General features: G+C 44.1%; 1 protein-coding gene across 1 annotated transcript; it reads left to right on the top strand.

Moving 5' to 3' along the window:
- The first annotated feature begins 12,327 nt into the window (after nt 1-12,327).
- Nucleotides 12,328-70,885, top strand: LOC137320575 (tetratricopeptide repeat protein 39B). The gene is made up of 16 exons (XM_067982260.1): nt 12,328-12,455; nt 36,273-36,349; nt 37,864-37,931; nt 43,343-43,407; nt 44,890-44,992; nt 45,119-45,184; nt 46,840-46,948; nt 50,953-51,020; nt 53,406-53,465; nt 56,489-56,650; nt 58,237-58,328; nt 59,174-59,294; nt 61,368-61,479; nt 63,424-63,541; nt 64,199-64,315; nt 70,549-70,885. Exons 1-16 carry the CDS (start codon nt 12,337-12,339, stop codon nt 70,643-70,645), a joined length of 1,554 nt encoding a protein of 517 aa, XP_067838361.1. The 5' UTR covers nt 12,328-12,336; the 3' UTR covers nt 70,646-70,885.
- Nucleotides 70,886-72,089: the final 1,204 nt, after the last annotated feature.

Raw genomic sequence — 72,089 nt, 5'->3', positions numbered from 1 at the left:
TGCTTTACATTGACTGTCTAAATATGTCCAATTTTGTTTTAATTACAAGCAATTTTAAGGTTCTTAACAGTGATTTTTGGACATTTCATTCCATGATTTTATCCATTTTTCTGCAAAACTGACCAACTAATTCATGGCTTTGATTGTGGAAGGATCAAATTTGAATCTAACCATTATTGCAGTGGGTGGTGTTTTTCTTGGAAGCCAGTCCCAGGCAGGCAAATCCCAGCAGCAAATTTTCAGCTCCAGTCATCAAGTAGCTTTGACTCTTTTGGGTGGGTTAGGAACTTTGCATTGTAAAAGGAACTGACCATTTTTGCTTATACATGAAAAACACAGGATCAATGGGGCTGCTATCAACAATGACTCTGACATTGGGGAATGCTGTGATGTGCAAAAATTGCAGTGTGATTTCATTTTGTTGCTGGTTTTCTGAGGAGAAACCAAGGAAGGTGTTTGCCCTGGTGAAGAAAGCATCGGTGACTTGCTTCATGCATCTATGCACTGCAGATTGACTGATGATGTTGTTGTCCCCTAAGATAGCTTGGGAGGATCCATAGGCATAAAAGCTCAGGCCTGTTGTGAGATTCCCTATGGTTGACATTGTTTACAGGTCTGATTCCACCAACCTCTGTGGAGAGCCTGCGATGGCAGTCATACGTGGATATTCCTGAATCTGTACACATGGCTATCTGGGTAATTTACGGTAAGGACTGTCCACCACTGGTGCAAGAGAGGCTGCCTTTCATCCTTTTCTTCCTCCAAAAAAACTCAGAGAGGGGCACTCAAAGCAGCATGTCTCAAATGTGTGCCAGGGTGAAGGACATCATAGAACAGGTGGAAAACCTTCTGGAAAGGGAGGAAAAACAGACAAATGTATGAAAAATGACAGACAAGAAAAGACCTACTGGTCCATCCAGCCTGTCCCATACTGTTGTGAGGCCTTATACATAACAATACATACGCTCCCATCCCACCCAGAAACCATATAATCTCCCAGGAGATTATATTTGGGTGACTAAGATGTTTTAAACTGGGAATTAATCTTGTGCCCTCCACTGCACCTTTTCCAAATCCTAAATTTCACCCACCATGTGTGAGGAGACTGAAACTGAACACCGTATTCTAACTGAGGCCTAACCAAGATTTTGTACGAGGACAAAATGGTATGCTTTGTTTTATAATGAATTGTCCTATAAATACACCCTAGCACCCTACGCGCTTCAGCTATTGTTCATGAACCTTTAGAGATTGATGCACTAAAAGGCCCAGATCGCTTTCACCACTGACTTTACCCTGAAGGGTGTATGTATGTTTACTTGACCTGCCCACATGCATAACACTGCACTTTTCTAACCAAAACGTCATTTGCCAATCACAGGCCCAATCCCCATCTAGATCTGTTTATAGTAGTTGAGTATCCTCTACAGTCCTAACTCTGGCACATATCATGTACAAGATATTTTCAGTATAGGTAAAGGGAGCCCTATCCCTGAGAATTGTAAACAATTTTACAACACCAAGTTATAGTCCAGCAATTTTATTTTAAATTCACAAGCTTTCGGAGGCTTCCTCCTTCGTCAGGTGAACGATGTGAAAATGAAATCCTCGAAATGAAATCGCATTTATAATTCACAGAACAATGCTTGGTGAGTACAGACAGTTTTTTCAACTGCCCGTTGCCAAGGCAATCAGTGTGCAGACAGACAGGTGTTACCTGCCAGGTCTCACAGAATATACAATTCTGTGAGACCTGAGAAGGAAGCGAAGAAACTGATTTGCATGGGAGTGGGAAGGCATAATTTCCAGGACATTTTATAGATAAGGATGGCTATGTATCAGATGCATTGGTTAAGTTTATTCCCTAACAAGTTGGTCAAATTGGACAGGTCAAGTTCCTATGAAGGATAATCTATTTTTGTTGAATAGCATTTTGCTGTATTCAAACATATACTGTTCTGCTACTTTGGGCATCCTGTCCCATTGATACACTGATCTGCTTGCGTAAAATCTTCTGAAGGTGTTCAAGTGAAGCTGTTAGAGATAGTCTTTTTTGGGAAGAGGTTGAAGAAATAATTGGATTTAAAAAAAAATCTGTAACTCCCAAAGAGCAGCCAGCAACCACCCCACAAAAAAACATTTCCTTTAAGATCAAAGAAACTTGTGTGCCTGAGTTTAAGTGACTGAGAGCAGGGAAGATGTAAGAACTCAAACTAAAAAGGAGGGGGGAGGGTTTAGGCAAGAGTAAACTTATAAATCTAAAGAGAAAAGTCAAGGCCACAGAGCAGTGTAGCAGTGTAAAGATAAGCAGAGTGTGTTAAGAAGGGACAGAGAATTTAACGGTAATAGTGCAAGAGTGAATAAGGACAAATCAGGGAAAAATAGTAAAAAGTTAAAATTAAAAGCGCTTTATCTGAATGCACAAAGTATTTGTAAGATAGACGAATTAATGGCACAAATAGAGAAAAATGGGTTTGATCTAGTGGCCATTACTGAGACATGGGGCCCGATGTTAGCAGGGCTGCGGGTTCTCGGCGGGGGGGGGCTATCGGGTGCGTGGGTAACGCGCCTGGTGAAATTAGTCAGCTTCCCGCGCGATCGTAGCATCCAATCCACTAATTGGATCCACTTACCTGCTCCTCCGGGTTCCCCATTGCTGATCTGCGCGTCGGGCGGGCTGCGCATGAGCAGTAAGATCTGTCAGCTGGAGGAGCTCTATTTAAAGGGGCAGTCCTCCACTGACAGATGCTGCAACAAATAGCAAAAATTACAGCATGGAGTGGCCCAGGGTTGAAGGCTGCTCCCAGTTTAATGATGCCTCACTCCAGGTATCAATACATGGGGTGAGGAGGAGGGGGAGGACAGAGATCTTCCTCCCGGCGTGCAGGAGGAAGCGGCCTGCCTCTGCCACCAGGAAGGCCTGGCTCGAGGTGGCAGAGGAGGTCACCAGCGCAACCAACATATCGCCCACCTGCATACAGTGCAGGAGGCGCTCCAATGACCTCAGTAGGTCAGCCAAAGTGAGTACACGTAGTCTTTCCCCTACACTCCGTCTGCCACATCTGCCCCCACCCCACATCTCCTTCAGCACTGCCAACACTACTCTGTCACATGACCCCTCATACCCACTCAAACCTCATCCTCATCTTACCTGCACTTACTCATCCCGCCACTACCACTCAACCCAATCCTCATACAATCTCATGGCTCTATCTCATACTCACCCTCTCGTGCATCTCTTTCACGGCCAGCCTCACTCAACCTGCCGCTACCTGTGCTGCAGCCACAGTGCATGCATCACATATGTGCAGTAGGCAGCGTAAGGCAAACGTGTCATGAGCATGAAGGGGATGCACAAGGGTGTTTGAGGGTTTGTCATGGGTGTTACTTATATTGAATTTCTGACCAACTCACATTACATATTATATTGGCACCACTACTGCCATGTCTTCGCGAATCCTGTCTGGTTTGTGCAATAATGCCATCTCCTGAGGATCACTATGAGGACCCACAACTGATGCCACCCATTGTGTCACTGCAGAGTGGGTGTAGGTGTATTTGCAGGGCTCTTTTGCGCAGACGACTGAGAGACATCGACGATGTCCCCGGTTGCACCCTGGAAGGATGCAGAGGAGAAGTTGTTGAGGGCAATGGTGACTTTGACAGCGACAGGGAAGAAGATGGTGCTCGGGCCAGCCAGGAGCAGCTCGGCATGAAGGAGGCTGCAGATGTCCACGACTACATGTCGAGTGACTCTGAGCCCCCGTGTGCACTGCTGCTCAGAGAGTTCCAGGAGGCCGAGCCTCGGTCTGTGGACCCTGTGGCGAGGGTAGTGCCCTCTGCGACGCATCTCTCTCTGCGGTAGCCCTCCCTCCTGCTGTACAGGTGGATGTGTCACAGCACTGTGTTGTGGAGCTCCACGTGTCAGAGGTGGACGGCGTGGATGGCGAGGCTGGTGAGGCTGGTGATGCTGTTCGCCCTCCGAGGAGGTCATGACTGCAGCTACGGCGGCCCCCCATCCGCAAGATGTGCATCTGAGGGGGTCCGCAAGGTAGGTACATGTCTCCGGACCCCGGGGTAAGTGTGCAGGTTGGTGACTTTGACTGTCAGGAGGAGGGTGGTGGAGGCCAAACTTTGTCCCAAGTGACAGAGTGGCCTCCTGCAATGGGTGAGGGTCTCCCCCCCCCCCCCCCCCACCTGTCAAATGGACCTTTGCAGCTGCCACAGGCTGACAGCTGCAACACGTCCATTTGACCTGGGAGTGTTTCCCCCAGTGTGGGAAACAGTCCCAGTTTGCTCTAAAATCCCACCCCTCCTCACATAATCCCTTAATCAGGTCAGTTAATGACCTGAAATACCAAAATAAATACTTTCAAGTGGCATCCCGCTGGCTTTAATTGCCTGTGGGATTCCCACCAGCGGGGGCTGCGCGCGCACGCCGGCGTGTCAGCGGGGAACCCGGAAGTGCGCGGGTTCCGGGCGGGTCCCGGTCCCGCTCCGGGATTCTCCGATTTTCGGAGCCCCCCCCGCCAGGAACGCACCCGATAGCGGGTGCTAAAATGACGTCCATGGTTGCAGGGTGACCAACGTTGGGAACTAAATATTCCAGGGCACTTGACTGTTCAAAAAGAAAGACAAAATGGAAAAGGAGGTTGGTGGGGGGGGGGTGCGGGTAACCATGATAATAAAGGATGACATAAAGACAGTAGTAAGAAAGGATCTTGGCTCAGAAGATCAAAACATAGAATCAGTATGGGTGGAGCTAAAAAATAACAAGGGGCAGAAAACACTGGTGGGAGTAGTTTATAGATCCCCTAAAAGTAGTTATTCTGTTGGACAGAGTATTAATCAAGAATTAAGAAGAGCTTGTAACAAAGGTAATGCAATAATCATGGGGGACTTTAATCTTTTAGACTGGGCCAATCAAATTGGCAAAAGTAGTTTGGAGGACAAGTTCATGGAATACATTTGAGGCAGTTACCTTGAACAATGTCGTAAAACCAACCAGGGAACAGGCTGTTTTAGATCTTGTCTTGTGTAATGAGACAGGGTTAATTAGTAATCTCATAGTAAGGGATCCTCTGGGACAGAGTGATCATAATATGATAGAATTTCACATTGAGTTTGAGAGTGACGTACTGAAGTCTGAAACTAGAGTCTTAAACCTAAACAAAGCCAATTACATAGATATGAGGGGCGAGTTGGATAAGGTTGATTGGGAAATTAGATTAAAAGATATGACGGTAGATAAGCAATGGCAAACATTTAAAGAAATATTTCATAATTCTCAACGAATATACGTTCCATTGAGGAATAAAATCTCCATGGGAAAAGTGATCCACCCGGGGCTAACTAAAGAAGTTAAGGATAGTATTAGATTAAAAGAAGAGGCTTATAATGTTGCCAAGAAGAATAGTAAGCCTGAGGATTGGGAGAGTTTTAGAAACCAGCAAAGGATGACCAAAAAATTGATAAAGAGGGAGAAAATAGAATATGAGATTAAACTAGCAAGCAATATACAAACAGATTGTAAGAGCTTCTACAGGTATGCAAAATGGAAGAGAGTAGTGAAAGTAAATATGGGTCACTTAGAGGCTGAGACAGGAGACATTATAATGGGGAATAAGGAAATGGCAGAGACGTTAAACAAATATTTTGTATCTGTCTTCACAGTAGAAAACACAAAAAAATCAAATAGTGCGGAACCATGGGTCTAATTGGAGTGAGGAACTTAAAATAACTAATATTAGTAAAGAAAAAGTACTAGAGGAACTAATGGGATTAAAAGCTGACAAATCCCCTGGACCTGATGGCCTACATCCTAGGGTTCTAAAAGAGGTGGCTGCAGAGATAGTGGATGCATTGGTTATGATCTTCCAAAATTTCCTAGATTCTAGAATGGTCCCAGTGGATTGGAAGGTAGCAAGTGTAACACCGCTATTCAAGAAAGGAGGGAGAGAGAAAACAGGAACTGCAGGCCAGTTAGCCTGACATCAGTAGTCGGGAAAATGCTGGATTCTATTATTAAGGAAGTGGTAACAGGGCACTCAGATAATCATAATATGATTAGGCCGAGTCAGCTTGGTTTTATGAAAGGGAAATTGTGTTTGACAAATCTATTCGAGTTTTTTGAGGATGTAACTAGCAGGGTAGATAAAGGGGAACCAGTGGATGTAGTATATTTGGATTTTCAAAAGGCATTTGATAAGATGCCACACAAAAGGTTGTTACACAAGAGCTCATGGCGTTGGGGGTGATATATTAGCGTGGATAGAGGATTGGTTAATGGACAGAAAACGGAGAGTAGGAATGAACGGGTCATTTTCAGGTTGGCAGGTTGTAACTGGTGGAGTGGGTGGGAGTTGAAAATAGTTGTTTTTTTGGGTCGCAACCGCAACATTTTTGGACTTGGCATTCTCAGTGGGAAGCCTGTACTTTTCCGCGCCGACGTTAAACCTGGAAATAAAACCGAGTTGCGGTCGCGACCCAAAAAACAATTATTTTCAATTCCCACCCGCCCCCCAACCCACCCATTCTTGGGGTTTAAAATCACCCTCAAAGAGTCTGCAAAGGGATATAAACAGGTTAAGTGAGTGGGCAAGAAGGTGGCAGATGGAGTATATTGTGGGGAAATGTGAGGTTATTCACTTTGGTAGGAAGAATAGAAAGACCGAATATGTTTTAAATGCTGAGAAACTATTATATGTTGGTGTTCAGAGGGATTTGGGTGTCCTTGTTCACAAATCACAAAAAGTTAACATGAAGGAACAGCAAGCAATTAGGAAGGCAAATCGTATATTGGCCTCTATTGCAAGAGGTTTGGAGTACAAGATTAAGGAAGTCTTGCTGCAATTGTCCAGGGCTTTGGTGAGACCATACCTGGTGAACTGTGTACAGTTTTGGTCTCCTTACCTAAGGAAGGATATACTTGCCTTAGAGGCAGTGCAGTGAAGGTTCACTAGATTGATTCCTGGGATGAGAGGGTTGTTATGAGGAGAGATCGAGTAGGATGGGCCTATACTCGCTGGAGTTTAGAAGAATAAGAGGTGATCTCATTGAAAAATGTAAGATTCTGAGAGGTCTTAACAAGGTAGATACAAGGTAGATACTGAGAGGCTGTTTCCCCTGGCTGAAGAGTCTAGAACTAGGGGGCATAGTCTCAGCATAAGGGGTTGGCCATTTAGGACCAAGATGAGGAGAAATTTCTTCACTGAGTGTTGTGAATCTTTGGAATTCTCTACCCCAGAGGGCTGTGGATGCTCAGTCGTTGAGTATATTCAAGACTCAGATCAATAGATTTTTGGATACTAAGGGATTGATTCCTGGGATGAGAGGGTTGTTATGAGGAGAGATCGAGTAGGATGGGCCTATACTCGCTGGAGTTTAGATATGGGGATCAGGCGGGAAAATAGAGTTAAGGTCGAAGATTAGCCATGATCTAATTGAATGGCGGAGCAGGCTCGAGGGGCTGTATGGCCTATCCCTGCTCCTATTTCTTATGTTCATATGTTCTTGTGTTCAAAACGTCTCGGAATTCCAGACGTGGCACTTCAACGGAATCTTCTTTGGATCAGTCTGAGTCGTCTTACCAACCAGCCACTGTCTTTGATAGCCATTTAAAGGAGGATATTTTAGCTTTAAAGCTAAAGATCTTACTCCTGATATTTTGTAGCCCCTAACTGATGAGAGATTACTGACTCATCCCGAAGCTCTGTCTTTTGAGCATCTGCAAGACCGGCTTTGTGTGACAGAATGTGGCATAGCTGATGTAGCCCTTAAGAAAAAAAAATCGTTTTTGTGAAAGCATCAGATGTTGGGGCAAAAACTGGATAGGGGCCATTTTTGGGAGCAGGTAGCGTGAAGCGCTATTACCCCGCGCCCAATGACCCCTGCGCAGGCAGGACGCAAGTTTTGGTCGGCCCAAGGACTCACCTGGAATCAGTGTTCCATTCTGGGCCTTGCACGGGGAATCAATGCAATTCGCTCTTTCCACCACCAGGGGAGCTCGATCTCTTAAAGGGAGGATGTTTCTTAGAAATCTCTTAAAGGTAGCTGGTACCTGTTATTTGCTGAAAATAACAGTCTACTGTCTGCAAGGAGTCTGAACGGAGATCAAACATCGCACACATAAAACACAGATGCAGGTCCCATCCCTATGTTTACACACTGATGAGTTTTATGTTAAAACACTGAATAAAGGTTGTGCACTACTAAATCCCACATCCTCCAATCTGCAAGCCAGACCTCACCAATCTTCCAATCTGAGTTTGTACCAGGTCTGCGAGAGTGCGTGCACCAAGGTTCTCTGCTGATGCACTAGAGACCTTGATGCAAGAGGTGGTCAGAGGAGGGACATCCTATATCCGCAGATATGGGGGAGTGGGGGGGGGGCACGAGGCCCTCCAGACATATATCTAAAAGGCAGTGGGAGGCAGCGCGGGACGAAGTCAATGTCAGGCGCACAGCATCATGAACATGGATGCAGTGCAGGAAGAAGTTCAATGCTTTGACATGAATGGTCAAGGTGAGTGAAGTCAACTGTCAAGTGGCTTCTCCTACCAATTGCTCCACGCACTACACCCCCATCACCCACATACCAACAAACTCTTTCCATCAGTACTCAACTCTTCCAATCAGATGCTTCCTCTCATCCTTACACATTACCACGGTTTCAAGCCGCCCACCACAACTCACACGCCACACACACTGGCAACTATTCAACCATGACAGGCACATCACCCAGACGCTTTCTTGCAGGAGAAGGTGGTGTATATCAGGAGGCAGCAAGTGGCAGTTGCATTTAGCCCCTCAAGCCTGTTCTACCATTCAATGAGATCATGGTGGACCTGTGACCTGACTCCATATACCCACCTTAGCCCTGTATCCCCTAATACCCTTGGTTCACAGAATTCTTATCAATCTCAGATTTAACATTCACAAGTGAGCTAGCATCAATTGCTGTCTGCAGAACAGCGTTCCAAACGACTCCCACCCTTTGTGTGTAGAAACATTTCCTAACTTCACTCCCGAACGTCCTGGCTCTAAAAGTTAGGCCATGTCCCCACATCCTAGTATTCAAGTCTAGGAGACCTCCAAAAACAGTTACAAATGTCTCGGTAGCAGAAGCAATAATCCAGCCACTAACCTGTAAATCCTCCATGGCCCTTTTAAATAGCACTGGTGGGGGGTCCTCCAGGCACTCTAAGACATGTTCAGATGGTCGGGGTTAAGACTCTGCATTGAGTTGAGCGTTAAGACCCAAAATGGTGTCGATCACTTTAAATCAGCGTTGCACACTGATTGAAGCCATTTTCTCCCTACTTTACATGATTCCAGCGTTCGTTATCTGTGCCTGGGCTAACTCCTATACCAAGATGACGACCGGCGCACATCACGCTGAAAATGTGCGTGCGCATCCAAGACGCCATCTTGGAGAGGCCGTGTAGCGCCGAAACAATGGGTGCTACACGGCCCAATTTAGCGCCCTATGTTCTCGAAACCAAAAATAACAGCAACATACAGGGAGTCAGCAACAGATACAGCGCACTGCTGTCACCTTGGTTTTAGCACTCTGTGTTGCAAATTAACTGTTCAGCTCAGGGACTCAACCTGTCAGCATTATTTTTTATTCTTTATTTATTATTATTATTATTATTCTCACTTTTCTGTGACAACATAAAGATTGGCCAGAATTCAGTGTAAGCTTTGACTCAAATCCTTCAAAAGAGATACGACACTCCACCAATGAAGATTTGATTCTCAGCTGTTAGGGCTCGGCTCTTTGAACTTTGTCCCTCAGATGTCAGGTCCACTGTCCGAAGCTGATGGTTAAATCTGGAACCATTTCCTCTGCAACATTTCCTCGAGGGACTTCTGCAGATAGCTTAGCTCTTGACCAGAGCATACAATTCAAAGAATTGTACGTGGGTAACTAAGATACTTTAAACTGGGAATTAATTTTGTGGCCCTCTTCTACACCCTTTCCAAAGCCTCAATATCACTCACCATGCGAGGAGACCAAAACTGGACACAGTATTCTAACTGAGGCCTAACCAAGGTCTTGTACAAGGACAAAATGGTACGTTTTGTTTTCTCGTGAATTGTCCTGTAAAGACTCCCCATAATCACAATTTATGCATTGACATGTGATAGAGCTTCATCACATACCATATCACCATCATGCATTTTTCAGAGCCACAAAATTGGTAATTTTAAAGCCATAGAATAGCAAATGAATGGTTTCTTCTGTAGTGCCAGGACAAACACTTTTAAATCTATAAATTGTAACATTACCAATCCAATTTGCTTGCGTGTCAAGTCAATGTGCTGCACATTCTTGTAGTGGATCCAGTTGTTTTGCAACTTGGATTAAGCTATTCTTTGGTCTCATTTGAAGTTTATTAACAAAAATTCTGAGATCCTTCTCCAATTATGTAGCTCAGATATTTACTGCAGATTTTATTGTATAGACTTTAAAAAACCTATTGGTATGGTATGTGATGAAGCTCTATCACATGTCAATGCATAAATTGTGATCTATGTATGTTTTTGATATGAACAAGTAGGTTGTCCACTGTTACATAAAGGGAATATTTCTTCCATTCTAGCTGTGGCTGCCTTATGGGCCAATGTAAGGAATTGCTTACACTCCATTTAGAAGGTGCCACATGGAACAATATTCATGCCTTTACACTATTGTCTCCATCTGGCTTCCAAAGACAATTTTTTCCAGCACATCTCATGAAGGGCTCAATGTCAAATTATGGGTTGACCCACCCCCATTATCTTGGCACTGTAGTGGTGTAAGTTACAGTGAGGTATGTGGAAGATACTAAAGTAGGATTATCTGCCTTTGATGTGGTCTTCCTCACTCTTTCTGTATTAGTTCATTTAACATATATTTTGCTCCCATCCTCTATTCTACAGTTTGTAACTCTGACTTGTAGTGTTTGGATATTTATTTTTTGTGAAGAAATGGTACATAGGCGGATATTTTTTAATGTATTAAGGAACTAGAAAAACATTTCATGCATCTCTTCTAACTTTTGAGTGTATGAGTCTCCCTGAAGGAACACTGTCCCAGAGATTTTTCTCTTGGTTGGAGAGTGGACTTACCCTAAGGTATGTGAAGGATAAATTTTGTTCAAAGAATGAGTTAGGCCATATAAAATTCCCAAACACTGACATTCCTTAATTTGCTGAGCACACAACTCCCCTTCCTCCCAGTTTCAGTTTTAAGTTTTGTTGAGCCTATTGATCATCTGTTACCTTGATCTGTGGGATGGCTTCAGATTGGAGTTGCGTTTTTATAAATGTTACTCTAATTTCTGAATATCATGAAGTTCCTTTGTTTTCCAGTGTTTTGCACTTTGGAAAGCATTCTAATGGTTTGTCCAGAGAAATAAGTTAGAATTTAGATCCAACACTACTTTGATTTTGTCACTAAGCCATGCGCTGAAACAGACCGTTTTGGTACTGCAGTTTATTGCTATCCCAGTTGGTAATCCCAATAGCTTTTGTGAAATGTAAACTATTTACTTAATTTTTACAAAAAGCTAATTGAGGAGGCGATTTTTAAAAATTTTCTGACCAAAATTGAAGTTTTAACAGTGCCTGTTATTTGTCATGCGCCACTTCCATATCATCCCCATCAACTTAAATCCCTATAGTGCTATGAAAAAAAGCACTGGAATGGGCTAATGGTGATTATAGTGAGATGTATGATAACCATTTCTCAATTACAAGTAAATGAGGGCAATTTTAACTTAATCCGCCTGTCGGGAAACTGATGGGATCAGGTGGAACATTTGTTTTACACCCGCCCAATATCAGGCGGTGTGTAAACCAGCGTTGCACCCTGTGTTGTGGGTTTCCTGCCCTGCAAGTTAGGTTAAAATTCCGCCCAATGTTTTAATACGGGTACATTTTGAAAGAGGAATGTGCCTTGAAACAGCAAGAGTGATGGTCAAATGAAGAATCAGTAAAGGTTGGGGAGAGAGAGAGAGGAAGAGAGTTTAACAACCTAATGTAGATGTGATCCTTGGTCATCAGCCTTGTTGATTATTTGTTTAAAATGGAATAACAGTGCCATGCTACTGGCATGGAACCAACTGATGTAGCTCAAACAATCTAAACCCAGAAAATGAATGGGGAAAATAAACAAAAGGAAGGGAGGTTGGCCAAAATAATTGAAGGAAAGTGCCTGTATTTCAACTGTTATAGGGGCAAAATCTACCCAGCATGGACCCCTCTCTTTCACATAAAGCAATACTCAGTTTTTTTTCCTCCCAGATATGTAACTACAGTAGTTGTTTTCAATGCAGGTCCAAAGACAGCATGTACCATGCCCTAGGTTACAGCACTATGCATGCGATGCAGGCAGCCATGACCTTTGAGCAACAGGATATCCTTGCAGCCATTGGAACAGTGAAGGAAGCTTTGCAAACCTGCCAGAGGTGAGTCTCTAAATGCTTGCAATGCCGTAATGTGTTGCACCAAATGCTTTGTGATTTGCTTTGGCAAACGATCTCTAGTAACACAGAAGTCCTCCTCAGTTTGATTGGGCACCGCCACAGTTTGTTGTTAATGTATTCTTTTTGTAATTCCTTTTTCTGATGGGCTTTTGTTTTGTTGCCTTCATATTTACATCATAGCAGCAGAAAAACAGTCTCACACAACGTAGGAAATGGGAAGGATAATTTCTCCATCCTTTCTGCTCCATAGAAAATCTCCATTAAAATTCAAGGATTTAAAACCAGTATTGGGTTCCCATGGAAAGGCACAACAATCTGACCAATTGTAGGATCTGTTTCTGGACATTTCTTGTGTTCTTTTTAAAATTTGAGATGCTGCGCACCATCTGTTTTGATGGCGTCCGGCTGTTTCAGTGCTTAAAAGATCAGCACGTCGGTTAAATCTTGTAAAAGCACTAAACTGACATCTATGGCTCCAATTTAAAGCCCAGGTAGAAACCAAGAGTCCAGCCTGCCCCCACCCCAAAGCTTTATGGAGGAAAAATACCCATATTTCTCACCTGGTGACTAATTGTTAAGTTGGTGGGGGCGGGTGAAAGTGCAGGTGTTAGCTCATTTTTTGCGCGATTTCTGACCCAATCAACTGCAGTACAGAGCACCACTGATACGTTAGTAGAGTATGGATTAAGAAATAATCTTAAATTGTGCAAATTGGCCTCAAAATGTATTAAATCAGTTAATTTAGCCAAATTGGCTGTTGGAGGAATATAACCAGCGTGGTGCTATGTTTGATTTCTGGGTAGTTTAACTTAGTGGTCAGTCATTCTTGAGTAGTTACATTGACATCGTTCCTGTTTTTCCTGATTTTGCTCGCCCACTAGAGCGGAAACATCTGTTTTTAATGGGAAATTAGAATACCAGATGTTCCTTACAGTATTGGAACAACAGAATAATTTTATCTGTGTTTGGAAGTGTCAGGGGCATCTGCCTTTCTTACAAGTGTATGGACTGTATAATATTTGACGTATGCAAAAAAAATGTAATAGAGATTATGTTAAGGAGTTAGGGTAGTGGCCATTGTCGCTCATCTACCAAAGATCAAACAAAACAAAACAAAAACAGCAATATTACTACCTGTAATTGAACGAGAAGCCTGCTGGCACTAAGGCACCTCTGAATTCCAAATAAGATTGCCCTTCTGTTCCCTTTCCCTCAAATCAGTCCAAAGGGCTCAGTTCAGATTTATGTTTCGGATTCAACACAACTTTCTAAGAGGCAGTGAGAAAAAAATGGTAAATTTTGCTAGAAAAACAGTTTGACGAAATGTTCAATGCAAATTTGATCCCTAAATACTGCGAGGCTAAACAACTGATTAATATTGTCTTAATGTACTTAATAGTTTCTCATTTTAACCAAAGTGGCTGCCTCTGTTTAATGCTCTGTAAATTGACAGCTGCAAAAGAGTTTTTTTCCATAATATCAATTTCTGTGTGTTCGGAATGCTTTTAAAATTTAGCCAACTGTAGTTTTGGGCAAATAAATTGGATCATCAATTATACAGTAAGAGTATCGAGTAAGAATGGACCATTTTGGCCGATCAAGCCCATTCCTTCCACACATTGGCCCCAACGATTACGGGGAGGGAGCGGGGGAGAGCGATTGCAGGGGAAACCCGGAAATCCCTGGGATGCGGAGGTCTTGCTGAATTTAATGGCAGGACCTCATTATCATTTTTTAATTTAGTTTCCTGCTGGCCAGATTGGTAGGCTGTCGGGCGGGAAAGCCAGTGGTAGAAGGCCGCATCCGGGGACCACTGGTGAAAGATTGGGGCTTGGAGAGGTGGGGGTTGGAGCCCGGCAATTGGGAGGGTGGGAGGGAAAAATCGGGGCTTGGAGGAGTGGGGAGTCAGCTGATCGCAAGGCAGGCAGCTCAAGATGGGGCTTGGGGAGGGGGTCAGGCGATTGTGGCAACGAGGAGAGGCCGTGATCGGAAGAAAGGGGGCTGAAGATTTGCTTGAGGGGCCGGGGGAGCACTGTTGTTCCTCATGGTTTAGAAGGACTGCTCTAAAAGGCACTTACCTTCTGCAGCCGGCTGCTCCCGACTCCATTTTGCCGCCAGGTTTCCTGAGTCCCGTCAAAATGGCGCGTACGCGGCGGGTTGGGTTGCGTTTCAAGATTAAAATTTTTAACCTGACCTTCTCCCACCCGTTGTGGGGGGGGGGGGGGTTAATGTTGACCCCATTATGTACAATTTGCTCTCGCCTGTACTTTGCCCAATTTAATTAATCTGAAGGAAGATCTTGCGAAATTTCACCTTGACCCCCAAAGACAATCTAAATTTTGGTTGAACATCTATCCAATCCTATATCCGTGCTGTTTTGGCACATGAAAAACAATGCCCAGTATATTCACCAATTTGGTTATAGATTCTCTGGTGTAAGAGCACTGGACAAATGAGTTCTTTCTAGTTGGGATGGGAGGTTTATATCAAATATAGATGAGACGTAGTTTTCTCTCAGTGTTTGACATAGAAAAAAAACTTGGGAGAAGAATGTCCTATTATTCTGATAGAGATTTAGATATAACAATGTTTGTTTAGGGGTGGAGGAATTTGTTGGTCATGGGGGGAGAGGAATGGGTGGGGGAAGAAAGAGAGAGATAGAACATGAGCAGCAAAATTTCAATCTTCTTCTCTTGGACGAAGACTAATCTGCTCTTGAAATGTTTTTGAAAAGCTAAGGCAAAAAGAGGGCGAGGAAGCACAGGCATGATGGACTGAATGGTCTCCTGTGCTGTAAGGGTCTATGGCCTCGATATTAACGCAGAGCTAGAATCTGAGCAGGGAGGCGCAATAGTGGGCACGAAACGCAGAAGATGTTTGGACGTGTGGGAATGTCCGATTTCAACATAGATGCCTCATTATCATTTTATTTCCTGGTTTTGCGTCTTCAATGGGCTTGAGCGGGCGTGATGCAGACCCGCATTACACAATTTCACCTCGACTATTTAAAGGGCCAATCCACAGATGGAATTTGGAGGAGTTAGGTGAATTGGCTTTGAGAGTTATAAGTAGAAGTTGAATCAGGGAGGGCGAAGGCCGCGTCCCGCTTTAATGAGGCGTCCCTTGATGTACTGCTGGATGCATTATGGACAAGGAAGGAGGTATTGTTTCCTTCAATTGGAAAGAAAAAACCTGTTGCCATGATGAAGACTGCATGGCTGAGGAGGCGAGCAGCAAGAGTGTTGTGATGACGTGGATCCAGTGCAGGAAGTGTTTTAATGACCTAACCAGGTCAGGAAAGGTGAGCAAAGTCCCAGATTCACCTACGTCCTGTGATGCACGCCCTCCTCTCGCCCTGTCTTGTCAAGCGTAGTCCATCACATCACTCCCTACACCCACTTAAGTTTCTGCAGCACCCATCGTTCCGTTTAAATGCACCTCCTCACCTTCCCCCTTCCCCCATCCACCACTGCCACTCACCCCAATCATTATGTAATCTCAGTCAGCTCCCTCAGTTTTCAACACACATCCTCAATTGCGTGTCAGTGACATTCGTGATGCATCTGCCTGATAGTCACCCTCACCGAATGCACTGCATCCATCGAATGCACTGCATCCATCGGATGCACGCATGCCTTACAGACACTGATAGGTCTGTCGTGGCCCCTTGCAGGACTAAGGAGCTCAAAACACAAGGGAGATGGAGAGGACCGGAGGTGGGCCACCACAGATTGTGGAGTTATCAACTGCAGAGCAGGAGGCCCTGGAGATGTCAGCATCCCTGTTGCATCGGCGATGACGAGACTCAGACTTCACTGCTGCAGGGTGACGGAATTAAACATCTCCGACCCACATCTCATACGAGACTAAGTCACGTTGACTTGAATTTAGCACTGAATTAAATATAATCACCTTAAGTAGCAATATTTTTATGTTGCCATTACTAAATTCTATCCGTCTCTTCTCTCCTCCAGGACCATCACACGAAGAGCAGCAGACCCTGCCCTTCAAGGATGACGTTTCTTCAGAGGAGCTAATTCCTTCTGAGGGTGCACTGTCACAGGACACATGCACATCAGGCATCGGCTCAGATACGAGACAGCGAGGTGGGATGTCACTTGGTGAATCACAGTTCACAAGTGAGCACGAGCAGAGAAAGCAGTGGAGAGTCCGTGTCGAAGGGCGCAGTCCTGTCCAAGCTCTGTTCGGTCGGACAGAGATGCTGATCCCGGGGGGCCATCAATTAAAAGAAGATTGATAGAGGGTCAACAGCAAATTTGCACGGTACTGGTAATCCTGCCAGCCACACTTTCTGCAATTTCTGAGAGGGTGGGGGAGTCCAGTTCAAACATTTGTGGATTGATGTCACAGGCCATTGCGAGGATGTCTTCCATGGAGAGATTGGCCTCCTCTGTGGAACTTGAATCGCAGCACACTAATCAGTCCCTGAAGGCCCTGACCATGGCCTTGCAAACTTTGGATGCCAACATTTCTGCCGCCATAAACAGGATGACAGATACATTAGCCGTGGCCTTACAAGGCGTCACTGATCTGCTCCAAGCTGCACTCCCGCAGAAAGGCAGGAGTGATGTGCCGCTGGCCCGGGGGGGATGATGGTGAAAGGGGACATGGAAGTGGGAGCTCCACTAAAAGCGTTTCCACGTCTCACCCATTGCCCTCTCCCCTCAACCAGTACTCGACATGCTGTCTCCTCTCCTGAGGGCCCAGTCTGCCCCTGCACAGGTGCAGGTGGAGCAGTCATTGGCAGAGTCCTCACATGCTCCAACACCCAGACATCATCGGCTACAAGCACCTCAGATCATAGCCACCTGTCACTACCTCTGCTGAAGCCGCAGGGGTTGCACCATGTAGGAACGCTAGAGAAAGAAACAGAAAAGTTTTATAGTTCACCGAGGGTATGCACATTGGAGTTTATGAATATTTTTTGTAAGTATGTTTAATTTCATAAGTCACATAAAATTTCTTACTTTGCACCACTTTTCCCGCGTTCACCTTTCTTGCCTGGCGAGTGCCAACTCGGGTTCTCAGTTGCTTGGTGATGAATGTGAAGACATGAATTGACCGAGACCATTTGGGGGATGTGCAGTGGGTGGATGGTTGTGTAAGTGGAAGGGGAGTAAGGGTGGAGCAGTAGGGGGCAGGGATGTCATAGTTTGTTCCAGTGTGAGTGACTAACTGAACCTTCGAGCTATTAGGGCATTCCCAGCAGCAATGTAGTCGGCTGGTCTGGCTTTGGGAGCCCGGTTTTCATCTTTCTCCCCCTCCTCCTCGCCCTTCTCCTCTCCATTGGACTCCTCATCAGATGAGAAATGGTGAGCGGCTTGTTCCTCCTGCACCTCTAGTCCTCGCTGCTGAGCTATGTTGTACAGGACACAGCACACCACGATCATTCTAGTGACCCTTGCTGGTGAGTACTGAAGGATGCCTCCAGATCTGTCCAGGCACCTGAAGCGCATCTTGAGCATGTCGATGGCTTGCTGGATGACACATATGGCTGTTGTTTTCGTGCTGTTGGGCTTCATCTGTGGGGTCCCTCAGAGGTGTCATCAGCTAGGTTTGAAGGGGTATCCTTTGTCGCCTAGCAGCCTCCCCTTAAGGCTGGTTCCAGGTATGAACAGGTCGGGGATGTTGGACTTCTGCAGTATGATGACAACTCCCTGTGAACCTGGACCAGACCAATATGAACCTTTTCTTGTGGTTGAAATCCCTTGCGGTTGACGAATTCTCCTGATTGATCTGTTGGAGCTCGGATTGCCACGTGTGTGCAGTCGATGGCACCCTGCACCTGTGGGAAGCCAGCCAGAGATGCGAATCCGAGTGCTCGCTCATTCTGACTAATGTCATCACAGGGGAAGTTTACATAACTCCCAGCCCTGGCAAACAATCCATCCATTGCCTTCCTTATGCATTTATGTGCAGCCGACTGTGAGACCCTTGATATGTCTCTGGTAGCGCCTTGAAAGGAACAAGGGGCAAAAAAATTGAGGGTGGTGGTGACTTTCACAGCCACTGGTAATGCGTGGCCACCAGGGCCAGCAGCCAGCAGGTCTTGTTCTAGGAGGCTGCAGATGTCTGCGACCACCTGACATGACAATCTCAGCCTTCGGAAACACTGTTCCTCCAAGAGGTCAAGGAAGCTGAGCCTCTGTCTGTAGACCCTGTTAGGTGGGTAGTGCCTCCTGTGACCTCACCCCCTCTTGCTTCCCTCTCTGTTGTCCACCTCTGGTGGTGTGGATGCTGATTGTCTTCCTCATCTGATGTCCAAGCATAAGCAGCCATGACACCACCCATCCTGATATTCTCTGTGTCAAGAACTCCAAGCTGTACAAATAAGTCTCTCATAACAAGTACTCTCACCAACAACAACTTGCATTTATATAGCGCCTTTAACATAGTAAAAAGTCACTAAGCGCTTCACAGGAGCAATTATCAAACAAAATTTGACACCGAGCCATGTAAGGAGATATTAGGACTGTTTTCTAAAAGCTTGGTCAAAGAGGTAGGTTTTAAGGAGCATCTTAAAGGAGGAGAGAGGTAGACATGCGGAGATGTTTAGGGAGAGAATTCCAGAGCTAGGGCCTAGGCAGCTGAAGGCATGGCTGCCAATGGTGGAGCAATTAAAATCAGGGATGCGCAAGAGGCCAGAATTGGAGAAGTGCAGAGATCAGAGGGTTGTAGGGCTGGAGGAGGTTACAGAGATGGGGAGGGGCGAGGCCACGGAGGGATTTGAAAACAAGGATGAGAGTTTTAAATTCAAGGCAATGCCGGACCGGGAGCCAATGCAGGTCAGTGAGCACAGGGGTGATGGGTGAATGGGACTTGGTGGGGGTTAGGATACGGGCAGCAGAGTTTTGGATGCGCTCAAGTTTATGGAGGGTGGAAGATGGGAGGCCGGCCAGGAGAGCATTGGAATAGACACTTCTAGTGGTAACAAAGGCATGAATGAGGGTTTCAGCAGCTGAGGCAGGGGCGGAGACGGTGATGTTACGGAGCTGGAAGTAGGCGGTCTTGGTGATGGATCGGATATGGAGTCGGAAGCTCATCTCAGGATCAAATAGGACGCCAAGGTTGCGAATGGTCTGGCTCAACCTCAGACAGTGGCCAGGGAGAGGGATGGAGTCAGTGGCTAGTGAACAATGTCTGTGGCGTGGACTGAAGACAAAGGTTTCTGTCTTCCCAATATTTAATTGGAGGAAACTTCTGCTGATCCAGTACTAGCTGTCGGACAAGCAGCGAGACAAATCAGAGGTAGTGGAGGGGTCGAGAGAGGTGGTGGTGAGGTAGAGCTGGGTGTCGTCAGCGTACATGTGGAATCTGACATTGTGTTTTCGGATGATGTTGCTGAGGGGCAGCATGTAAATGAGAAATAGGAGGCGGCCAAGGATAGATCCTTGGGGGACTCCAGAGGTAACGTAACAGGAAGAGAAGCCATTGCAGGTATTTCTCTGGCGACGACTGGATAGATAGGAATGGAACCAGGTGAATGCAGTCCCATCCAGCTGGATGACGGAGGAGATGCGTTGGAGGGGGATGGTGTGGTCAACCATGTCAAAGGCTGCAGAGAAGGAGGAGGAGAGGTTATTTACCGTGGTCACCATCACATGGGATGTCATTTGTGACTTTGAAAAGGGCCGTTTCAGTACTGTGGCAGGGGTGGAATCCCTGATTGGAGGGATTCAAACATGGAATTGCAGGAAAGATGGGCACAGATTTGGGAGGGGACAACACGTTCAAAGACTTTGGAGAGGAAAGGGAGGTTGGAGATGGGGCGGCAGTTTGGAAGGACAGAGGGGCCAAGGGTGGTTTTTTTGAGGAAGGGGGTGATAACGGCATATTTGAAGGAGAGGGGGACAGCACCTAAGGAGAGGGAACCGTTCGCAATGGACTGGATCTTGCCCTGAGCGGCGAACGAAGGGCGTCAGCCATTTGTTAGACTTACATTTACCCATAGACATTCTGTGATCTTTTGCTTGGCAAGTTCCTGGAAATTGGAAATCCAACAAGCAAGGCGCCCTCTACAGGGCATCTGGGATCTGTGTGAACAGGGCAAGCAACTATGTATCTCCTTAACCAATCAGATTGAAGCATCGTTAATAACAAAGCAGACTCAGAACCAGAAAGTGTAAGTTAGAATAGTGAATTTAATGTTAAATCAGGTACATAAAGTGAAATAAAGAGAGGAAAAGAATGATTGAATTAAGAGACAGATAAAAGAGACAAAGATAAAGTAAAAAAACAAAATTTACTAAAAAAATTTTTTTAATGTCCAACAATAATTGAAATCTAAAGGAATGACACATGTTAAAGTTAATTTTCAGTGCTGGAGATGTTGTTTGGCAGTAAATAATACTTACCACGCTGTTAAAATGGTACTTAGACTTGAAATGACTTGACTTAACTTTTTTGTGGTGAGTTTGATCCGTATCTGCGATGTCAGTACAGGAACTTCACACCGGGGAGTCAGACAGTGAGATGTCATTTTCACGCAGCTTTTGGAGGAGCATCGCATCTCAGAAAGCAACTTTCGATTTCCGCGTTTAACTGCGCAAGTACAGTCGCCGGAAGTTGCTGTCCGATTTGCACCTTAAATAAAGTGAGCGATGTTAGCCTTATTATTATTTTTACTGCAAAATCTGGCTCAATATCAGCTACCATGGGGGCCAGGAAGGCAAGTTGACTGGTCAGCAGTTTGTTGGGAATAGGGTCGAGGGAGCAGGAGGTGGGTCTCGTGGACAAGATGAGCTTGGAGAGGGCATGAGGGGAGATAGGAGAGAAACTAGAGAAAGATGTGAGTTCAGGGCTAGCGCAGGAGGGAACCCTGGGGGATGTTTGGCTTGGTGGGCTATGGGAAAGGAGGGAAGCGGCAGAGGCAGCTGAACAGATTGTCTTAATCTTAGTGACAAAGTCGCCCATGAGCTCCTCGCACATGTTATTGGAGGTGAGGGTGGAGGAGGCAGGGGAGAGAGGTTTAAGACAGCGGTTTGTAGTGGAGAAGAGAAACCGGGGGCTATCTTTGCATTCCAGGATGATCCTGGAATAGTGAGCAGTTTTGGCAGAGGAGAGCAGGAGCTGATAGTACTTTATGTGGTCCAACCAAAGCGTTTCCCAGAGAGGACGGAGAAAGCAGCTGTGAGCACTGAGCCTTTATTCATATCTGGAATCCTGACTTTTAACCATCCCCATGAAGTGCTGCTCAATCTCGCCTCCGTTTTACTGACGAGTTTCCCAAACCCTGAGGAGAAAAGTGCAGGAGGCGTTAATTTCAAATTGCTGTCAAAATCTCATGAAAACCTCATTTAAATATTATATAATTAGGGACCCACCTCTCCAGAGCGGGTTACTCGGACGTCCCAATACCTGCCGCGGTAAAACGAGAAACGGGTGCGGGTTAGAGGTCGGGTTTCTCGACTTTGACAATTTAACCCCCCCCACCTGTCGTGGAGGAGTCGGGGGAGGGCGGAAGATTAATATCAACCCCTATGATTCTAGGTCTAAGTGTGGTATCCATTTTCAACGGCAGTGATTCCTGTGACGAGTGAGCAGGTAAGCCTCAAGGAGATTAACAACACTTAAAATGGATCGGCAGAATCCAACCCATGCTGCCTACCCTTCAATGTCCTCCCAAATGGCATGCTGGAGGTTCTTCTAAGGGCCATGAGTGCTTTGTGTTGGACTGTTCTGCCTCTACATGAAGAACAGTAATCATCTAAAAGATTCTTTCTTGATTTTAAATGCAGTGTGCACACGACTCCAGTAACAGCATGGCCTGGCAGTTCTAAGATTGGGTTGCAACAGGCTTCCAAATTGTTACTTATTAGCAATGATAATTCTTCATTTAAGTTTCAGTTTGACCTGTTTCAGCCTTGTCACTAGAATTTCAGTCAAGTGTAATGGGTGTATGAACTGTGAGCAACAAGCAATACAATTACTCCCTTCCAAACTTGGCTGTATCTAGACAGCACATTGAGCTAAATAACATTTGACTGAAATATTGGTACTTGTAAGTTGGTAGCAGTGTGACCAATTTGAGTAGCACACATGAAGCATATTGGTACAACATTAAGGCTTAAGAATTTTTTTTTGTTCCTACAGCATTTTAATACCAGTATGTTATATCAGCCTCATGGTAACATTGCTATTTTATGTGTCTCGCTCTTAAAATTAGCACAGCTCCATATGTTTAATGACACTCTTGCTGATCAAAGATTTCACTTGTATTAGTCCTGCCCAAGTCACACTGTCCTCTTGAGTGTCCCATATTTTGGGGCTGTTATCAAGATTGATTGCAGTGTTAAGTGCAAATCACGGCAAACTTGAGAAAATAGTAAAATTATGGTGTTTAAAACAAAGTGAGCATATTCCTCCCTGTCTTTTGGTTGCCAATCTCAGGAATATGTTCTGCAGCACTTTGCTTATGTCTTTATTTTCTGTCTCTCCATCTCCTCTCTGCCTCCACATAGCCAAAGCAAATAATGAAAAGCATTTTTTCTCTATTAATTTTTTTTTTGCTTCCATACTCCACAAGATCAAGGTAAGAATATTTCAAAATATTTTATTTCTTGACTTTTTCCACAGGTTGTTCAGCTCTCTACGTTAAGTCCTCCATTCTGAAAATCCTGTAGGCTGGATGATGGGCTTTGCCTCTCTCCATCTTGTGCTCGAGCCTCTGTCCAGCTTTTCAAAACAATTTTTTTTCAATATTAATATGCCTCTGCTCAAACATTTCCCACTGACACCTGTTTTCCCACTCTAGCCTTGACCTACCAGATTATTTGCAGGACCCGTCAACTATCTCACCCTTACCCTGTCCATAGTTTCCATTATTCCACGCTTTAAAAACAATTAACTATATAAAAAAACATAGGCAGGTTGCTGTGTTTAGAGTGCAGTGCATTAAAAATTGGATGTTTGTTTCTGCTTAAAAATTAAAATTGTGAGTTTACTGTACTTGCAGACGGGGGAGAAAAACATGTAACTTTGTTCAGGGAATGAAGGTGGAAGCATGTAACTGTGTTGGGAGGAAAAGGTGAAGGAAAGTGTGTGGCATGTTTGGACATTGCATCATTTACTTTTAAATACTGACTAAGATAATGCTCCAAGATTATGCTCCAACTGTATGATTGACTATTTAAAAATAACCCTGTCCTTGAACAAAGCGCGTGGCATAATGCCTTGAGAGTTTGGTACTATTTTAATAAAACTGTTGCAGTTTAAATAAATATTTCTGTCCAAACTTGCCCCTTACTTTTGATGTTAGAAGTAAACTGGTAATGTGCAGTGTAAACAGTCTCAACATATTTTGCGGGAATGAAGAAGCTTAGGATCCTAAAGCTGTCTGAAAATTCGGAAGAGGCAAGGTAACCTTGATGGTTGGCAACACTCCTCTTCGCACATTTCCCCAGTATTAATGGTTGTGGGTGCACTGAATTGTGCAAGAGTGGTGGTCAATTGGTTGACTTAACATCCTGGCGACAACATGGATCTCCATTGGGACACTGAAGAGGGGGTGGGGGTGAAAATGGGAGGTCCAAATTAATAGAGACCTTGTAATGGCCTTGACTATCCTTATGATTGAGGCTCAATGCTAGACTTAGACAATCCAGATACCATCCCCATCGCATATAGTGAGCACGTTCGTGCTAACGTGATTTTCCTGCCATACACGGTGGATAATAAAACCATCTGATTGAAGCTGCCCAAAGTCTCCACTTCCTGACTGCCTCTCGTGGTTGTTAACAGTGCAACCAGCTGATTGAAGTTGCCATCAGATATTCGCACTGTTAACAACTACGGGAGACAGTGGAGACTTTGCGTAGCTTCAATCAGCTTTTAAATCAGTAAGACCTGTTTTCAATATAGCACTCCTTTCTGGAACACTTAATCAACTTTGAGTTATTTTTATGAAATTATAGCACATATATCCTACTGAATAATTCAATTTTCTATCAAGTTGTCTCTAAATTCTATGCTATCTCCTCTGTCCACAGTCCTTCCAGTCCACAGTGCATGCTTGATGCATTAGTGCTATAGTGGCATTGAGAGCAGATTGTTTGCCCACCCTTTTGGCAAGAAATGTCGAAGCTAGAAAGATTAAAAATGCAATGGAAAGGAAAAAAAAATCATTGAAAACAGAAACGCTCTTAATGGTTCTTTATTTTCCCTCATTGTTAGTTGCAAAATTAAATATGCCCAGTAAATCAGGCTTGCAGATCGTTATAAAAATCATCCATATATTTTAATGGTTACGAGGGAAACTTAGTCCTTAGACTAAATTGCAAACGGTTTTCTCTTTAATGTACCATTGATGTAAGTAACTCCTTCTTTCAACAGACAAAGGGAGCTTAAAGAAAGTTGCTATGTTTTGTATAAAGTAATAGAGTCAGGCCTAAATTACATAGAGGATAATAGTTATAGAAATTTCAGCTCTGGTGTAGGCCATTTGACCGATGGTGCTTGTGCTAGTCTTAGCTCCACTTTGTAGCTGTCTGATGTAATCTCATTTCCCTGCAGATTCCTCATTTCCTTTTAATATTTTTCCGCTATAAGTATTCATCTAATTCTGTCTTGAAAGCCGTGATCACTTGGCTTTAATGGCCACTTGTGGTAATGCATTCCATACCCTAATATCCCTTTGCATGAAAAACATTCTTCTAACTTTGCTCTTTATGCTTTTAGTGCAAATCATAAATTTATACTCCCTTTTTGTCTATTCACCGAGCAGTGGAAATAATCTTTCACTATTTACCCTCTTAAAACTTTGAACATGTATGAGATCTACCGTAATATTCTCTACTCCCAATTACACTCCCAGTTTTTCAAGTTTCATATTATTAACTATATCTTTTCGTCATTGGTCACCATCCTTTCCATAATGGGATTCCCAAATTGCAGATTGTACTTCAATTGTGGCTTAGCCGATGTCTTGTACAGGTTCATCATTGCTTTTGTACTTAATGTCCATATATATAATTAGAATTCCAGTGTTTTTTTTTAATAACATTTTCTATCTGCGCTCCTGCTTTTACGATCTTTGTATCTGTACCTTGGATCTCTCTTTTCACCCACTCCATTAAATAGTTTACCATTTAGGTGACCTCTCTGTTCTTTTGTTTTTCCCTCACATGTGCACTGCTTCACATTTATCTGCATTGAACTACATTAGGCACACATCCACCCACCCACTAACCTATGCCCTCCTGCATTCTTGCATGGTTTGCCATGCCCTTTAATTTGGTGTCAGTAGCAAATTTTGATATTTCCTCCATGCCCACGTCCAAATCATTTATTTGAACATGGAGAAAGAGAGTTTCTAACACAGATTCATGGGCACGACTCTAGTAATATTTTGCCAATTTGAGAAACATCCATTTACTCCTGCTCTTTGCTCTGTTTTTTGTCCTTCAGCCATCATTCTATCCATGCCTCCACTTTACCTTTAATACCATGGAACTTGGCTGTGACAACAAATTTCTTTTGTAGGACTTTATCAAATGCTTTGTGAGGTCTAACTATCTCACCCACCAAATTTGTGGCACTCAGTAATTTATTTTAAATAAGTCAAGCATGACTTACCCTTTTACAAATCCATGTTGACTGTTCCAGAGTAGCCCATACCTTTCCAAATGGTTCACTGATGTTATCCCTTATTATGGTCTCTTGCAGCTTCCCTATTACAGCATGAGGCCAACAGATTATAATCATAAGCCTTACACCCATTCAATAAAGAGGAAAGGTTTAATATTTCCCATCTCCCAATCCTTTGTTTCCAATCAATTTTGGAAAATTATGATTAGTGTCTCAGCTATTTTATCACCAACTCCCTCAGCATTATGGCCTGCTGACATCAACTAGAAGCTTAATTACCCTAACCATCACATTCAGTGGCATTACCATCGCTGAGTCCCCCCCCCCTTCAACATCCTGGGGTCACCATTGACCAGAAACATAGAAAATAGGAGCAGGAGTAGGCCATTCAGCCCTTAGAGCTTGCTCCGCCATTCAATTTGATCATGGCTGATCCTCTATCTCAATACATATTCCCGCTCTCTCCCCATACCCCTTGATGCCTTTTGTGTCTAGAAATCTATCTAGCTCCATCTTAAATATATTCAGTGACTTGGCCTCCACAGCCTTCTGTGGTAGAGAATTCTACAGGTTCACCACCCTCTGAGTGAAGAAATTTCTCCTCATTTCGGTCCTAAATGTCTTACCCCATACCCTGAGACTGTGACTCCTTGTTCTAGACCCTCCCAGCCAGGGGAAACATCCTCCCTGCATCCAGTCTGTCTAGCCCTGTCAGAATTTTATACATTTCAATGAGATCCCCTCTCATTCTTCTAAACTCGAGTGAATACAGGCCGAGTCGACCCAAAGTCTCCTCCTATAACAGTCTTGCCATCCCAGGAATCAGTCTGGTGAACCTTCGCTGCACTCCCTCTATGGCAAGTATATCCTTTCTTAGGTAAGGAGACCAAAACTGTACACAATACTCCAGGTGTGGTCTCTCCAAGGCGCTGTATAACTGCAGTAAGACATCCTTGCTCCTATACTCAAATCCTCATGCAATGAAGGCCAACATACCATTTGCCTTCCTAACTGCTTGCTGCACCTGCATGTCTGCTTTCAGTGACTGGTGTACAAGGACACCCAGGTCCCTTTGTACATCAACATTTCCCAGTCTATCACCGTTTAAATAATACTCTGCCTTTCTGTTTTTCCTTCCGAAGTGGATAACTTCACATTTATCCACGTTAAACTGGATCTGCCCACTCACTCAACTTGTCTAAATCGCCTTGAAGCCTCTTTGCATCCTCCTCACAACTCACAATCCCGCCTAGTTTTCTGTTGTCAGCAAACTTGGAAATATTACATTTGGTTCCCTCATCCAAATCATTGATATATATTGTGAATAGCTGGGGCCCAAGCACTGATCCCTGCAGTACCCCACTAGCCACAATGCAACTGGAACAGCCACATAAATACCATGGTTACCAGAGTAGACCAGTGACTGGGAATTCTGTTGCAAATGGCTCACTTCCTGATTCCCCAAAACCCCTCCAGCACCTACAAGGCACAAGTTAGGAGTGTGATGGAATTCTTCACTTGACTGGATGGGTATATCTGTAACAACACTCCAGAAGCTCAACACCATCTTTGACAAAGCAGTCCGCTTGATCGGCACCTCATCCCCTAGCCTAAACATACACCCCCTTGCCCACCAGTGTACCGTGGCTACAGTGTGTATTATCTACAAGATGCACTACAGCAATTCGCCAAGGCTTCTTCAGCAGCATCTCCCAAACCCCTGACCTCCACCACCTAGAAGGACAGTAGGTGCATGGGAACACCATCACCTCCAAGTCATACACCATCCTGACTTGGACATGTATCGCTGTTCCTTCATTGTCACTTGGTCAAAATCCGGGAACTCCCTACCTAACAACCGTATGGGAGTACCTTCACTGCACGGATTGTAGTGGTTCAGGAAGAAGGCTTGCCAACACCTTCTCAGGGCAATCAAGGATGGGCAATAAATGCTTCAAACCTTAGTGGTCCCACCCCTTCTGTGACAACCGTTTTCTTTTGATGTGCTTAAAAGCTTTTGCTATTACACTTGATGTTCCCTACCAGTCTTTTTTTAAAATATATTCGTAGTCCTTCTAATCTCCCTTTTTATTTATCTGCTATGTGTTTGGTATTTCTACTGGTTGGGCAACAGTAGTTGGCCTGGAACAAATTGGATGGTATTGAATTGAGAGAGGTTTTTTTTGGTAAATAGTGTGAGCAAAATTCTAGAATGTTAACAGAATTTAGAGATTGAATTAATGCATTAAACCTCCCAACCTTTACAGTCACGTGATGCCACATACCTTCAGCTCCTGTATCATTGTTTAGTATTAATTTCAGCATTAACGTGCCAGGAAATATACAAGTACTGCAGTATAAAGTGTACAACGTTTATCAGAGGATTTTAAACATACAGTGACAGGGTCACAACTAGACAGTATAAATCCTTTATTCTGTGCAGGGCTTTCTGATACATAAAGGAGACCGTACAATAAAATTTGGCCAATTTTTTATTTAGAAAAGCTTGTTATTTTTTAGTGCTACCACTATAAAATAATACACAAATCTCCCAAACCTGAAGAAACATCCTAGGTTTAGCATTGAAAATCATAAACTCTTATTGGTGGACTATGTTCGGCTAAGACAAGGGGCATAATCTTAAAATTAGACCAGGCCATTAAGGAGTGAAATCAGGAAGCACGTCTTCACACAAAGGGTAGTGGAAATCTGAAAAACTCTTCCCCCTAAAAGGCTGTGGCTGCTGGGTCAATAGAAGCTTTCAAGACTGAGATCAATAGGTTAGGTAAGCGAATCAGGGTCAAATAATGGGTCAAAGGCGAGTAAATAGTTTTGAGATACAGATCAACCATCTACTAATTGAACTAATTGAATGGCAGTACAGGCTCGAGAGGCTGAATGTCCTCCTCCTGTTCCTGTGTTTTGCTATATGCTTTGGAAAAGGCCTCTTCTATTTTGATAACACAACACACTTACAGGAACACTCCAGGAGGGAACAATGTCACAGTACCTTTCAATCCCTTAGCTAGAAAATGAAAGCAAAGTTACCTCCATGCAGAGGTACTACCTTATATAAAGTGTGGGACAGGTGATGGGGGCGGGAGGGATGGACATCAGCAGCAGTTTCAGGATTTGAAGCGAGTGGGAAGTGGAAACCCGTGCTAAAAGGGGAAGGGAAGGGAAGTGTCCCCTCATTCTACTCACTTCCCCCTGTTCGCACTGATGCCTCTGGATCACAAGGTTCATTGTGTTGAAATTATTGCTCTTACTCAAATTCAATTATGCATAAGACTACAAAACTCTGGAACTCCCTATACTCCCCTTTTGCACAATCTACAGGCTTTTATACACTAGGGTTTGTGCCAGCCAATCCTGACTTCATTTCCCTGCTACTTTTTTTTTCATGTTTAATTCAATTGTAGACTGTCTCAACTTCGCCTCTGCTTCTCAAAAATAAAGTGCCTAGTGTTGTAGCCTTTATGTTGTTGCGGCACTTACTGCTGAGGTACTGTGAGGTTTGAAATTGATGGGAGGTGGCTGGGTGCTGAGTCAACACTCCATGTCTTCAGTCTTAAGCTGACTGAAATTACTGCCCTCCCAGCGTGCAGTCCTTTAACATTTTTTCATCCGACAGCCACTGGTGACAAACTTCCTTCAATTAGCAAACCGACTAAAGCCATTTTCCTTGACCTTTTCGGCTGGGTTTTATATTCTGAAGCTAATGAGACTGTGCCTGTCTAGTGAAGACATTTGATGACTTCATTAGCTGTGTTGCCTAATTGTCACTTCATTAATGTATAATATGTTTGCTTGAATCACTCTTCGCTGTAACTCAGCAGGATATGGCAAGGTTTGTTCTGTAGTTTTAATGGTCTTTTTTTTTCAAAGTAAGGAAAGGAAGTCTGCATGGAGTCTCTGTTCAAATCTGTACTGCACCTTGGAGTAGGAGGCATAAGTTCGTGCCTGGGATTTCCTCAAGCAGTGGGTTACCAGACTCGGTCGTGGTATTAGGATAGCGCTAAGCAAAAGCAAAGCCCTCGGTCCTACTGGAAAGGAGAGAATATCGAGGGACAGTTGATTTGTGCTTCCTCATGTCTACTGACTGGTTACAGAGCAACATCAACCGGCGGTCGTAAGCAGGCCAGGAATTCTATAAGTCTCACAACTACTATGAAGATGGTAGCCTAGTGTTTATTGGTACTGGACTAGTAATCCAGAGGTCATGAGTTCAAATCCCAGCATAGCAAATTGTGGAATTGAACATAATAAATCTGGTAAATTGTGGACTGACATTAGGGTGGTTGTTAAAAGCCCTAATGTCAGTTCACCATCGTCCTTCAGGAAGGGATCTGCCGCTACTACCTGGTCTGGTCCACGTATGACTCCTGTCCTACACTATATAGGCAACTAGGGGTGAGTAATAAACAAGTGCCAGTGTTGCCCACACACACCAAGAGCTAAAAAAACAAAGGAAATGGAGTCCCAAATAAAATGAATTCTCTAAAACCAGCCCAGTGTAGGACAAGTAGTAAGTGGCCCATTAGTGAGAGCAGCTGCAGAGAACCCCTGTGGTGTTATAGTCTGGGGAAAATGTATCTGGGGAGTACATTCCATAAGCTTGCAGGGGGAAACTAATACCCGGTTTACATTGCAACATTGTTTCAAAGGTAGGATGATATAAACAAGGTCGTGGACATCCCTCTGCAAGTACATAACAAAAGCTTACTTTTATTAAATTCAATCTTGCGATGTGGGCATCACTGGCAAGGCCATCCCTAGTTGCCCTTGAGAAGTTGTTGGTGAGCCGCCTTCTTGAACAGATTTATTATGTTCAATTCCACAATTTGCTATGCTGGGATTTGAACTCATGACCTCTGGAATACTAGTCCAGTACCAATAAACACTAGGCTACCATCTTCATAGTAGTTGTGAGACTTATCGAATTCCAAAATCCTGGAACTCCCTACCTAATGCTGTTAGGTAGGGAGTTCCAGGATTTTGACCGAGCGACCATGAAGGAACGGCGACATATGATCAAGTCAGGATGATGTGTGACTTGGAGGTGAACTTGGAGGTGATGGTGTCCCTATGTGCCTGCTGCCCTTTTCCTTTCAGGTGATGGAGGTCGCAGGTTTGGGAGGTGCCGAAGAAGCTTTGGCGAGTTACTGCAGTACATTCTGTAGATAGTACACACTGCAGCCACGGTAACTCGATAGTGGCCAACAAGCTTGCTGGTTGCTTTTGTGCCCTGCTTCTAGAAGATGAAGTGTTCCGGGTAGCAAGCTTAAATGGTCAGCCTGCTGGATACTTCCCCTGGCAATGGCAGGCTGGGCTCTTAACAGTTTTCACATTACTAGCCTGTATGAACCTCATCCTGACCTGGACTTATCTAAGCTTCTTAATGCTCGGATAATAGTTCATTTGAGATGCAGTGCGTTATAATGCTGCCTTTGGGAATCAGAGAACAGTTATTGAGGTGCCAGTGCTTCGTCTATGGCCCATTCCTATTCATTCACGGTCACTTAATTGAAGTACTCCGATGATTCAAATTTTTTAGCACTAAATTGCCACTTTGCTGTGTTATTTGCATTGATTAATTCAATACAGTGTCAGCAGTGACTCGGTCATAGCACTCTCGCTTCTGAGTAGAAGGTTGTGGGTTCAAGTCCAACTCCAGAGACTTGAGCACATAATCCAGGCTGAGACTCCGGTGCTGCACTGAGGGAGTGCTGCACTGTCGGAGTGCTGCACTGCTGGAGGTGCCGTCTTTGGATCAGATGTTAAACTCAGGGGATGTAAAAGATCCCATGGCACTATTTTGAAGAAGAGCATGGTAGTTCTCCCCCGTGTCCTGGCCAACATTTATCCCTCAACCAGCATCATTAAAACGGATTATCTGGTCATTATCACATTGCTGTTTGTGGGACCTTGCTGTGCGCGAATTGGCTGCCGCGTTTCCGACATCACAACAGTGACTACACTTCAAAAGTACTTCATAGAATAGAATTGTAGAAAGTTACGGCACAGAAGGAGGCTATTCAGCCCATTGTATCCATGCCGGCCGAAAAAGAGCTATCCAGCTTAATCCCACTTTCCAGAACTTGGTCCGTAGCCCTGTAGGTTACGGCACTTCAAGTGCACATCCAAGTACTTGTTAAATGAGTTGAGGGTTTCTTCCTCTACCACCCTTTCAGGCAGTGAGTTCCAGACCTGCACCACCCTCTGGGTGAAAAAATTTCTTCTCAGCTCCCGTCTAATCCTTCTACCAATTACTTTAAATCTATGCCCTCTGGTCACTGACCTCTCTGCTAAGGGAAATAGGTCCTCCCTATCCACTCTATCTAGTCCTGTCATAATTTGATATACCTCAATTAAATCACCCCTCAGCCTCCTTTGTTCCAAAGAAAACAACCCCAGCCTGTCCAATCTTTTCTCACAGCTAAAATTCTCCAGCCCTGGCAACTTCCTCGTAAATCTCCTCTGTACCCTCTGTAGTGCAATCACATCTTTCCTGTAATATGGTGACCAGAACTGTACATAGAAACATAGAAAATAGGAGCAGGAGTAGGCCATTCAGCCCTTCGAGCCTGCTCCACCATTCAGTATGATCATGGCTGATCCTCTATCTCAATGTCATATTCCCGCTCTCTCCCCATACCCCTTGATGCCTTTTGTGTCCAGAAATCTATCTAGCTCCATCTTAAATATATTCAGTGACTTGGCCTCCACAGCCTTCTATGGTAGAGAATTCCACAGGTTCACCACCCTCTGAGTGAAGAAATTTCTCCTCATTTCGGTCCTAAATGTCTTACCCCTTATCCTGAGACTGTGACCCCTCGTACTGGATGCCCCAACCAGAGGAAACATCCTCCCTGCATCCAGTCTGTCTAGCCCTGTCAGAATTTTATATGTTTCAATGAGATCCCCTCTCATTCTTCTAAACTCGAGTGAATACAGGCCGAGTCGACCCAATCTCTCCTCATACGACAGTCCTGCCATCCCAGGCATCAGTCTGGTGAACCTTCGCTGCACTCCCTCTATGGAAAGTATATCCTTTCTTAGGTAAGGAGAGCAAAACTGCACACAATACTCCAGGTGTGGTCTCACCAAGGCCCTGTATAACTGCAGTAAGACATCCTTGTTCCTATACTCAAATCCTCTTGCAATGAAGGCCCTCATACCATTTGCCTTCCTAACTGCTTGTTGCACCTGCGTGTTTGCTTTCAGTGACTGGTATACACGGACACCCAGGTCCCTTTGTACATCAACATTCCCCAATCTATCACCATTTAAATAATACTCTGCCTTTCCGTTTTTCCTTCCAAAGTAGATAACTTCACATTTATCCACATTATACTGCATCTGCCATGTAGTTGCCCACTCACTCAACTTGTCTAAATCGCCTTGAAGCCTCTTTGCATCCTCCTCACAACTCACAATCTCACCTAGTTTTGCGTTGTCAGCAAACTTGGAAATATTACATTTGGTTCCCTCATCCAAATCATTGATATATATTGTGAATAGCTGGGGACCAAACACTGATCCCTGCGGTACCCCACTAGTCACCGCCTGCCACCCCGAAAAATACACATTTATTCCTACTCTCTGTTTCCTGTATGTTAACCAATTTTCAATCCATGCCAGTATATCACCCCCAATCCCATGTGCTTTAATTTTGCACACTAACCTCTTATGTGGGACTTTAGCAAAGGCCTTCTGAAAATCCAAATAAACCACATTCACTGGTTCTCCCTTATCTATTCTACCAGTTACATCCTCAAAAAACTCCAGTAGGTTTGTCAAACATGATTTCCCTTTCATAAATCCATGTTGACTTTGTCAAATCCTGTTGATATTTTCTAAATGTCCTGTTATCACATCCTTTATAATAGACTCTAGCAATTTCCATACTACTGATGTTAGGCTAACCAGTCTGTAGTTCACTGTTTTCTCTCTCCCTCCTTTTTTAAATACTGGGGTTACATTTGCCACCCTCCAATCTGCAGGAACTGTTCCATAATTTCTCCAGCACTTTTTTTACTAATACTAATTTCCTTTAATTCCTCCTTCTCACTAGTCCCTTGGTTCCCTAGCATTTCTGGGAAGTTATTTGTGTCCTCTTCCGTGAAGACAGAACCAAAGTATTTGTTTAATTGTTCTGCCATTTCCCTGTTCCCCATTATAAATTCTCTTGTTTCTGACTGTAATGGACCTACTTTTGTCTTCACTAATCTTTTTCTTTTTACATACTTGTAGAAGCTTTAATAGTCCACTTTTATGTTCCTTGCAAGTTTACTCTCATACTCTATTTTTCCCTTCTTAATCAATCTCTTTTTCCTCCTTTGCTGAATTCTGAACTGCTCCCAATTCTCAGGCTTGCTACTTTTCTGGCAACTTTATATGACTCCTCTTTGGATCTAATACTAGCCTTAATTTCTTTTGTTAGCATGGTTGGGCCACTTTTCCTTTTGTGTTTTTGCACCAGAAAGGAATGTATAACTGTTGAAATTCATGCATTCGTTCCATAAATGTTAGCCATTGCCTATCCACCGTCATGCCTTTTAATGAAGCTTCCCAATCTATCATAGCCAACTCACTCTCCATACCTCCGTAGTTTCCTTTGTTTAGATTTAGGACGCTAGTTTTGGATTGGACTACTTCACTTTCCATCTCAATGAAGATTTCTGTCATGTTATGGTCACTCTTCCCTAAAGAACCCCGCACAACAAGATTATTAATTAACTCCTTTTCATTGCACAATACCCAATCTAGGATAGCCTGTTCTCTGGTTGGCTCCTCAACATACTGGTCTAAAAAAACATCTTGTACACACTCCAGGAATTCATCCTCCACGGTATTATTGCTAATTTGGTTTGGCCAGTCTATATGCGATTTAAGTCACCCATGATTACTGTAGTAACCTTGTTACATGCATCTCTAATTTCCTATTTGATCCCATCCCCTACATTACCACTACTGTTTGGAGGCCTATAGACAACTCCCACCAGTGCTGTACGCAGTACTCAAGCTAATATTCATTTGCAGTAATTCACCAAGGCTTCATTGGAAGCACCTCCCAAACCTGTGACCTCCACCACCTAGGAGGACAAGCGCAGAAAGTGCAATGGAACACCATCACCTCCAACTTTCCCACCAAGTCGCATAACATCCTGACTTGGGATGTCCTGAGGTCGTGAAAAGCGCTATATAAATGCAAGTCCTTTATTTTCTTTAAGTTATTGAATAATTATTATTTTTAGCACTAAATTCCTATTTTGCTCTGCTATTTGCGTTGATTAATTCAAATTATTGGATAATTCAAATTTTATTTAGTGGAAGACATAAATTCGAATCATCTGAAGTAGCTTCATCAAGAGCAATCAATAAACAATGTTCTATTTATATCAGGGCCCCCAAACCACTCCTGCTTTAAGGCTGATGGGAGTCTGCCACAATAGCCATAAACTTGGTTGGGAGTCGGCTACGCCAGTTCCTGGGTTGGCTGTGTGGGGTTTTAGTCACCCCTCACCACTACAAGGTCATCAACGTAAAGGAAGACAAGGCTGGGGGACAGGGGCTCCCTAAGCACCCAACCCTCGGTCAGAACCCAGCGTAACTGCCGGATCACATCCTTGCTTATTTTCCAGGCCATGGTGTTGGATGGTGCACCCAAACCTACAACCTCCACCACCTAGAAGGGCAGGGGCAACAGGTGCATGGGAACATCATCACTTCCAAGTTCCCCTCCAAGTCATACACCCTCCCAACTTGGACATATATCACTGTTCCTTCATTGTCTCTGGGTCAAAATCCTGAAAAACTCTACCTTACAGCTCTGTGGGAGCACCTTCACCACATGGACTGGAGCTGTTCAAGAAGAAAGCTCACCACTGCCTTCTCAAGGGCAGGAAGGGTTGGGCAATAAATGCTGACCTTGCTAGCAACACCCATATCCTGAGAATGAATAATAACTGGATTTGGGACGGGCAATTTTATGTGTCCAAAACCATATACATTACTGGGGGGAAAAAAAAGTTTGAAAAGCAAATCATTGTGAGGTGTAAAAACCCACTTACTCTTATTAATAACAATTAAAAGGTGTGCCGTTCCTTCATGAAACAAGTCTAGTTTAAACTGTAACCTGTTGCTGCATCAAACTTCTCAACAGGCTTTTAAAAAAACATTTTTGTCCAGGTTTCGAAAGAAGAATTCTGTTGTGGAGTCATTGTCGTATTTAGTTTCAAAACAAGGGTCTGAACAGCTGACGGAAGGTACAGTAAATTTGTGGTTAAATATCTGTCAAAATTGACATTAAATCAGATTTTGTGATGTTTGAGTGGTGGGGTGGTAATTTAAGGGATTGGGATTGTGAGGTGTATAGAAAGGTAGTGAGTAGTATGGGGAGATTAATAAGTGGTTGGAGTGGGAAGGATTTGGAGAGGTGAGGATAGTTAAGATAGAACACTGAGTGTAGGGAGGGATTGTGAGTAACGGGTGGTAGGGAGTAATATGGATAGTGAGGAGGAAATGGGGCAATGAGTAATGAAGCTGTGCAAGTAAGAATTCATTTGGGGGAAAGTCAACGGTTGTGGATGGAGAAGTTACTATGTGTGTGAAGGGGATTGCGTAGGTGTAATGAGTAGTTAAAGGGAGGTATTGTATAATGCAGGAGAGGGCAGCTGAAATATAAATGGAGAGCAGTAGAATTAGAGGAGAGGGAGGAAATAGATAAATGGAACCAATGAGGGGAGGGAAGGGAACAAGATGGAAAGGAGGAGGAATGGAGCACGAGTGAGACTGATGCAGATAGAGGAAGATGAAGAGGAGTGCAGTAAGATCATCAGGGAAGTAGAAAGCAGGCTTCAGTATTGGAGAACGATTTAGCCAGTTTAATTCGTAAATTGGAATGTAACCGGCAACCGAGGCTTCAGAAAACAGGGTTTTATTACATGGAATGGCATTAGATTTGTGTTCCTTTATTAATCATGTTTATGCTGTATGAATAAAGCAATCGAAAATTTGAAATTTGCTTCACTCGTTTCACATACGTCTGTAATGGTGTATTTGTTACTCGTGATCAAAAAGAATATAATCTGTGCTTCCCAAAACCGAGTTAAGAGGAGTACTTGCAATACGCATGTAGTCGACAAAGACTTGTAAAAGTCCCAGTTTATATGTTTCCCAGTTTAAGACTGGTATTTGTTTGTTCTTTTGGTGGTGTAAACATTCATTGTGGTAATACCTGAAACATCACCCGCAAATACACCGCATAGCGGCAGCAGAAATATCACTAGCAAATACACCATGAGGCAGCATCTGAGATATCGCCAGCAAATACACCGCATGGCGGTATCTGAAATATCACCAAATACACCGCGTGGCAGTATCTGAAATATCACCAAATACACCGCGTGGCGGTATCTGAAATATCACCAAATACACCGCGTGGCGGTATCTGAAATATCACCAAATACACCGCGTGGCGGTATCTGAAATATCACCAAATACACCGCGTGGCGGTATCTGAAATATCACCAACAAATACATCTCATACTCCAGGCACTGCATCTGGTGCCTTTGGTATCAGAACCACCTTATGTCACTGACGTTGTAAAAGCACCCCCTCTATAGGCATGTTGGCACTGCATAATCTGGACACTGAGAGTCTATGAGTATAATTTCTTCCTTTCCCCTCCCCCTTTCATCTCCCTCTCTCATTATCTAAATATTACCTTATGTCGGTACTTTAATTGCAAACATTCCTGAATACATTGTTCTCCATTAGAAGAGATGCATGCAGAGATGTGCTATGCCGAATGCCTACTTCAGAAGGCAGCTCTGACATTAGTGCAGGTAAGAAACCATTTCTATATTTAAACATGATTGTCTTTGTTAATGAAGCAATACAATTAAGAATGTGGCATTGCTTGCCATTTGAACTAGCATGGCAGTTTATTTAATTGTAACCAATCCATAATTGACTTTGAAGAAGATTGGATTTGTGGAGAACGAATGATTCACAGAATGACCTAGTTAACTTTTCCTCTTCCCCTCTCCTGAAAGTTGTAAACAATTTTACAACACCAAGTTATAGTCCAACAATTTTATTTTAAAATTCACAAGCTTTCGGAGGCTTCCTCCTTCCTCATTCACCTGAGGAAGGAGGAAGCCTCCGAAAGCTTGTGAATTTTAAAATAAAATTGTTGGACTATAACTTGGTGTTGTAAAATTGTTTACAATTGTCAACCCCAGTCCATCACCGGCATCTCCACATCACCTCTGCTGAAAGTGTTTGAATGACTTTTGGTGGAGTAGGTTTCCATGGGCTTTGATCATTGTCCAGTACCTCGCTCATGCGGCCAAGCTCCATGTGAGTCAGGACTTGAAGATTCTCGGCGGGCTATTCAACCATGACAGCTGTCACAGCTGGGCCCGACGCCCACATGTCCCTGGCTGACATTCTGCTCCCAATCTCAGTGGGCCAACTGTAGTCGGGCAAATTGCCGATCAATTGAGATCAGCTAACTTGGTGCGGAGCGGGGGAAAAGTACAGTTTTTATATTTGGGTCAAATCTGAGCTGATCGTGTGATTAACTCGACAAAGTCATCATCACAACCATTTTCAAATCTACAAACTTTTCAAGTGCAATTTTAAAGCAAACGTATATCATTATAATGAGCAAATGCTGTCCTCTCCAGTCACATCTATGTGATAGGCACTATAATTTGTGTGGGAAAAACTTTCTATTTTGTCTCTGCCTAGCCCAGGGGTGCTGAGGCCAATTATAGTGTCCCTACTGTTCCCTGGCTAAGATTGGTAAACACAGCGCAGAATGGGAATTTAAAAAAAATTGTTCTTGGGATGTGGGTGATGCTGGCAAAGCAGTATTTATTGCCCATCCCTAGTTATTCTGAGGGCATTAAGATTCAACCACGTAGTCTGGGACTGGAGTGACATGTAGGCCAGACAGGATGGGGTGGCAGGTTCACTGCCCTGAACGGCATTAGCGAATAATCCAGCAGCCAGGATTTGAAGTTGGGACCCAATGGACTGATGAAAAAGCTAGAGGAAGTTCTGTCTGCCACATTGCTTTAACAAACTGCTTTGGGTGCACGTGAATGAAGTGTTTTGAGTGATCAGTAAACAATTTATTATTTATTGCCGGCTGTTAACTTGGGAATTATGATTGCACTTTGAGATATTACAAATGCTTTAAAGTTGCACCTTTGACAATTTTAACGGGGTGGGGAAAGAAACAGTGCTCTTGACTTTGTCAGTGTACATTACATAGAATGTACAGCACAGAAATAGGCCATTCGACCCAACAAGTCTATGCCGGTGTTCATGCTCCAAATGAGCCTCCTCCCTCCCTACTTCATCTAACCCTAGCAGCATATCCTCCAGTCCTTTCTCCCTTATGTGTTTAGCTAGCTTCCCCTTAAATGCATCTATGCTAGTCGCCTCAACTACTCCTTGTGGTAGCATGTTCCACATTCTAACCACTCTCTGGGTAAAGAAGTTTCTCCTGAATTCCCATTTGGATTTATTCATTCTATTGCCATAGAACATGATGGAAAAAGCCCAGGCAGAGCTGTTAACATGGGCAAGTTTTATATGTAGGATTTTCCCAAGCCATTCTGTTGACAGGCAAAGGGACGTCTGGTAAGTGGGAGGCTTTCAAAAGTGTGTTAACCAGGGTTCAGGGTAAGCACATTCCTTATAAAGTGAAGGGCAAGTCTGGTAGAAGTAGGGAACCTTGGATGACTCGGGAGATTGAGGCCTTAGTCAAAAAGAAGAAGGAGGCATATGACATGCATTGACAGCTGGGATCAAGTGGATCCCTTGAAGAGTATAGAGATTGCCGGAGTAGAGTTAAGAGAGAAATCAGGAGGGCAAAAAGGGGACATGAGATTGCTTTGGCAGATAAGGCAAAGGAGAATCCAAAGAGCTTCTACAAATACATAAAGGGCAAAAGAGTAGGGAGAGAGTAGGGCCTCTTAAGGATCAACAAGGTCATCTATGTGCGGAACCACAAGAGATGGTTGAGATCATAAATGAATATTTCACATCGGTATTTACGGTTGAGAAAGGCATGGATGTTAGGGAACTTGGGGAAATAAATAGTGATGTCTTGAGGAGTGTACATATTACAGAGAGGGAGGTGCTGGAAGTCTTAACGCGCATCAAGGTAGATAAATCTCCGGGACCTGATGAAATGTATCCCAGGACGTTATGGGAGGTTAGGGAGGAAATTGCGGGTCCCCTAGCAGAGATATTTGAATCATCGACAGCTACAGGTGAGGTGCCTGAAGATTGTAGGGTAGCAAATGTTGTGCCTTTGTTTAAGAAGGGCGGCAGGGAAAAGCCTGGGAGCCTGACATCTGTAGTGTGTAAGCTGTTAGAGGGTATTCTGAGAGACAGGATCTACAGGCATTTGGAGAGGCAGGGACTGATTAGGAACAGTCAGCATGGTTTTGTGAGTGGAAAATCATGTCTCACGAATTTGATTGAGTTTTTTGAAGGGGTAACCAAGAAGATAGATGAGGGCTGTGCAGTAGACGTGGTCTACATGGACTTCAGCAAAGCCTTTGACAAGGTACCGCATGGTAGGTTGTTACATAAGGTTAAATCTCACGGGATCCAAGGTGAGGTAGCCAATTGGATACAAAATTGGCTTGACGACAGAAGACAGAGGGTGATTGTAGAGGGTTGTTTTTCAAACTGGAGGCCTGTGACCAGCGGTGTGCCTCAGGGATCGGTGCTGGGACCGCTGTTATTTGTTATTTATATTAATGATTTGGATGAGAATTTAGGAGGCATGGTTAGTAAGTTTGCAGATGACACCAAGATTGGTGACATTGTGGACAGTGAAGAAGGTTATCTAGGATTGCAACGGGATCTTGATAAATTGGGCCAGTGGGCCGATGAATGGCAGATGGAGTTTAATTTAGATAAATGTGAGGTGATGCATTTTGGTAGATCGAATCGGGCCAGGACCTACTCCGTTAATGGTAGGGCGTTGGGGAGAGTTATAGAACAAAGAGATCTAGGAGTACAGGTTCATAGCTCCTTGAAAGTGGAGTCACAGGTGGATAGGGTGGTGAAGAAGGCATTCGGCATGCTTGATTTCATTGGTCAGAACATTGAATACAGGAGTTGGGATGTCTTGTTGAAGTTGTACAAGACATTAGTAAGGCCACACTTGGAATACTGTGTACAGTTCTGGTCACCCTATTATAGAAAGGATATTATTAAACTAGAAAGAGTGCAGAAAAGATTTACTAGGATGCTACCGGGACTTGATGGTTTGACTTATAGGGAGAGGTTGGATAGACTGAGACTTTTTTCCCTGGAGAGTAGGAGGTTTAGGGGTGATCTTATAGAAGTCTATAAAATAATGAGGGGCATAGATAAGGTCGATAGTCAAAATCTTTTCCCAAAGGTAGGGGAGTCTATAACGAGGGGACATAGATTTAAGGTGAGAGGGGAGAGATACAAAAGGGTCCAGAGGGGCAATTTTTTCACTCAAAGGGTGGTGAGTGTCTGGAACGAGCTGCCAGAGGCAGTAGTAGAGGTGGGTACAATTTTGTCTTTTAAAAAGCATTTGGACAGTTACATGGGTAAGATGGGTATAGAGGGATATGGGCCAAGTGCAGGCAATTGGGACTAGCTTAGTGGTATAAACTGGGCGACATGGACATGTTGGGCCGAAGGGCCTGTTTCCATGTTGTAAACTTCTATGATTCTATGATTCAATAGAATTGTGACCCCTCCATATTTCCAGAAAATATATCCAGTTATCACAACTTTCCTAAAATCTGACTTTTGACCATGAGCTTTGCTGCACCGTGTCCACCTCGTCTCCCTTCTTCAGATCAAGAGTCACTTCCTTTGGATAAATATATAATCTATTCTGATGTGCCTTGCTCTGAAAAGTAGATGTACCGAAAAGGCCTTGTCTGGAAATGGGGAGAAAGATAAAGGGGAATTACTAGAATGCTACCAGAGATGTGGGACTTCAGTTACGTAGAGAGACTAGAGAAGCTGGGGTTGTTCTCCTTAGAGCAGAGAAGGTTAAGGAGAGATTTAATAGAGCTTTTCAAAATCATGAAGGGTTTTGATAGAGTAAATAAGGAGAAACTCTTTCCAGTGGCAGAAGGGTCGATAACCAGAGGACACAGATTTAAGGTGATTGGCAAAAGAACCAGAGGCGAGATGAGGAGAAATTTTTTTATGCAGCAAGTTATGATGATCTGGAACGCACTGCCTGAAGGGGTGGTCGAAGCAGATCAATAATAACTTTCAACAGGGAATTGGATAAATACTTGGGGAAAAATTTGCTAGGCTATGGGGAAATCGTAGGGAAGTGGGACTAATTGGATAGCTCTTTCAAAGATCTGGCACAGGCAAGGTGGGCCGAATGGCCTCTTTCTGTGCTGTATCGTTCTATGGTTCCATGATAGGGTTGGTGTTTAAAATTTACAAACTGCTGTTTTTTAATGACCGATATTTGAATATAAAGAGGGAAATGATGAGCATCTGTGGGATACAAGCTCTCTTGGAGCTGACTGTAATCTTGCTAATTGTTTGGTTGCGCAGGAGTTACTAGAGCAGTTGATTTGCATTATAAATTAGACCCATGGCTCCTCCTCTCATGTCCTCCATTTATCCTGAATTTTACATTTCCTGTTCCCACAAAATTCTAACTTCAGAGAAACAATTATGTCATGTAAAAGTATTTTTTTGGGGATTGTTTTGTATTCTATCCATGCAGAATTCTGGTTTGTGCAGCTTCCCCTTTTATTCTCTGCTAATTAGTAATGGGGCCTCTGTCTCCTTTTCTTCCCCCCCACCTGTGTGGAACTGGGCTAGAAAGACTAGGATGGCTTCAGTTTTGATCCTCAGTCGACATTGGGTTAGCTGATCTCACCCTGGGCAGCAGTAAGGATGCTGTAGCTGATCTCAGTAGTCCACAGCTAAGAAAGGATAAAATCAGTCAGAAATTCCCTGTTCCTGGTCACTGCTCAATCATCCTTGCTGGAAGATGTGCATGTGTGGACTTTGGTTCAGAGCAGGATTAGGATCGGCTGTGAATTTCACCCTCACCATGGTCAAATAGCCTGCTGATGTTCGCTAGCATGATGATGGCATTTGAAGGTGGCACCAGAGGCAGAACACACCTGTTGAACTGTACCCCAGCCTTCAAGAGAGAGAACGAGAGGGAGGATTTTTCTCTTTCTAACCTCCAGCTTATTCCTCCTAGGATGAAAATATGATTAATTTTATTAAAGGAGGAATCAAAATCCGAACAAGTTACAACATCTATAGGTAAATGATTCTGTCCTCTCTAACTCTTAAGAATTCTGATTAAAACTTGCTTTTTATGTTTTAAAGACAATTTCTGATGCCTTTGGCCTGCACATGAAACTAAACCAAAGTTTCCAGTAGGTTATCAAGTGGACAGATGCTACTTGAACCTTTCTACAGGCAGGCTGGCCTCACCAAGCAAAGCAAGATCAGTCTATTCACATAACTTATTGGCGCTCTGGTTGCATCTCTCCTGATGTACCAGGAGTGCCCAGCCATGCATCCCTGGTTCCAGCAGCCAATGATGGGGACTTTCCTGGCAGGGGATGCCAGGCAGGGGAGGCATGAAGGCTATCCAGCAAGGAGAGCATTGGTGCCACAGGAGCCTGGGCACAGGAAGAGGCAAGGGTGCCCAATTTCCTGCAGCATCCTCCTCTTCACCTGTTTTGTTCTCCGGTTGTATAATGAGGTGGGCATATCATTTAAATATGACTCGGGGAGAGGCCTAATAAGCCTGACATGCAGCTTGTGCGCTGGCTTCTAATCCCTTTGTGTCACTGCCCACATTGAGTGCACTGAGCATCTTGGGTGTGTTCTCAAGCTTCATGCCTGGCTGTGCTGGGAGGCGGGCACCCCGTGCATTGGGTGCCTGTGATTGTACTATCGGCCCTGGATGGACAATGTAAGCTTAACTCCTCTCATTGCTACCTGTAAAATATCCTCTGTTTCCTCTCGCCTCTATTTTAAAATCTCCATTCTTTTCAGCAGTTTTTTTTGGTTTAAATCTAATGATCCTTTTCTAAATTATGCTTTTGCTCCTATTTTCACAGTTTTAACCGACGACGGATGCAGCTAAGCCCTTCAGTGTCTTGCTGTCATGCCAGTCAGAGCTCAGTGTTCACAGCCGCCCACTACACGGGCAGTTTATTCTGAAGCTGTAGGTTAATGGGAAAAGTGGTGAACTTATCGTGGATCAATTTAATTGCAAAAAAAAAATGGTTCACCTTAAATGCTTCTGTGCGAAACTTTTGCTATTGGCTCCATGGGGCATCTTGAAGTTTGGTACCCAACTCCACATTGGACTTGTAACACATCACTAGAGTAGGGTCCTCGTGAGAAGGAAGTCCGGATATGGCAGATTCATTCTGGGAGGGAGGGAGATGATTGAAATCAAATAGGAGAATTTCCTACCGGATGGAAGATCGGGATCCTTGCTGGATTTATAGGTACCAAAGAAATTTGGAGGGAGGGGAAGGAAGGTCTTCATATTGAAAGTACTTCCCTTTATGGCTTCCTTTTTTAATAATGGATAGTTAATTGTAAGTGAACCTGTATATGCTTAGATTGGGAGGGGGTGCAGATTGTCATGTGTTTAGAAGCCAGGTTAAGTTGACTTGAGCCAATACTGGGTGAGTTGTACTCAGGATTCTTGGTTAGGGGTTATTTGTCTATGTTTTTTGTTTAACTTGTTTACTGTTGCTAATGTTTGATCTACTTGTTAAGAGAATGTCAACAGATCGTACAGATGACACAGGACCGAGTCAAAACTGAAGTCTACTGCCAGTTTGAAGGAGGTGTCAAGCTCGGGATTGGAGCTTTTAACCTGGTACAGCATGCACCCATTACACTGAGTGTCTATTCGTTTCGTTGGAGAAATATTTTTGTATTCTACATTTGTTCATTACTTGAGTATTTTGTCAAACTAAAATGGTTTCTTCCACTTCCCACCCAGATGCTGTCTCTGCTACCTGTGAGAGTTCTTCGACTTCTTGAATTTATTGGGTTTTCAGGCAATCGGGTATGTGTTATTAAATGTGTACTTGTAAAACAAAAATACTGGTACTATGGCTGCAATTTAAGAATTGCCATTGCCTGTCCACTGTCTCTTGAAGTGGGCCTGTGGTTGAAGCACACTGCTTGTGCCTGTCAGGTGAAAATGGGAGGATCGCAGCACCAGTATTATTTATCTGCTGTAGCTGGACAACACCATCTACTGGCAAACTGCAGTTGTGCTCAAATTTAAATTGACAACCATTTTGTCATTAGCTCGGAATTTCCTCGGACTTTCCCGCACAACAACGGCGTTTTGCCATTTTTTTCAAAGGAAATTCACGCACAAATGACTTGTGCCGGAACCTTGCTTCATGCAAATTTCCTCAAACCATTGGCATCGCTTCTGAGTTAAGTCAGGTGAAACCCTGCCTAGCTCATTAGCATAGCTCCATCTCTTTGTGCAAAAGACAAGAGAACACAAGTTTTCCACATTTATACCAGTTCTGAATGGGTGTAAATTTGCACCCAAACCTTTAGATGCAGCACGTCCCCACCTAATTGATGTCACTGAGGAGTTTCAACCTTAGAACAGGCACCAAACCTTATTTTTGGAGTTTGATGGTGATTTTCTTGGTGATTGTTTAAAAATGTAATTTCTCCCCACTGGGACCTGCACTGCATTTTCTTTATCTTTGAATGCTTTATTATGGCATCAGAATCTGTAACATTAAAATGAGAAAAGCCTCCACAAGTGCATTTTCTTAAACATGCAGCAGTGCTTATTGTGCATGAACAATGGTTTGATGGTTTCAAACCAATTTTCATAACACCAGTAAGATAAAGAGGAACTTAAAAGAAGGAAGATGGCGTACGCTCCGCCTGTTTCTTCATGCTCCAAATTGATATGCTGAATTTGCGCTTGTTTTGCGCCGGTTTTTAACGTTCCAACATATGCAAATGAGATCCGCTGCAAATTTTCGGTATATTCGGCACAGATCATGTAAGTTGAATCAAGGAAATTCCGGGCGATTATCTTCCTACAGTAAAGTAGCTGACATTGGGAGCTAAGCAAACAGGAGAGTGGAACTGTACGTGCAGAAAATTTTAAGATTGCACTGAATTTGTGTTTAAAATGTTAAAAGGATTCGATAGGGTAGATACAGAGAAACGATTCTCTCTGGTGGGGGACTCAAGAAGAAGGGGACATAATTTTAAAATTAGAGCTAAACCATTCAGGAGCTAAATCAGGAAGTACTTTTTCACACAAAGGGTAGTAGAAATCTGGAACTCCCTTCCCCAAAAGGCCATTAATGCTGGGTTAATTGGAGCTTTCAAGACTGAGATATAGATTTTTGTTAGGTAAGGGTATCAGTGGATATGAATGGGTCAAAGGGGGTAAATGGAGATGAGGTACAGATCAGTCATGATCTAATTGGAAAGGCTCAAGGGGCTAACCCTGCTCCTAATGTTCCTATGAATAAAATCCTCCTCCCCCAAAACTATGACATATGCAGGGTGATATATGTGGTATTTATGGAGCATGTGACCCAAAGTAATATACTCATAACCGTATTGCTTATATCCTTTTTAGTTGCATAAGTATCTGGTGCGAGTTGGGATCATGTCATGTTCTGCAGATCCGTGTTGCGTTTTCTGTTCATGTGTCACCGTTTGCTTCAGGATCTTGGGTTATCCATGCTACGAGAAGGTGCCTCCACCCATAGCTTGAGAGCTGTTCTGTGTGCCTTGACTCTCTTGATGTACCAAACTTACATCACTGTAGTCCTCGGTAAGATGTATTTTCTTATCTCCCCTAATCTTTGGCTTGGCAATGGAGTTTAATTGGAATTTTTCATATCTGCGATGAGACTCTACAATGCACTGTGTAAAGCAATGCAGGTTTCTGTTTTGTAATTTTGGTTGGTAAAAGTTGCTGCTGAGAAATATTGAAAACAACTATTTACCTTTAACATCTATAGCTGGGTATGGTAACATCTATATGATGGGTATGGTAGTGCCACTGGACTAGTGATAGAGGCCTGCACTAATAATCCAGAGAACGGAGTTCAAATCCCACCATGGCAGTTTGAGAATTTGAATTCAGTTTTGAATGAAAAGCTGGTGTCAGTAAAAGTGACCATGAACCTGTCGGATTGTTGTAAAAACCCAACTAGTTCACTCATGTCCTTTTTCGGGAAGTAAACCTGCTGCTCAGTTTGGCTTATATGTGATACCAGTCCCATGCCAATGTGGTTGGCTTTTAACTACCCTCTGAAGTTGCCTAGCAAGCCACTAAGTTGTACAGGGCAATAAATGCCGGCCTTGCCAGCGACGCCCACATCCCGAGATTGAATAATGAAAAGCACTTTTTTAAAGCGGCACCTTGTTAAAGACAATATTTGTACTCGATTGAAATAACTTCAGTTGTATTCTGAATCATGTACGTACACAGGGAAATTATTTTGGGGGAAGGGGAAAGTAGCATACAGGAAAGCTTTGATTCGGAATGTGCATGTAGGGGGGATGAGGTTAAAATTTTTTACGTGGCGAATTGTTCTGATCTGGAATGCACTGCCTGAAAGGGTGGTGGAAGCAGATTCAATAGTAACTTTCAAAAGGGAACATATATTTGAAAAGAAAAATTTGCAGGGCTATTGGGGAAAGAGCAAGAGGCGTGGGACTAATTAGATAGCTCTTTCAAAGAGCCGGCACAGACACTTCTGTGCTGTAGGATTCTGTGACCCTGATTATAACTCCCCGCCTGGCAGAAACTGGGCATGGGGGCAGTTAAAATAAGGCCAGTCACTTACCCCCTCTGATCCCGATGACTTCCCACTGTGTCCCGATCTTAACCTGCTCTTTTGAGCAGTCGAGCGGGACACCCACAAGAAGAAAGCGGGGTCCTTCTTTAAATATATCATTGGGACCTGACTGCAATTTTAGTTGGAAGCCTGAGCAGGGAGTGGTGACAGCTTCCCGGTCAGGCCAGACCTGCCGGGAGCTGGATCGTGGGTACGGTTGCCAACTCTGGTTGGAGGCATTCCTGGAGGTTTGATCACGTGATGTTCTGATCACATGCCATCTGGTCACATGAGGTCCGGTCACATGACTTGTGCCAATGTTATTGCATTTACCTTATAAAGGTCGGGTCCCCTGTGGTTGTGTATTTTTCATCATGGTTTTGTGCCAGCAGCTGTTGCACGAGAAGTTCTGAGAACCAGGAGACCACCCACGAGCAGGCGAAGGGGGGAAACCAAGGGCGGGCAAGGGGGGAAACAGAGGGCGGGCAAGGGGGAAACAGAGGGCGGGCAAGGGGGGAAACAGAGGGCGGGCAAGGGGGGAAACCGAGGGTGCGCAAGGGGGGAAACAGAGGTCGGGCAAGGGGGGAAACAGAGGTCGGGCAAGGGGGGAAACAGAGGTCGGGCAAGGGGGGGAAACAGAGGTCGGGCAAGGGGGGAAACAGAGGGCGGGCAAGGGGGGGTAACAGAGGGCAGGCAAGGGGGGAAACAGAGGGCGGGCAAGGGGGGAAACAGAGGGCGGGCAAGGGGGGAAACCGAGAGCGGGAACAGAGGGCGGGCAAGGGGGGAAACCAGAGGGCGGGCAAGGGGGGAAACCGAGGGCGGGCAAGGGGGGAAACCGAGGGCGGGCAAGGGGGGAAACCGAGGGCGGGCAAGGGGGGAAACAGAGGGCGGGCAAGGGGGGAAACAGAGGGCAGGCAAGGGGGGAAACCAGAGGGCGGGCAAAGGGGGAAACCAGAGCTGGAAAGAACTTTGATTCCACCTGTAGCTCATGGTAATTCACTGAAATTGCACTGATAACTAATATTAATATTGGTAGCCCTCGTAACCAACAGTAACACAATAACTCACTGATAGTCAGTATCTAACTGGTAGTAATAGGTGTAATGCTCGGATGTTGTACCTGTAACTAGTAGTAATCCTGTAATCCACTGATATTCACCCTGTAACCATAGCCAGAATCCCGCTGCACAAGGTGCGGTCAGGCTCCCCAGTTGATGCCACTTTTAGTAGGCCCATCTCTCTCCCTATCTCCTTGGACGTGTGAAGGTGACAACCCTGGACCTCAGTCGGAGCTGATCTGTACTTGGACTTCACACGTCAAAACCGGCTGGTACAGACCAACCTGAACCACACCGAGAGATTGCACAAAGGGCAGTGGACTCAGTGTATGGGACACTTCTCACAGGGCAAATCGTCCTAAACTCAGCTCAACACCAACATTTCTAAACCACTCCCTTGGCTCGGATTCAATAACGGAAAGTTTACAGCACAGGAGGAGGCCGTCCAGCCCCCAGTGCTGGCATTCTCTCCTGTAACCCCATTCCCCCCAGATTCTTCTATATTCCCCCTTTACAAATATTTACCCTGTTCCTTTTAAATGAAGTTTTAGTTTATCTCAATAGCCACACGTGGTGAAGGACCCCTCAATTCAATAGCCCTCATTTCAAGAACCTCCCTCCTCCCTTCACCTTGGTTTCTCCAGTGAGAATCCTTGGTCTCTGTCTCATTATTCCCCATTCACTGACCAGTGGAAACAATCTTTCATTATTTACCCACAGTAATATCTCCACGTTTCACTCACCCCTTTATTGGCTGCTCCTCTCTCGGTGCCGCTCCCACTCACCATGTTGCTGCTGCTGCTCCCGGCTCTGCAAGAAATTCTGGTCCCCGCGCTCGCTCTCACTCACACCCCACCCCTGCTCACTTGAGCCCCAATCACCCGACCCCCAGTCCGCTCCTCTCCCCTAACCTCTCATCCCCTGATCGCTCATCCCGCCTCTATCTCTCTCGCTGAATCCCAATTCCCTAGTCTCTCTCTCTTTCTCCAAGCCCCTATTCCCCAGTCACCATCTTTCTCCCCAAGCCCCCATTCAACCCCCCCCCCCCCGACCACGATTGTCGAGTCGGGCTGCTAGTGGCAGTGCTCGCGAGAACCATACCCCAGTCTGCCGTCCTCCGATCCACAGAAGCTCCACCACATGCTGTAACTGCTCCTGGCCTTGTGCACTCGGCACACCCAGGCAGCAGCTCCTTCCAATACAAACTTCCAGAAGAGTGACAAGCAGCGGTTGGGGTGCAGGGGCAGGGGGGGGTGGGGGCAAACAGATTATTTGCTGCAGCTCCGACGCGCATGCGAAAATTTGCGTTACAACGAACTGTTCTTCCGAGTTGCCAACAGCAATGCTCGGGAGATGATTCACCGCTTTCGGTAGACTCCCGCCGAAACTGAGAGGGTTGGGAACCCTAATCGCCGGCCAGGTGAGGCCCAGCAGGTAAGTGCAAAAAATTTAATTATAGGTTTCCTTGTGGGCCAAGAGGAGCAGGAGATTTAATACATTATAAACTGAAGCCCTCTCTGCTCCCTCAAGGGGACGTAAAAGATCCCATGGCACTATGTGAAGAAGAGCCAGGGGTTCTCCTCCTCAGGGCCGGGGGGACAATATTTCTCCCTCAACAAACATCACTGAAACAGATGATCTGGTCATTATATCATTGCTGTTTGTGGGACCTTGCTGTGTGCAAATTGGCTGCCACGTTCCCTACATTACAACAGTGAATACATTTCAAAAGTATTTAATTGGCTGTGAAGCACTTTGGGATGTCCTGAGATTGTGAAAGGCGCTATATAAATGCACGTTCATTCGTTTGTTCCTTCTTGGGGGGAGGGACAGTGGTTTTGAGGAAATAATGATTTTGTTTGCTGTCCAGTCCATCAAATTGTATCTTTTAGCAAGCAAGAGACTTTTTTTCTGAACTATGAAATTCTTAACAGGTGCGGGTGAAGGCAACCTCCAAGAAGCTGAAGCACTCCTTGAACCCTACATCGAGAAATATCCCAACGTAAGTATTTAAGAAAAAATAATTCTTAGCTTTCTGCCTTATACTGAGCCTTCAATGATCCTGGACCTGCTGTTGGATAATATATTCATAGTATACCATGATTTTTTTTTATTATATTCATTCTTGGGATGTGGGTGTCGCTGGCAAGGCTGGTATTTATTGCCCATCTTCAGTTGCCCTGAGAAGGCGGTGGTGGACCTTCTACTTGAACCACTGATAGTGGTTTGATATAACTGAATGGCTTGCTAGACCACTTCAGAGGGCAGTTAAGAATCAACCACGTTGGTGTGAGTCAGGAGTCACATATAGGTCAGACTGGGTAAGGACGGCAGGTTTACTTCCCTGAAGGACATTAGTGAACCAGTTGGGTTTTTACAACAATCCGACAGCTTCATGGTCAGTTTTACTGACACCAGCTTTTTATTTCCAGATTTTTATTGAAATATTTAAAATTCAAATTCGAACTACTCTGGTACGATTTTAACTCTCATTCTGTAGTTTATTAGCTCATGCCTCTGGATTACCAGTCCAGTAATATAATCTACACTACACTACCATACCCGATCCTGAAGAAAGCACGTAAAGTTTTAGTACAACTCTTTTTTTTAAATAAAATTTTTAATTATTAGAATGACAGAGAGGGTAAGCTAGATTGTCCTCCACAATATCGCCTGGATAACTGCAGAGAAGGAGGAAAACTGGGGTGGGGAGGCCCAACTCTAGATGCCCACCCCTAGAACTATCTGGTTTCCTCATTCTCTTGTCCCCCCCGAAACATGGATTTCAGCCACCAACCTCTTTGACTTCTCCACCGCACTGTCATGATGGGGGGCGGGGCAGATGATTTCCTTGTCTACCCACCGCTGTACTGCCAGCCTCGGTTAAAACCAGAAAAGGTGGTGGGGGGGGGGGTTTGTGGCAGCACTTACTGCAGTAGGAAGACCACAAAATGCCCTGTTGGAAGGAGAGGGGCCTGGTAGTGGACACCTCTCCCTCTCTCTTGCCGTCATCACCAGTTAACCTGAGCCCTTTATCAAAATGTCACTGGAAATCTTCAGGTTACCTCTAGCCCATAAACGGTTGCTGCTCCTCCTCCTCCTCCTTCTGAAGCTGCTGCAGGTATCTGCATTTACTTGCTTGGTACAGCTGAACTCCATCTGTGTGGTGGAGATCCCACAGGGAGCCCAGTCTTTGATTTTAATTAGGCTTTAATAAGGAAAATAGGTCAGGTTCACAGCGGGGTCGGGATGGTGGGCTGTAGTCCAACTCTGACCCACTTCCAGCGGTAAAACCGCCCCGAAGGAAAATCCAGCTGTGAACACCATAGTGAAGTTATAAATGATAGGAGAGAGCTGCTGTCAATGTATAAAAAGTTGGGCCTTGAAATTATGCTATGAGATACAGGCCTGTAAATGTGTTCATATAAAATTACTTTCAGACATGTTTAGTGCATTCATCTGAACTTCTTCCTTCGCTATTGTGTAGGAGGCATTAGCCCATCAAAGGCATCTTTTTTTAGGTGTCAGTCTTGGCTCAGTGGTAGCACTCTAATCCTTGAGTTTAAAGGTTGCGGGTTCAAGCTCCACTCCAGAGACTTGAGCACATAATCCAGGCTGACACTTCAGTGCAGTACTGAGGGAGTGCTGCACTGTTGGAGGTGGCGTCCTTCAGATAAGACGTTAAACTGAGGCTCCGTCTGCCCTCTCAGGTGGATGTAAAGGATCCCATGGCACTATTTCGAAGAAGAGCAGGGGAGTTCTCCCAGTGTCCTGGCCAATATTTATCCCTCAACAAACATCACTAAAACAGATGATCTGGTCATAAGGTGTCAGTTGTTCGCTCACCTGATATTTGCCCCGGTCCTCATTTACATGAGACTGGCGTCTCCAGGCAGCTCGCCGGCGAAGAGGATTTAAATTTCGAGCCACTGCGTCACTGGCAGCAGCCCTCAGGTAGGTCCTGGGGAGGGGAGGGCCAAACAGGCTGCTGTGTTTCCTACATTACAACAGTGACTAGACTTCAAAAGTACTTCATTGGCAGTAAAGCGCTTTGAGACGTCATGAGATCGTGAGAGACGCTGTATAAATGCGAGTTCTTTCTTTCGTTTCTCCTTTTCTTTTTCTTTTCTTTATAAATTCACAGTTCTGATCTTGCACTGTAGTACCTTGCTATAAGGTGTACTTGCAGCTTGCTGATGTTACAGGTTTTCACTAACTTTTCGATTATGCTGCTTGTGGAGCAGTACCTTGTAGAAAACCGTCTTGCATTGAAAATTTCATTTTTCTAGAACACTGAAAAGTACATCTTTGTAACTGATGCAGCTCTTTGATGAAATCTGTAGTTTTATATGAGGTGTCGATAACAAACTTTGTGCTCTGTCTTTAGGGCTCCATTATATTGTTTTATTCAGCAAGAATAAGTATACTCAAGGGAAACTTTGAAATGGTGAGTCTTTTTAATTCCCTTTTGAGTGTTACAAAATGCATGTTCCATTTAGGCATTTATTTTATATATGTTCAATTCGTAGCACACAGTATAATTGACTGCTGCCTACCTTAGTGAGATTTTTTTTTGCCAGTCATGCATGTGTCATTAATTCTGGGTCTCATAATCTGATCATGCAGCGCATGCTTTCACACTGGTTTGGCAACTTGATTTAATTTGTTAAACTCTAGACTGCAGAGCCATTAATTCTAGTGCTCTGCGCAATTGGCTGCTGCATGTTCCTAAGTAACAGTAAATGCTTTCAAAAGTAGTTCATTTGCTGTAAAGTGCCATTGAGATGTCCTGAGGACTTGATGGGGTGCTTGTCATGTTTCAGGATTTTTTCGATGTGTATTTTTTCTTTACTGAAAGGATTTTGGGGTTGAGTCGTGTTTTAAGGGCTGTGTTTTAAAACACTGTGGCCTAGAAATGAGTTCACGCCAGCCTGATTATCCCTGCGAGGAACGGGTAGACCCAGGGCTCACCCAATATTGGCCCTTAGTCCTCATTTACTGCCGACCCAGGCAGCTCGCCGGCAAAGAATTAGGTCCTGGAAGGGAGGGAGGTGGGAGGGGGGTAGGGAAAGAGGCAATTGAGAAACAAGCCAAGCAGGGGCCAGCAACGGTCTGCCCTCCTGCTCCTCCCGGATCCACATTCAGGTAGGTATTGGTTTAACAACCTTAACCTTTTTGGTGGCTGCTTTTAAGGATTGACTGCTGGTTAGGCCGCACGCAGACTGTGTTTGGCAGTGTTTACGGCAGACCAATTTCAGGATGGGGTCCTGAAACAGACGTTGGCCCCTTATTTGCATATGCGAAGTGCCTAATTCCAGTTTCAGGCATGGACCTTGGCCACCTATATTTCTGCCTTTACCAATATGGTGTGTGTGCAGGCTGCCTGCCATATTTGCTGCCTAGGCGACTGTTTACACCTGTAAATGGGCACGATGTCAACTAATTTCTATACCTGGGAGTAGAGATAGTTGGTTTGGCTAACAGGCCTGCTGGCGAATCCCTGCAGCGGGACGGTGTCACACTACACCTTTGCTCACTGGGGTCAGAATTAACAGAAATGAAGGGGAGTAATCCATGTTTGGGTTGCAAGATCACAGAAGCCAATCTTCAGCCAATTCGATTCACTCCACGTGATATCAAGAAATGGCTGAGTGCACTGGATACAGCAAAGGCTATGGGCCCCAACAACATCCTGGCTGTAGTGCTGAAGACTTGTGCTCCAGAACTAGCTGCGCCTCTAACCAAGCTGTTGCAGTACAGCTACACCACTGGCATCTACCCGACAATGTGGAAAATTGCCCAGGTATGCCCTGTCCACAAAAAGCAGGACAAATCCAATCCGGCCAATTACCATCCCGTCAATCTACTCTCAATCATCAGCAAAGTGATGGAAGGCATCGTCAACAGTGCTATCAAACGGCACTTACTCACCAATAACCTGCTCGCTGATGCTCAGTTTGGGTTCTGCCAGGACCACCCGGCTCCAGACCTCATTACAGCCTTGGTCCAAACATGGACAAAAGAGCTGAATTCTAGAGGTGAGGTGAGAGTGACTGCTCTTGACATCTAGGCAGCATTTGACCGAGTGTGGCACCAAGGAGCCCTAGTAAAACTGAAGTCAATGGGAATCGGGGGAAAACTCTCCAGTGGCTGTAGTCATACCGAGCACAAAGGAAGATGGTAGTGGTTGTTGGAAGCCAATCATCTCAGCCCCAGGACATTGCTGCAGGAGTTTCTCAGGGCAGTGTCCAAGGCCCAACCATCTTCAGCTGCTTCGTCAATGAACTTCCCTCCATCATAAGGTCAGAAATGGGGATGTTCACTGATGATTGCACAGTGTTCAGTTCCATTCGCAACCCCTGAGATATTGAAGCAGTCCATGCCCGCATGCAGCAAGACCTGGACAACATGCAGGCTTGGGCTGATAAGTGGCAAGTAACATTCACGCCAGATAAGTGCCAGGCAATGACCATCTCCAACAAGAGAGAGTCTAACCACCTCCCCTTGACATTCAACGGCATTACCATCACCGAATCCATCAACATCAACCTAACTGGACCAGCCTTAAATACCGAGGCTACAAGAGCAGGTCAGAGGCTGGATATTCTGCTCCAAGTGACTCACCTCCTGACTCCCCAAAGCCTTTCCACCATCTACAAGGCACAAGTCAGGAGTGTGATGGAATACTCTCCACTTGCCTGGATGAGTGCAGCTCCAACAACACTCAAGAAGCTCAACACCGTCCAGGACAAAGCAGCCCACTTGATTGGCACCCCATCCACCACCCTAAACATTCACCCCCTTACCACCGGTACACCATGGCTGCAGTACGAACCATCTCCAGGATGCACTGCAGCAACTCACCATGGCTTCTTCGACAGCACCTCCCAAACCCGTGACCACTACCACCAAGAAGGACAAGAGCAGCAGGCACATGGGAACAACACCACTGCACGTTCCCCTCCAAGTCACACACCATCCCGAATTGGAAATATATCGCTGTTCCTTCATCGTCGCTGGGTCAAAATCCTGGAACTCCCTTCCTAACAGCACTATAGGAGAACCTTCACCACACGGACTGCAGCGGTTCAAGAAGGCGGCTCACCACCACCTTCTCAAGTGCAATTAGGGATGGGCAATAAATGCTGGCCTTGCCAGCGACACCTACATCCCATGAATGAATAAAAAAAAATTCAGAGATCATCACTAAAACAGATTGTATGGTCTTTATTACAGTGCTGATTGTGGGAGCTTCCTGTGTAAAAACTGGCTGCTTCATTTCCTGCATTACAACGGTGTCTACACTTTAAGAGTGCTTCAATGGCTGTAAAATGCTTTGGGGCGTCCTGAGGTCATGAAAGGCGCTATATAAATGCAAGTCTTTTCTTTTCAATTTATGTGCTGCAGAATACAATTGATTTTAATCAAACATTGCCTTTTCTATTTGCATTATATCTCCTGAAATTGTAGGCTCAAACAAAGTTTGAGGAATGCATTGCAGCTCAGCAAGAGTGGAGACAGATTCATCATCTGTGTTACTGGGAGCTAATGTGGAGTCACTCCTTTCAGCAACAGTGGCTGAAGGCGTACCATTACGCAGATCTCCTCTGCAAAGAAAGCCGGTGGTCGCAAGTAAGTAAATTTGTACACAATGTGTTGTGCAAAAATCAAACAAAAGAGTGTGCACTCTACTTGCCTAACTGACCCTGCTTTGAATTTAGTTACTTGTTATTTGCTAACAATGCTTGTCAGTCCACCGTGTTTGTCACTGCTGATGTGTGATGTGCTAAAATATTGCAATGGAATGTTGCAGTGACAGTATTGAAGTAAGGTCCATGTTAGAATTCAAAATTCAGGCCAGAGACTGGCGTGCGATTGATCGACCCACGCCGGAGGCTGGCGTGCGATTGATCGACCCGCGCCGGAGACTGGCGTGCGATCGATCGACCCGCGCCGGAGACTGGCGTGCGATCGATCGACCCGCGCCGGAGACTGGCGTGCGATCGATCGACCCGCGCCGGAGACTGGCGTGCGATCGATCGACCCGCGCCGGAGACTGGCGTGCGATCGACCCGCGCCGGAGACTGGCGTGCGATCGATCGACCCGCGCCGGAGACTGGCGTGCGATCGATCGACCCGCGCCGGAGACTGGCGTGCGATCGATCGACCCGCGCCGGAGACTGGCGTGCGATCGATCGACCCGCGCCGGAGACTGGCGTGCGATCGATCGACCCGCGCCGGAGACTGGCGTGCGATCGATCGACCCGCGCCGGAGACTGGCGTGCGATCGACCCGCGCCGGAGACTGGCGTGCGATTGACCCGCGCCGGAGACGGGCGTGCGATCGAACCGCGCCAGAGACTGGCGTGCGATCGACCCGCGCCGGAGACTGGCGTGCGATCGACCCGCGCCGGAGGCTGGCGTGCGATCGATCGACCCGCGCCGGAGGCTGGCGTGCGATCGATCGACCCGCGCCGGAGGCTGGCGTGCGATCGACCCGCGCCGGAGACTGGCGTGCGATCTGCGACCTGGAACCTAATTGGTGCAGGGACCATAATCTGGGATCTAATTGGTGCGGGGACCATAACCTGGGATCTAATTGGTGCTGGGATATAACCTGGAATGTATGTTGGAAAATGGGTTGTGGATAAGGGAGTCTCTCGTAAGGATGCATATAGTGCCACTTACAAATGCAAACTTGACTTTCATAACATGTTGGGTAATTAATGAAAATGCTGTTTGCTAGCTATTTATAATTGTCATAACTGCCCTGCTCTTCTTCCATTGTGCTGTGGGATCTATTACGTTCTCCCTGATGTTCTGGCCAATATTTAACCAACATCACTAAAACAGATTACCTGGTCATTATCTCATTCCTGTTTGTGGGCTCTTGCTGTGTGCAAATTGGCTGCCCTGTTTCCTACATTACAACAGTGATTACACTTCAAAAAGTACTTAATTGGCTATAAAGCGCTTTGGGATGTCCTGAGGCTGTGAAAGGTACTATATAATGCAAGTTCTTTCTTTCTAATTTTAATCCAATACACACTGCAATGAGAAATATGTTAAACGTGCCTGCTTTTGTGAATATGAACCCAAGAAACATTTTTAAATTGGTTGTAGGAAAAGCAAGTAGATGCCCATTAATGTGAGGTGGAATGCCATGATGTTCGTTAAAGTTGGAAGATTTCTGACATGAGTTTACTGTTGTTGCTTCAGGCAATCTACATGTTCCAGAAAGCTGCAATTCTCAGCATGCTCCCAGAGCAAGATGTTCGAAAGACTGGAGAGAATGTGGAAGCACTGTTCAGGTCAGTGACTCTTTGATCATTGTTACTGCCAGGATTTTATCTCACGGAACTTTTATGGGCCCTTTCAGTGCTCCTCTGAGTTAATAGGGCCATTTTTTTATATACTCAATGTAAGTTTGTTTCTAAAAGCATCTCAAATACAGTACATGGTCTTATCCTGACAGGCTCCTTCTGCTGCATCTCCTCCTATGTCCTGCAGACACTGTAGACAGCATTAAACCTGGACTCCATTCTCCTGCATCTCCTCCTATTTCTTGCAAATACTGTACACAGTACTGAACCTAGCCTCCATTCCCTTCCATAGAATCTTACAGCACAGAAGGAGTCTATTCAGCCCATCGTGCCTTTGCCGGCTCTTTAAAAGAGCTATCCAATTAGTGCCACTCCCCTGCTCTTCCCCATAGCCCTGAAAATAGCACTGAACCTAGCATCCATTCTTCTCCATCTCCTCCCATGTCCTGCAGATACTGTAGATAGTACTGAACCTTACCTCCTTTCTCCTGTATCTTCTCCCATGTCCTGCAGATACTGTTGATAGTACTGAACCTTACCTCCTTTCTCCTGTATCTTCTCCCATGTCCTGCAGATACTGTAGATAGTACTGAACCTTACCTCCTTTCTCCTGTATCTTCTCCCATGTCATGCAGATACTGTAGACAGCACTGTGAAGCGTTTTGGGACAGGTTTTACTATATTAAAGGCACTATATAAATGCAAGTTGTTGTTAATCTTTTTCTACAACCCAAGAAAAACTTGACCAAGTGTTTTTTTTCATGAAGACCATGTACTGTAAGATTTCTTTTATTCTTGAATCCGGTAATGTATGACTCTTATTTGGCTTGCAGACAAGTTGAAGGTCTGAAGCAGCGAATTGCTGGGAAATCTATACCCACAGAGAAGTTTGCAGTAAGAAAAGCCAGACGGTACATGTCTCCAAACCCTGCCAAACTGGTCCTGCCTTCGCTGGTGAGGATCCTTGGTTTTGCCACTTTTTTTTCCAGATAAAACAAGTTATTATAGGGATAGTTATTCTGATCGTTCAGTAGGCTGGGAGAGGTAGTACCTCAGTAATGATGGTCCAGGAGTTGAGGTATTAAGATCAATTATGTGAGACTGCGTGGGGCCTCGTTGGACAGGAGTGCAGTCACAGATAGGTCCCTTAACGGGGCCAATTCTGCATCTTCCTATCCTGTTTATAATAAGCTTCCATAGTGGAAAATTTACCCTATCGTCATTTGCCTTTGAACTTGGAGTTAACTCATTTGCAGTGTGATAAGGGTTAATATATTTCTCTTGGGGGGGAAAAAGAAATCAAATTGATATGCATTGGAATTTAATTATGTGTAGGGGCTAAATAGATAAAGGCGGTGTGTATAATCATACTAGGGTAGGAGAAGATATCTGTTGCACTGATTGTTTTATTGGGGGGAAACTGGGATTTAGCTAACGCTGTTCTTATTGGAATTGATGTGTTTGGATTTGACCCGTAATTCAAAATGCTTTGTTTAACAACTCAATAAGAAGTTTTTTTGTAAAAGGAGATTTATACCCAATATCATGCAAACGGAGTGCAGCTCCTTTTACAATGCTGAATATATAATTTTGAATTCTGCACCAGCCCAGCTTAAATATTTATACTCTTAACCCGGCCGTTTGTCTTTTTCCTCAGCCTGGCCATGTATGTCACCCTCTTCATTTACCTAACACAACCCACTGATAAATTTAATGAAGCAAGCAGGGGAGTCTAAAAGTAAGAGAAAATGGAGGCAAAGACTTTCTCCCTGCCATAATGACAGTGGATCCTCAGCAGGTCAGGGTATCAGCCTGCCTGTTATTTGTTCCCCTGACCTCAGCCCACCTTCTGGGGCTGGTAACGTTTACATTTTTCGGGTGGGTGCCCACGCCATTTAAGTGCAACAAGGATGGCCACCTTGGGTGGGATGAGCCAGGGATTTTGGCCCTACGATGGATTGCAGGAGGGAAATCCACCTTTTAAAGTTTAAATACCCCCCCCCCCAAAGCCCTTACCAACACTGTATGCCAGGGACCTATAGGTGTCCCTTGGGCTAAGTGTTGCTAAAATGCGAATGGTGGGAAATACTTTGTATAATGCATTTCCCTCATTTGCATGGCATCATCATTTGCCTGTCCAAGTGTGTGGACTGGTGTATTATGCACCCACCGCAAAAATATGTAGAAATCCTGGCAGTAGAAAGGCCCAGGACCAGGTCCTGCTGCAATTTCCACCCAGGCTACACCATTTTAATCAGCACTGAGGTTTGGGCTGTTCAATCCTGACACACAAATAAATTTGTAATGTGGACTCTTACAAATTAGTCCAGTCACATTTTTAAGTGTTGCCATCATTCTCCTTCAAATGCCATGTAGCGCAAAAAGATGGAAAATAAAAGCTTACCTGGGATAGACAAAATATGTGAATAGATAGAGATTATTTTATGTGCTTGCCTATTCGATGACAATCAATGAATTAATGCCATACCAGAATTAGTGTAGCAAAACGACTGCAGTTTGTATCAACCGTTTTTTTTTTGCTGAAAAAAGTCAAAGCAACTTTTGAGCGCTGAGGTCAGTTTTTTTTTCTTCTTCATTCTTGGGATGTGGGCATTGCTGGCTAGGTCAGCATTTATTGCCCATCCCTAGTTGCCCTTGAGAAGGTGGTGGTGAGCCCTCCATTTGAACCACTGTAGTCCTTGTGATGAAGGTGCTCCTACAGTGCTGCAAGGTGGAGAGTTCCAGGATTTTGACCCAACGACAGTGATGGAATGGCGACATATGTCCAAGTCGGGATGGTGTGTGACTTGGAGGAGAACTTGGAGGTGAGGGTGTTCCCGTGCACCTGCTGCCCTTGCCCTTCAACGTGGTGGAGGTTGCGGATTTGGGAAATGCTGCTGAATAAGCCTTGGCAACCTGTTGAAGGACTAAGGGAGTCAGATTAGGGTTACATAACTTCATTCCACTATTTAGTTGGGATTGATTATTATTAATTTGATTAACATATCAATTTATTCATTCTGACAGGAAATGATGTACATATGGAATGGATTTGCAATACTGGGTAAACGAGCAGACCTGACTGAGAACATGCTGATTACAATAGAAAAGGCGGAAAAAGAGTTACAAAAACACCCCAGTGAGTACATTGTAATGTTGCACCAAAAACACAGGCGTAGGATGTGAAAAAAACATTAGGACAGCAAGTCCGCCTCAAAACACTGGTCTTCCCTGCCTGGCTGAATTCAGATGACCTGTGAGAAATGCCATGACAGATCTGCTAGTATTTTTTTGACTAGTTCTCTCTGTGGAAAATTTATAGGTTGGAATAATGAAGAGTATGAGATGGAAAATAAATCAGATTCAATAAATAGATTCAAAAGGAAATTCTGGAAGGTTCTGCTTTGGATATTTGTCCTTGTTGCGTTAGATGTTCTCATGTAGGACAGCCGTAGGAATGGTCTTTTCTCCTGAGTTAGGAAGAGGAAAACCAGCTACAATTCCCAAGTCTGAATACTGTCCAATGATCCTTTGCCAGGGAGTGCACACGTTAAGATTGGGTGATGATTTTATCAAGCTCGGCTGTAATCTCTTGCCCCGCCTGCTCCCACAGTTGAATGGCCTGGTGATGTCCACTGACAAGGCTCACAACTGAAGTAAGGCCAGCTGGCTGAGGTACTGATACTGGCTATCACTGTAGACCCTCACCCCAGTATGGGTCAGTGCCTTGAGGAGGGAAACAAATAAATATAGGAGATGTACGGAATAAGTAGGATATTAGAGAACCAAAAAATTGGGAGAGAAACAGAATAAGGAACAGTGTAAGAAAATACGGACAGTACAGATATTTTTACTGAAAGTAAAGGTAGGCTTATCATCAAGGTTGCGGCCCATGGAATAAAGGAGGCAATAGCAACATGGATACAGAATTGGCTAAGGGACAGGAAACAGAGAGTAGTGGTGAACAATTGTTTTTCGGACTGGAGGGAGTGGTGTTCCCCAGGGGTCAGTGCTGGGACCACTGCTTTTCCTGATATATATTAATGACTTGGACTTGGGTGTACTGGGCACAATTTCCAAATTTGCAGATGACACAAAACTTGGAAGGGTGGTAAACACTGAGGAGGATAATGATAGACTTCAAGAGGATATAGACAGGCAGGTGGCATGGGTGGACACGTGACAGATGAAATTTAACGCAGAAAAATGTGAAGTGATACATTTCGATAGGAAGTACAAGGAGAGGCAATATAAACTAGAGAGCACAACTCTAAAAGGGGTACAGGAACAGAGAGACCTGGGGGTTTATTTGCACAAATCGTTGAAGGTGGCAGGGCAGGTTGAGAAAACAGTTTAAAAAGCATACAGGATCCTGGGCTTTATAAATAGAGGCATAGAGTACAAAAGTATGGAAGTCATGATGAACCTTTATAAAACACTGGTTCGGTCACAACTGGAGTATTGTGTCCAGTTCTGGGCACCAAACTTTAGGAAAGCTGTGAAGACCTTAGAGAGGGTGCAGAAGAGATTTACTAGAATGATTTCAGGGATGAGGGTCTTTAGTTACGAGGATAGACCGGAGAAGCTGGGGTTGTTCTCCTTGGAACAGAGACAGTTGCGAGGAGATTTGATAGAGGTATTCAAAATCATGAAGGGTCTAGACAGAGTAGATGGAGAGAAATTGTTCCCTTTGGCGGGAGGGTCAAGAACCAGAGGAGATAGATTTTAGGTGATTGACAAAAGAACCAAAGGTGACATGAGGAAAACCTTTTTTACACAGCGAGTTCTTAGGATCTGGAATGCACTGCCCGAGAGGGTGGTGGAGGCAAATTCAGTCATGGTCTTCAGAAGGGAACTGGATAAGCACTTGAAAGGAAAAGATTTTCAGGGCTACAGGGATAGGGCAGGGGAGTGGGACTAGCTGGATTGCTCTTGCATAGAGCCAGCGCTGATTCGATGGGCCGAATGGCCTCTTTCCATGCTGTAACCTTTCTATGATTCTATTTAGATTACCAAAATTGTTGAACTTTCACGACTGATTAATGGACTATAATATTTCCCTTGCTGTTTCTTGTCTCTAAAGAGCCTGCTGAATACCAAGCGGATGATGAGAGTCTTGTACAGCTTCTAAAAGGGCTTTGTCTGAAGTATTTAGGCCGTCTTTTACAAGCTGAACTCTGCTTCAATCAGGTGATACAAAGGTAAGCTGGTTTGCTATAAGATTTGAATATGATGGAATCTCTTATCAGTTGGATCTCGGCACTGAACTAAAGTGGTTGTTTTAAGCTAGTCACATTTGACTCCGGTTAACAAGTAATCCATTGTAACATTGGTACCACACTTTGTTTCTGGTGGTTTAAATTTCATTTATCAAATGAGCATTACATCATGCAAGATGGAACTGTGTAAATGGACTGTGAGTGCTTGGAAATCTAGTTGATTTAATTAGCAGGAAGAAAATGCATTAGTGGCCAGATAGACTTAAATAAGTAAGTGAAAAGTTTATGAATCAAGTGAACAATAAGTGAGCCCAGCTGGTTTTGCCCTTGTAACATAACTCTGTTTATATTGTGGAACTACTTCATCCAAGAAATTTCCATTTTATAAGTTTTATGAGTCATTACTATGGATTGCAAATTTTTGACCTCTGGTTGCCTGATAGATGCACTTTTCACAGTTATGTTTCAGACATGCTGGATGTGCTTTTGTTCATGATAACTTTTGACACTATGATAATCTGCACAAGTTTTTTATGCACAGGAGCAATGTGATTTTAAAATACAAGCAGGATAAAGTTGATATCCTAGGTCGCCATGTGCATTTGTAGATTTTTGAGCTTTCTGCCTTTTTATTTGTAGTGAGAAGAGGATAAGATATGACCATTATTTGGTGCCATTTACTCTTTATGAAATGGGATTGTTATACAAACACCAAGGACACTGGGATAAAGCCAGAAGGTCCATTGAAACAGCAAAGTAAGTATCATGGTAAAATTTTAAATTTACGGCTATAATGGAAATAAATAATTGATTATTCTTCATTTCAGCTTCCTTTATCTACCTTGGGAATAAGCCCAGGTTAACAAAAATCAGATTGAGATTTCAGTGTGACATTAGGACATTTCCTGTTCTTTTCCACACCTCTAGCCTTGAATGCCAGTCCTTTTCTCTGTTATCTGCGTTGGTCATCCTCTCTGCTGTCCTGCAGAGAAAAATAGAAGACTTGCATTTATATGGCGCCTTTCATGACCTTAGGACGTCCCAAAGTGCTTTATAGCCAGTGAAGTACTTTTGAAATGTAGTCACTGTTGTAATGTAGGAAACATAGTAGCTAATTTGCACATGCAGCAATGAGATAATGACCAGATCATTTGTTTTGGCGATGTTGGTTGAGAGATAAATGTTGGAAAGGACACCAGGGAGAACTCCCCTGCTCCTTGAATAGTGCCATGGGATCTTTTACATCCACTCAGACTGGTTGAGCCATGCGGCCTTTCTCCGGATGGTAATTTCTATGTAATTGACAATCCTTAGTAGCCCTGAGAAGGCAGGCCTTTTTCTTGATGTTCCCACAATGGTATTTGGAAGGAAATTCCTAGATATTGACCTAGCAACAATAAAGGAAAGGTGATGTAAGTCCAAGTCATAATGCTGTGGGACTTGTAAGGGAATTTGGAAATGATGGTGTTCCCATGTTCTTGCTGCTCCTATCTTTCTTAAAAATAGCACGGAAGGAAGCCATATAGCCCATCGAGTCCGTGCTGACTCTATGCAAGAGCAATCCAGCTAGTTCTACTCCCCCGCCCTATTCCCGCAGCCCTGCAGATTTTTCCTTTCAAGCATTTATCCAGTTCCCTTTTGAAGGCCATGATTGAATCTGCCTCAACCAGTCCCTCAGGCAGTGCATTCCAGATCCTAACCACTTGCTGTGTTAAAATTTTTTTCCTCATGTCACCTTTGGTTCTTTTGCCAATCACCTAAAATCTATGTCCTCTGGTCCTTGACCCTTCCGCCAATGGGAACAGTTTCTCTCTCTCTACTCTGTCTAGACCCTTCATGATTTTGAACACCTCTATCAAATTTCCTCTCAACCTTCTCTGTTCCAAGGAGAACAACCCCAGCTTCTCTAGTCTATCCACGTAACTAAAGTCCCTCATCCCTGGAATCATTCCAGTAAATCTTTTCTGCACCCTTTCTAAAGGGTTCACATCCTTCCAAAAATCCGGTGCCCAGAACTGGACACAATACTCCAGTTGTGGTCAAACCAGTGTTTTATAAAAGTTCATCATGACTTCCTTACTTTTGTACTCTGTGCCTCTGTTTAAAAAGCCCAGGGTCCCGTATGTTTTTTTAACTGCTTTCTTCACCCGCCGTGCCACCTTCACGGATTTGTGCACATATACCCCCAGGTCTCTCTGTTCCTGTACCCCTTTTAGAATTGTGCCCTTTATTGCCTCTCCTCATTCTTCCTACCGAAATGTACCACCTCGCATTTTTCTGCGTTAAATTTCAACTGCCACATGTCCGGCCATGCCACCAGCCTGTCTATATCCTCTTGAAGTCTATCACTATCCTCCTCATTGCTCACTACACTTCCAAGTTTTGTGTCATCCGCAAATTTTGAAATTGTGCCCTGTACACCCAAGTCCAAGACATTAATATATAATCAAGAAAAGCAGACCCCCAAATAGTCAACGGGAAATTGAGGAGCAAATATGTAAGGAGATTACAGACAGCTGCAAGAAAAATAGGGTGGTAATAGTAGGGGACTTTAACTTTCCCAACATTGACTGGGACAGCCATAGCATTAGGGGCTTGGATGGAGAGAAATTTGTTGAGTGTATTCAGGAGGAATTTCTCATTCAGTATGTGGATGGCCCGAGGGTGGTTGTAGAGGGTTGTTTTTCAAACTGGATGCCTGTGTCCAGCGGTGTGCCTCAGGGATCGGTGCTGGGTCCGCTGTTATTTGTTATTTATATTAATGATTTGGATGAGAATTTAGGAGGCATGGTTAGTAAGTTTGCAGATGACACCAAGATTGGTGGCATTGTGGACAGTGAAGAAGGTTATCTTGGATTGCAACGGGATCTTGATCAATTGGGCCAGTGGGCCGATGAATGGCAGATGGAGTTTAATTTAGATAAATGTGAGGTGATGCATTTTGGTAGATCGAATCGGGCCAGGACCTACTCCGTTAATGGTAGGGCGTTGGGGAGAGTTATAGAACAAAGAGATCTAGGAGTACAGATTCATAGCTCCTTGAAAGTGGAGTCACAGGTGCATAGGGTGGTGAAGAAGGCATTCGGCATGCTTGGTTTCATTGGTCAGAACATTGAATGCAGGAGTTGGGATGTCTTGTTGAAGTTGCACAGGGCATTGGTGAGGCCACCAACTGTACTGTGTACAGTTCTGGTCACCCTATTATAGAAAGGATATTATTAAACTAGAAAGAGTGCAGAAAAGATTTACTAGGATGCTACCGGGAGTTGATGGTTTGACTTACAGGGAGAGGTTAGACAGACTGGGACTTTTTTCCCTGGAGAGTAGGAGGTTAAGGGGTGATCTTATAGAAGTCTATAAAATAATGAGGGGCATAGATAAGGTCGATAGTCAAAATCTTTTCCCAAAGGTAGGGGAGTCTATAACGAGGGGGCATAGATTTAAGGTGAGAGGGGAGAGATACAAAAGGGTCCAGAGGGGCAATTTTTTCACTCAAAGGGTGGTGAGTGTCTGGAACGAGCTGCCAGAGGCAGTAGTAGAGGCGGGTACAATTTTGTCTTTTAAAAAGCATTTGGACAGTTACATGGGTAAGATGGGTATAGAGGGATATGGGCCAAGTGCAGGCAATTGGGACCAGCTTAGTGGTATAAACTGGGCGACATGGACATGTTGGGCCGAAGGGCCTGTTTCCATGTTGTAACTTCTATGATTCTATGATTCTATGAAAAGCAGTGGTCCTAGTACCGACCTCTGGGGAACACCACTGTACACCTCCCTCCAATCCGAAATACAACCTTTCACCACTATATGATTCCTGTTACTTAGCCAATCTGTATCCATGCTGCTACTGCCCCTTTTATTCCATCGGCTTCAGTCTTGATGGCAAGCCTATTATGCGGCACTTTATCAATTCTCTTGGCTCAATACTTGGCTATTGTTGCCCATGTAAACAGCTGACCTAAGCAAGTGTTAGATCCACATCAATAGATGATTCTGAGGTGACTTAAGTATTTGCTGAAGTTGATTGGCGGAAGGATTAGAGGGAACATGAGGGAAAACATTTTTACCCATAGGGTGGTGGCTGTATGGAACTCGCTGCCCGAATTGGTGGTAGAGGCAGGGACCCCCAACTCTTTTAAAAAGTACCTGGACCTGCACCTAAAGTGCTGTAAGCTGCAGAGCTCCGGACTGGGTGCTGGAAGGTGGGATTAGAATGGGCACCAGGTTGTTCTTCGAGCCGGCATGGACACGATGGGCCAAATGGCCCCCTTCTGTGCTGTATCTTTTCTATGGTTCTATTTGCCAGGATCAACCCTTTATATTCTACTTTGTATTCAGAATGTTGTTCAATTTTCTTAGCCTAACTTGCTTCCCTCCCACCTGTCCATTGGATTTAAATCTGGTATACCTTAAACTTACATTACATAGAATTACATAGATTACACTGAATGTACAGCACAGAAACAGGTCATTCAGCCCAACAGGTCCGTGCCAGTGTTTATACTCCACCTGAGCCTCCCCCCCCCCACTTCATCTAACCCTATCAGCAAATCCTTCTATTCCTTTCTCCCTCATGTGTTTATCTAGCTTTCCCTTAAATGCATCTATGCTAGTCACCTCAATGACTCCTTGTGGTAGTGAGTTCCACATTCTATCCACTCTCCGGGTGAAGATGTTTCTCCTGAATTCCTTACTGGATTTATTAGTGACTATCTTATATTTATAGCCCCTAGTTCTGGTCTCCCCCACAAGTGGAAATATCTTCTCTACGTCTACCCTATCAAACCCTTTCATAATCTTAAAGACCTCTATCAGGTCACCCCAAGAGAAAAGACCCCTAGCCTGCTTAGTCTTTCCTGATAGGTATAACCTCTCAGTTCTGGTATCATCCTAGTAAATCTTTTTTTCACCTTCTCCAGTGCCTCTATATTCTTTTTATAAAATGGAAACCAGAACTGTGCACAGTACTCCAAGTGTGGTCTAACCCAGGTTATATATAAGTTTAACATAACTTCTGCTTTTTAATTCTATTCCTCTAGAAATGAACCCCAGTGCTTGGTTTGCATTTTTATGAGGCCTTATTAACCTATGTTGTCGCTACATTTAGTGATTTTTGTATCTGTTCTAGATCCCTCTGCAACCCTGTCCCATTTAGACTGATTTTATCCAAGTAGTATGTGGCCCCCATGTTCTTCCTACCAAAATGTAATACCTCACACTTCTCTATATTGAAATTCATTTGCCAGTTACATGCCCATTCTGCAGGTTTATTAATGTTTTCCTGTACTTCGTCGCAGTCCTCCTCGGTATTAACAATACCCCCCAATTTGTTGTCAGCTGCAAATTTTGAAATTGTACTTCCGATTCCCGAATCCAAATCATTTATGTAAATGGTGAACAACAGTGGTCCCAGCACCAATCCTTGTGAAACACCACTTCCCACCTTTTGCCAGTCTGAGTAACTACCTTTAACATATCCTTTCTTTGAACCCTTACACTTCTGTGAAACTATTTTTTTTATGTTAAACTCCTGTCTGGTAGTCTTAACAACCGCTGTATTTGTAAAGGAGTGCTACTAACAGTGCTCAAAAACCTCATCCAGAACCTTTCAGAATTTGACTTACAGAAGGAAATTCTCATATGTTCAACATCCATAGAAAAATGAATGGGATGCTATCCAAACATGATGGAGGGAGTTTGGAATTTGATGCCATATTAGTCATCTTGTTTTACCATACCGTCCCTTGTAGGACAAGATTGTCTTGCCATTATCTGCAAGGCAGCTAAATAAAGAAATAATTCGTTTTGCTTTTCCAAAGCATGACTATCTTGACTCTCTAACGAGCAATAAATTATTGGAGTCGCTCTGGCCTGTTTTACATCCCTTAAGAAAGCAAATGCTTTAGCACTATTGTGCTCCTGGTTGGCTTCAACATTATGTGTAGAGATTTCTGGAATTTTTTGTACTGCATTGGCATAATTCATTTTGTGTGGAGGTTAAACAAATAAGGAAGTGTTTTGATTACTTACTGGTTTCCTCATTCTGTCACTGTAGTCAAACCTACCTGCTGAGCCCTTGGTTTTTGTTCTAACTTAGTGTTACTGGCAATTTCTGCATTTATATGTCTTTGTTCTGTCACAGCTTATTGCTGACTTACTTTGGAGGAACAGAGACATCTTTCCATGTAGGTAATGGTAAGATGGTGGATCACCATATTGTTCACTTATGGCCTCTTATAGTGCCAAACATAACGGTAGAGTAGGGCAGATTTTAACTTGGCCCATCTGGAGGAAACAGGGCAGTAATGGCCCTAAAATAGCTGAACTGCACTTAATGAGGCCCATCTCTTGAAATGGACCGGGCCTCTCACCGGCATGAATGGGAGGGTATTCTGCACGCTGCCTGCCCATTCTATGCCTGGAGTTAAAATCAACCCCAATGCCTCAACATTTTCCCCCCACATTGGATGACATTTGTATGTGGGGGTTTAACTGTGATCAAAGAATGAGGGAAGGCTAAATCTATGATAGTTGGTCTAACATTCCTCATTTTTTATCCTTAAACTTGAGTTTGCATTGTGTGAATGCCAAGAGGGCTCTGACCCATGATGTAAACAGAACAAAATCTTGAAGTTTTGTCATCTATTTGTATCTGTTCCGATACTGACATTTCAAAACAAAGGTTAGCAAAATGGTTGGTTGAATGTATCCTACGTTACTATTACCTGTTGGGTACAAAACCCTCAGCTGAGGTCAAGGGTTATTCCATTCAATCTTCATTATTTTCTAATCTTAGTAAGTATGTGAAGAACTGCTGCACAGAACAAACCCAATGATATTATTAAACATTATTCAGCTTTTTCAGTTAAGAATGACCATGAGAAGGTGTGAACGCCCTAATTACATTAAGGTGGAGTTACATTCTTCATTGGCCTGTTATCAATTCTTTTCTATTGAATGCATCCCTGTGTTTTTTTTCCTCATGGTAGGAATAACTACAAAGACTATTCAATGGAATCTAGGTTACATTTTAGGATCCATGCTGCAGTGAACAGCCTGAAGAGTTCCCCTACCTCAACACCATGATTATTCCTCAAGAGCAAGTTCCTGAAGAATGCTGCAATAAATAAATGCCTGTGTACGGGTAGGAGTGATGTACAAATTATAGAATAGAGCAAAATAATGCTGACATAATCTGCTGTGTTAGAAGTATTCTGAATGTAGTAATATGTCCCCTTAATTCTCATCTTACAAGCTAACCAGGGTTTTTTCTACAGTGCTGTAAAGTGTGTTGGATTCTATATGTTCTTGCTTAAAAGTAAAAGACAGAGATTTGTTCTTTATCAAATAAACATTTATAAAATTTGTTTTTACTTGAATGCAGACAGGACAATTGCTGGTGCAATAAATTTATATAGTGATTCAGGCAGTTTACTTTAACTTTAATTTTGTTTTAAGAGTCCGAATGAAAGGAAAGCTGAATATATTGCAACTAGAGTGAAAGGGAAAAAAAGTTACAACTACTACAAATCTGAAATAAGAGCTGAAAATGTGGAAATACACAACTGGTCAGATGGCATCTGAAAAGAGCTTTGTTTGGGCGGAGACCTTTCATTAAAATAGAGAGTTTCCATCCGAAACAGTACCTATATTTACTTTCTTTAGATGTTGATGGACTTGTTATATATTTCCAGCATTTTCTGTTTCTATTACAGTGGAACCTTATTACAAATATGTTCTTTCTAGTCTTGTCATGGGTTTATTAGTTACTGGAAGAACTCAAATTGTTATTGGAACTGTTACTGTGTTGGTGCCCATGAACTTTCATGGTTCATGGACACCAACTTGTAATAGTAGATTTGACTGTACAGTGCTCGCCACTTATTATGGACTGATCTATGGTAGCATGTTGAGTCCAACTGGGAATGGACCATCAATACCTAAAACACAATACAAGACCCAAGTAACCGAAGACAAGGGTGTAGCCCACAAGCCCTGGCAATCCGGCCCTCAAAGCTAAGCAACTTGGTCATTTTTGTTCACTGGCTTGTTTAGTTTGAAAGTTGTGGCTCTGGAGCTTTGGAAAGTCTGTTCTTGGTTCAGTTGCTTCATTGGTAGATAAATCCTAAATCAGGCCACAAAGATCTATTGGTCTCAGTAGTTTAAGATGCTTGCGAATTACTGGGCCCATGAGGCTCCATGGTACACACTTATGCGGCCGATGAAGCAAAAAGCTTTGACCCCTGCTGTAATGAATGAACTTAAAACTGCAGCAAAACCGAGGCAGAAAATTGCACATGGGCACAATAAATGCAATAGTTAATAGACAGCAATCGGCAACGGAATCATTAGAATGATATAGCACTAGGTATTACTTTTAGTACATTTGGCTTGGGTTTTTGTCCAATTTTCCTGCCTCTATGAATTGTGTTCTATATAAGTGGTGTACATTGTATATTCTTTATGTATGTACCAGTCTACTTTGTTGTATGCCATTGTGTTTTCCTTATTAGTTGTGCACAGGTAGAGC

This window comes from Heptranchias perlo, chromosome 4 (assembly GCF_035084215.1).
Source record: "Heptranchias perlo isolate sHepPer1 chromosome 4, sHepPer1.hap1, whole genome shotgun sequence".
Lineage (NCBI taxonomy): Eukaryota > Metazoa > Chordata > Chondrichthyes > Hexanchiformes > Hexanchidae > Heptranchias > Heptranchias perlo.
The sequence above is the reverse complement of the archived record's forward strand: the minus strand, read 5'-3'. Positions and strand labels throughout refer to the sequence as shown.

What these genes read in the sequence shown, in the direction of transcription:
- LOC137320575 (XM_067982260.1), top strand. Translation starts at nt 12,337, where the DNA reads ATGTACCATGCCCTAGGTTACAGCACTATGCATGCGATGCAGGCAGCC. An exon ending in ACAAGTTACAACATCTATAG is followed by an intron (nt 43,408 to 44,889) that starts GTAAATGATTCT and finishes CTACTTGTTAAG; the next exon opens with AGAATGTCAACAGATCGTAC. An exon ending in TCAAGGGAAACTTTGAAATG is followed by an intron (nt 53,466 to 56,488) that starts GTGAGTCTTTTT and finishes CTGAAATTGTAG; the next exon opens with GCTCAAACAAAGTTTGAGGA.